Below are 51,572 nucleotides of genomic sequence, written 5' to 3'. Positions count from 1 at the left end.
TTTTAGATGTCTGGCAATCTGCATACTAGAAATACTTTATGGCTCAGATCCATACTGACTTCTATTAAGGAAACAAAAGCTAGAATGAGCTGGAAACTCTCCCAGATTATGATCTTGAATATCCATTGAGAAAAAGCAGCTTGCCCCATTCCTAAGAAACTCTTGTTAAAGAAAATAAGTTTGGCTCCCTGAGGAGGCACAATAGCGGTGTTACCATTGTAATGGGATATCAGACTGGGACCTGCACCAAATATCACAGACACAGAATGGTTAAGGCTGGAAGGCACCACTATCTAGTCCAACCTGCCTGGTCAAGCAGGACTCTATAGCAAATTACTCAGGATTCTGCCCAGATGGCTTTTAAGTGTCTGCAGAGAAAGAGACTCCTCAGCTTCTCTGGGCAATCTGTTCTAGTGCCCAAGTCACTCAAAAAGTAAAGAAGTTGTTACTCATGTTCAGGTGAAACTTCCTATGCATCAGTTTCTGCCCACTGACTCTGTCCTACTGCTTGGCACGACTGAGAGAAGATGCTTTTCTTACTGTTTTTTTCTCAGTAGGAACCAGGAGTAATGCACAGATTACAGCTGTCTGCTTCTGGACTTCTTAATCTTCTTGTACAGCTACAGAAGGATCCCTGACACAGAGCAGTGAGTTGCAGCCACATCCCAAAATGGCTCCTGTCATTCTCTCTAGAAACATTACTGAAGTGGCAATGGTCCATCACACATATAATCCCATATCTATAATTGCTGCCTTGTTGGCAAATTCCCGTCACAGATTGCACTCAGTTCTATCCCACCCTCACATCAGATGCAATCCACAGCAGCCTGTGCCTGCTGGAGCGCCTGGCTGAGGTAGCAGCATGGAGAATAGCTCGCTGCACTGGCACTCTTGGGAGACAGAGAACTCAGACTTCAGCAAGTCTGAACCCTGCACCTCAGCTGAAGCCACCCCTGTATCACCTCTGTCTTGAGGTCCAAAGGGATGGATGGATGGATGTAGCATGTCCTTCTCCTCCACTCTCTCCCACTCCCCCACTCCTTTCTGTCTGCCTTAGATGCAGTTGCAGCAGCCAAGCTCTCTGTGCTCAATTACAAAAATGCTCATCGTGAGGGAGTGATGTCTTCCATTGAAGCAGCATTTGAAACAGCAGAAGTCACTGAGAAAGCAACCTCCCTGTTGTCATTGTGCTGATGGGTAGGGGACATTCAGAAAACCTGTTTCTACAGTCAGAGAACAGCAGGATAAACTCAGGAATAGCTTTGCTGAAAGCAACTGCAAACTCCCTTAGCATACTTCTGGAGGAATGTAGCTGGGAGAGTGTCAGCAGAGCTATGAAATTCATTTGCATCAGACTCACAACTTTCTGGCAGTAGGCTGACCAGTCTGAAATTCACTCCTTAAATCCATGAGAATCCATTTTCAACTTAGTCTTTCTTCAGCTGTAGTTCCTCTGCCTCCTTTTTAGCATTGCATCCAATCAAATCCAACATCCCCACTCATCAGTCAGAAAGGAGAGGAGAAACATAGGTTATGGAACACTCAGGTACCAAAAGGGAGCAAATGGCATAGTAGGTCAATGAAATCACAAATTATTGCCTAATTTAAGCCCTGCTTTCTTGCCTGGAAGGCCCAAGCTGCTTGTTCACAATATCTGGTAAGAGAATTCCACTTTCAGTTGCTCTCATTTTACAGTTTTCTCTCTCTGAACCGACGTTTCTTTACATAATTCCCAGCACACGATTATGAGACCATTTTTAAAGATTTCACATCAGGCCTCTGCAGAAATCAATTGCATCATTTTAGGGAAGGAAGACTATCAATGCCAGGTGATCCACAAACACAAGGGCAGCTATTTAGGACACTTATCCCTGCTTGCAGATGGCTGTTCAAACCAAAACTCTGCTGAGTTGCCAAGTTCCCCAACACAGTACTTGTACAACTACAAAATTCCATACCACTGCACTGTGTGCATTGGCTGTAAATACTTGATACCCATAGATACCCACTTCCTGCTCTGTTGAGTCACCTGCAAACAGACTTTGTCTGTAGAGCCAGGAACTCTGCTCCTTGGATCAAACATTAACTAGTCCTTGGCTGAGTCTGCTCTATCACAAGGTCCCAGGGCATATTATGAAAGGAATGTTTGGACACTGCTGAGCATTTCCTAGTCAGGAAATGGAGCTTATTCTACAGTCACTTCCCCATGAACACAGAGGAAACTGCATTAGCCAAGATGGAGAAACATTTACACCAGAAATGGAGAAACATTTCCACCAGAGTTGCAAAAATGGACAGATACCACATGACTCAAAGCAACTGTTCTGGTGTGCTGTTCCTTACTACCTAATGTGCATTGATCTGCACTGATCCAAAATTATACTCCAGCACCTCAGTGTTGGCAAACAAATTCAGTCTGTCCAGGAGGGCCACTGGGTTTTGACAGAGGCCATTGATCCACTGTGATCATGATTCAACACCAATTTAAACATATTGCCTGGCTGAAGACCTGCTCACAAGCACTGTAATGAAGTAACACATGAGAGACTGACTTCTGACATAACAACACCTGCCAAGTTCATGCTAAACCAAAGGCTGTTTCCATACCTAATTGAAGGTGCCTCACCAAAGCCATGCCCTGAGAGACAGTTCACAGAGAAGGGAGAATACAGCAGTGTGAAACACCTTTTCTCACTCCTTTGAAGTTCATGTTTCAAAGCTTCTTCCATTCTGAGCTTCATCTGTACAAGATGCCACCTCCAAAGCAGGTCAGAGCTCTTAGCCCAGGAGAAGTCCTCATGTTTTGAGCTCCATCTCTCAAGAAGTAAAAATGTCCCTTAACTTATACAGGCTATTCTGTAAGTGAAGATTTTTTCTAATTGCAGCGCTTGCTCCTGGTGCTCAGAAAATTCCTCTTCTGGTAAGGCACATTTCCACAATTTTGTACCAGCACTTTCATAAGAAGCTTTGAATTCAGTGAAGTGGTATTTTCTATGGAGAACAGTATCCACTAGAAAATTCCCACCCACTTCAAAACCTAACTGCCGCAGCAATAATTCTGCACAGCTACTGAGACTGGTTGGTAGAACTGAGGAGAGGCAGAAGTAAATGGATACTTTTTTTCTTTGCACCAAAGCTGTTTTTGCCACTTTTATCCTAACTATGATTTTGGAGTCCACATGACACCAAGGCCAGAATTCCTTTTCAGCCTTAGACCACATGCATTTTCATCACGATCATGTGATGTAAACCCCAAATAAATGTATGCACGTGCCACTGTCTCTGCTCTGTGTTACTAAGTCTTCCTTCCTCCTTCCCATTTCCTTACACAAAGGTACACACTGAGGACAAGTTAACAAACATGACAACACTAGAATAACAAGAATAACATCCCAAACCCTCAGTCAGTCTCACTTTTCATGGATATGTATCACCTTAAGTGAATCACAAGCATGGCTGTCCTCTCCAGACAGCACCAGAACAAAGTTATCTTACATTTTCTCCTTGCAATGCAAACAAATGGCAGAGGGATCATATATAAGACTCACCTCCCTGCTCTAGGATCACAGAATGGTTCAGGGAAAATTAAAAGTCATCCAGTCTAACCCCCTGCAATAAGCAGGTACATCTTCTACAGGTTCAGGTTGCTTAAAGCCAGATCTAACCCAGCCTTGAATGTTTCCAGGCTCCAGTGTTTCACCAACATCACCAGAAAAAAAAAATTTTCCTGGTACTTAATCCAGATTTACTTTTATAGTTTCAAAGCAGTAATTCTCATTCCTACAGACATAATTATAAGCCCTGCCCCAATATTTCTCATAAGCCCTCTTTAACTATTGAAAGGCTGCAATAAGATGTACCTGGAACTTTGTTTTCTCCAGGCTGAACAATCCCAGCTCTGTCAGCCTTTCCTCACAGGAGAGGTGTTCTAACCCCCTGATCATTTCTGTGGAACACAAGGAACATAGCTGTTTCATGACAGCAGCCTAATTTCACCATTTTTCCATGACTGCCCACCAGTTTACTCCAGGAAAGACTAGTTTTTAATGAGAGGGAAAGTCTTTACACTGCACACATCTATTACAGCTGCACAGCCTAAGGTGTGTTATGTTGGTGCAAGCACACACCCTCTCCATTTGGCAGCAGATGAACCAGGAAACTTTAGTCTGTCACACAGGCTGTAGACTCCAGATGGAGTCCTGAAAAGTTGTAACAACACGCAAACTTAGTTTTCTGAACATTTAATATAAATGATAAATAGAAGAAAGTTATTTTCCTTTTCTCCATACTTCCGACTACTCTATTTTCCTTAAAGCTTTAATTTTAAAATGAGCTGTTAAAATTAAAAAGGTAGCAAACAGAGTAGTCTCCTACTATATAAGGTGTCAAAGTGAAATTAAAACCTGTCCTGTATTAAATCATGTAGTCTTATTCTATATGTTCCAAACAGCACTAGTGTTCCATGAAGAGCAGACAGTTCTAAAAAAGCAGTTCAGCCCCAGGCAGCCATTAAGAACTCGTGTTGAGAGCATGACAGGACTCAGCAAAGCTCATCTTTACAAAATCACATGCTGACAAAAATCATAGAGCAACAGCCCTATCTGCAAATCCTGCTTGCATCAAATTTTGTCGCTTTGCAACTCTCTCAGACCCTTGGTTTGGTCTTGGAGCAATTGAAAAGAAAGAGGTGATTGGAGGAACTGAGTTCCTACCCCAGGTGCTGGTTGGCAGCTAAGGCTGGTGGATCCCAGAAACTTCCTACAGAAGGAAGGAAGCCTTTAGGGCCTCAGGCTCTCTGCTGCTGGCAGGGCTCACAAGGTGCATGAGCCCCCATCAGGCATGCTGCTGAGGGCACAGCACCCCTAACATCCCCAGCACTGGAAATCTCGGAAAACACAACTCACCTTCTCTCAGGTACAGCTGGAAAGGAGGTGAGGGGGTGGCACATTAGCCTGTATTGCCTTTCTGGGTCCTGTTCTTTTTGAACTAAAATATTGAATACACTATTACAGGCACAGTGGGACAATTTTATTTCTATGGAGAGAAAAGGTATCACCTTTAGAAAGTCTTGTCTGTTTGCTGAGAAATTTTCACTCAATATGTTTGACTAGAAGGAGTTCCATGCTGAGAAATATGAGGCAGAGAGCTTTTGTTCAGAGCAAATTGCAAGAGAAAGGAAGATAAATCACCAAAACTTTCAATATGAAGTTTTCCCTCTGGCAACATTTCATTGTATGATACAGGCATGCAAAGATGTAAAAGGCAAGAAGAAAAGATTTTAGCTTGAAAGAAAGAACTTAAACTTTGGTTAGGACTCACCTGATACTGGACTTGCTCAATTTTAAAAAAATCCTTAAATAAACACACTCTTTAGAGGAAATGCCATTCCTGAGGTGTGAAGCACTATCCAGTTCAACATTTGGAAAAGTTTTTCAAACACAAGTATTTGGCTGTGAGGATAAGGAAAACAACTTGCTTGCAACTATCTTGGCAAAAGTCACAGTGTAGTTGCAGCTGTATGAGTGCAAGCAAGAGGCTCTTCTAGACCACCAAGCCCCATGACTAGCTAAGCCTCTGCAGGGAACCCAGAGAGTAATTAAACAATTTGAGGGCAAAGATGCTGTGTGAGCACAAACCATCCTTTTGGAGCTGGTGGTGTGTGTATGTGGGGGTGATATATCAGCAATCTTGTTTCAGACAATCCAGGAATTCAGATCATCCAACCCAATTACAGACATTTATGTAACATTATCTGTTTACCAGCATGTCTTGTACCTCTTTACTCTTCCCAATTACATTACAGATGAAATAATCTTCTTGATAGGGAACAAGAGATTTTTTCATTCTTCAATATGCCGAAAACATTTGATCAAGGTCAAGAGTCCTCTAGATATATGAAACCACTGCCCCTCTAGGTAAATAACTTTCTCTGCAGACATTTTTGAGCTGTTTATCATCATGGTCAAACCTTCAGTCACGCAGATAAAGAAACATGTTTGTTGACCAGATAAGCAATGTGCCAAAACAGAATTCCCTCTGCCAGAACTGATTCCACTTCATTTAGATGTAGTTTCTCATCCCACAGGCTTTGGCTGTTTGAAGGGAAAGTAGTTCTCAGAACATATGGAGTTGGTAATAAAGCTCTTTCTAGGAGATACAAGGATTACACGGGGAATGAAATGGTGAAACAGTGTCTGCAGTACTCGCTGTAAAACTTGAACCACTCCAAGCAAAATTCCCTTCCCACTGAGAAAGAACAACATGATGGGACAAAGTGGAAGTGACAGCATGGCTTTCCAAAACATTAGCTGTATCATGGCTGTTTCCCCTCAGAACATCGGCTACCCAAAACCTGCTTGAGACACACATTCCAACCTCGCACTCACAAAAAAAAATCTTGTGACTTGTCATTTTGAGTCAGTGTCAGGACCACTGCCAAGAAAAAAAAAATAAAAAAATAGAAAGGAATGAAAAAGCTGTCTTAAAAGAGCAAGAGAGAATCTATGCACCAGACGGGGAAACAGTGCCTGTGTATACCAGAGCTCCCAAGCTCAGCTACAAAGTCATATTTGGTTTCTGCTACATCTACCCCTGGCATCCTACTTCCAGTGAAGCAGGAAGACTTGTATCCCACAAGTCCAGTGTTGTTCCATGTTCCCAGGCTGTCTACTTGTTCTTAGACCAAAATCTTTACAAGGCAAAGCAAAGACACTGAGACATCTGCAGAGAAGCAGACTTCTGCCAAGAGGACTGCTTGGAGTCAGACTTCAAAAGCCATAACCAATGGCAACACTATTCCAATCAAATGGGGTGGGCAGAGGGAAAGCTGGTAAAGAAAAGCCCATTGTCCAGGAAAACCATTCTAGTCCAGGTCAAAGTTCTATTTAACCCTGTAACTTGTTGCCACCAGTATGGACAAGCAGGCATGCAGAGTAAAAAGCAGGCCAAGTAGTTTTGCTTTCTCCCATGTATTTTTGCAACCTCCAATGGTTTTCATTCTCAGGAAAACTTCTGATTCTGATTCAGTTTATTGAATGATCCCCAGTAGGTCTATCTTTGAAGCATATATCCTATCTTTTCATTTGCTTTGTTCATTTCTATTGAGCATTAGCCTAACATTTTAAGTGAAAGACCATGATGATGTCTTTCCTAAAAAAAAAATCTGGAAGTTATGGTCTCAAGGTCCTGATCTGAAGTACTTTGTGTTTTGTAATATATTGCTATATACAATTTTCACTACCTTTGTAGAGCTTTGTGGGAAGAGACTTCTATTTTATGTGATTTTAGTTTAAATGTATTACAGTAATCCTAGACATTATCTCTCCCTACTGTTCCCTTTTCAATTGCTCTTGCTTTTGTCAACTATCTGCAGGGTACAACCCAAGCCCAGTCAAACCAGATCTGTAATTCAGATCTCATTATGTGACTCATATATGTTCCATGCCTAAGGACAGTTGCCTGGATTCTCACTCTGGCCTTGGACATAAAATTTACCATTATGATAGTATCCAAAAATATGAAGTAAGCCTGAGCCTCATTATTTCAAGCAAGGTCACTTGAATTGCACTGAATTGGCTTTTAAATTTAATACATCGTGGTTGAAATCTTGGCTGCCTCTTTAATCTGTGGGATTACTTTTAGTACCTTTATTGAGGCCAGGATTTTGCCTGAAGAATAGCTCTACCATTTAGCATTATTTCATAATTATCTTGTTAGGTGTTTCCCTGTTTACTAAACAACATAAGTTTTCTCCTGTTCAGCTCTATTCAGTGGCCCAGCAAATGATACTTTCAGCCTTCAGAGCAAGAAAAACTGAGATGGCCAAAGTGATCTTTTACACAACTCTGTTATGCTACAGAGCCAATTTCTCCTGGTCTTGAGCTCAGAGAAGACTATTGCAGACATTTGCTTCAGGGTTGAATTCAGCTTGTTGCATTTTTCCAATTGGTGCTCTGTCCAGAAAAAGACCTTTCTGGCAACTACAGTTTGAAATTCTATTCCAGCCCTGGATCTTAAACTGAATCAGAAAATTTTACTGGAGATGAAGGAACTCTCCCTCCTTCTCTTACTGATCAATCTGTGCCATCTGCACCGGCCACTAATTTCTGCATAAAGCACAGCTTTAAAAGAGCTAGTGCAAATAACAAATGTACCTTTTCACTAGAGGGCCATTAAGTAACCAGGAAGACAGGAGGAAAAAAATTAAGTCTAGGTTTACCCGACTGGGTATTCTGGTAAATTGTATATTCCCAAAAACCACTGAACAAAATCAATGTAAATGAAGGATTTAGCATAGTCAAACAGAAAGAATTAGTTCCCAAAAATTTCAAGACTTGCTTATGTGGTGTCAGCTTTATCAGACAAACCTCCTTTCTCTCCAGACGACAGATTTGTTACTAGGAAAAACAGAGACCAAACTGTTCATCTTCCAAAATTTGGGCTGACTTCGTGTGATTAAGATGGGGCAATTTGGATTGCAACTTTTTTCAGCCAGAAGGCTGCAAAATAAGCCTGTCTGAAGTCTTGCCCCAAATGCTTTGACTTCAAGAGAAGAAACTGGCAGCAAGAGGAGAAATAAACACATTGCTGCATTGTTCCAGCAGGCACCAAGGCAGGATTCTGCTGGGTAGTGAGTAGGTGTGATTAGCTCATTTGTCATTAGTTTAACATCAAGCAGAAAGCAGAAGTCTAAGTACACGGAAATAACACCCTCCAATTCTGATTAGCCTCTTGTTTATACCACATTGTGGGAAGCTGAGGCTGCACTGGCTCCCTTAACCCTTCTGAAGGCACGAATGTTGTAAGTCCTGTGTCTCTTGGAGAAAGGAAGGAACACCTCCCTCCAGAGTGTTAGCAAGAGACAGAAGTGATCCTGCAAACTACCACCACCACCATGAAGACATCAAATTCTCTTCTTTTCATCTTAGTCCTGCTCTACATCAATGCCAGCACAGAATGGCCTACACACACAGTCTGCAAAGAGGACAACTTGGAAATATATTACAAAAGCTGTGGTGAGACTTCTTTACATTTCCATTTATCTTTTAGCTGCTGAATGGAGTTGTTCTTATACAGTGAGTGATGCTTATAAGCCAGGCAGTGAATGGAAGGGTTACACTCCCAAACCTGCACTGGGTTTCACATATAAAATATTTTTAGTGTTTCAAGTACAGCTGGTTTTGGTTCACACACTCACAAATCTAATATTATCTAAGAAGATAATAAAGAGGAAATAATGTAACTTAATTCAGAATAATAAACTGCTGTGAAAAACCCAGTTTAGCATGAAAGAGATTACAAAGATTTTTATCTTGAAGTTAGGTTAATAAAAATAGGAAGACCTTTGGTCTTTATCTCTTTTACCCCTGGCATGAAACAGGCTCTTCAATGCACTGATCTGTGCTTTCCTAATGTGCGATGAGGCTGTGGTGATGTGTTTTTTTTGTCGTCCCATTTGGAACAAGGCACCCAGTGTGACAGTGGGAAGGATTCATGTTCTCTGCCATTGCCACTGTGCTTAGCGAGACTTCAGCAGCAGCCCTTACCAGAGGCATTTCCCAGGGATCACAGGGTTTTGTTTGTTCTTGAAATCTGTAGAGAAGAAAAGGAGCAAGCGACACTGGAATTGACTGAAAATGAATTCACTGAATGGTGCCTGCTTTCCACCTCTTGCTTTGCTGGCCGTGTGCCTCGCCTATTGTGCTGATCTGCTTTACAACCGGGACAAAGGGAATTAGATTCACAGACGCCTCATTCATTTTCCGCACGTGATTTGAAAAGGGATTCATGGCAAATGAGCACCCTAGAGTTTGTTTTTCCAATTCATCCAGTTACAAAGAGTTTTCCTGGGGGCTTTTCCTCGCCTGTAGCTTTCATGCGTTTTTGCACACCCATTAAAATAAAGCCGGTGAAGGACAAGAGAAGTAAATAAATATTTGTAATGCTATTCTTTACTGGCCTGCTCCCAGGAGACTAAAGTCAGGCCTCACACTCTTTAAACGGGTATAACGCATTAAGAAAATATTTAATTAGATATTGAATACAATCTTTGGTACTGCCTTCGTTTTAGTAAGAATTTATTGCATAAGTGAATTCTGTTCCCTCAACAGGTCTCAGTCAGCATAGGATGCCTTGACACAGAGGCACAGGCTGCAGTCTGAGTGAATTCAAAGTATGATAAATTTGTCTGCTGGCATGTGCCAGTTAAATGTTGCTTCTTACTGTGCACATCACTGGCCTCGATAACAATATTAATTTGTTTAGAGTCATTTGTTTCTGTCACTTCCTTTGGTTTGCCATGAACAGAAAGATCAGAGGTATATTCATTCAGGAGGAATTCACAGCTTGAGAAGCACGAGCCACAGATCATAAAGGTCAGGCCCCACCACTTGGAGTGTTCTTCTGTTCTCCTGGGCACAGCCATGGAAGATGAAAAGATTACACAAATGTGGAAACAATGCAAGAATTAAATAAGATTCCTTGTTTGAAGCCAGGTTCCTTTCTCCCTTACTGCTCTATCAGATTAAAGTTGAGGCAACTCACAACTGCCATCACAATGCCCTGCCTTGCCTTTTTCCAGAGGCTACCACAGGTGTGGCATCAGCCCAGGATACACCATCTGCATTGCTGCTGATGCACTTCATAATCCAGCAGTTTGCAAAAAGGAGAATTTAAGGTGTTTGGGGGTCAAGCCCCAAAATCTATAGATCAGGAGAATCAATCCAAGTACACTAGTCCACATCTGCTTCAGAGAAGACACTGTCCTTACTGAGCTCACTGGCATGCTCTGAGTGGTGCCCAAGGTACTGATCACCTTTTCAGGAGAAGGGGAGTTTTGCACCTAATTCATTTCACTGTAAACCAAACTAGATGGGCAGAACATAACTCCATTTTTCATCTGTGTCCTGCCAACTATTCTCACCCAGGAGGATACAGACTTATTAGTATTTGACAAGATCCATTCCCACCAAACCTTCTCATTACAAATTTATAATGGCATCAAACACAGAGTCGATATTAGGCAACTGCCCATACTCTTCAGCTATTTCAGAAGAATACTGCCCAGATGCCCCTCCAGTCTGAAAAACCCCTTTGGTATTTCCTGCTCCACTGAAGATATCAGAGGATGTTCCATTTGGGAGATAACAGGAGCCACAGTGAGGTAAAAAGTACAAAATCTTGGATAAAGGATTGCCTGTTGGCTTCAAGAGGGTGAGGATTTCACCTCTAATGTTGTTACTATAGACTCTAGGATGTTATCAGTGAATTAGGATTGAATCAAGTAAAATAAAAGGATGTTAAAAGAATTTTAACCAAGTACTTCACAACTTGTTTCTGGAACTTAATGTCCTCTCTCAACAAATAATTAGAATTCAGTTTGAGTATTTAAAGAGGAGCCAAGTACCCATTTTTGCTTTGCTGTTTATCAGATCCTCTCCTATAATGCAGTAAAAATCTGACTAAAGTAAAAAATATGGGCTAATATAACTGTGATTAATGTAACAAAGAAGTTTAGATGGACAACTGGGAAAGTGTAGCCATCTCCCGTACCCAGGAGTAAGCAGCAGTCACTGGTCACAAGCAATTGTTCTAGCTGCATCCTGGTCCTATAGCACATAAGATAGAGGCTTGCATCAGGCCCCCAGCCTCAGCCCAAGCTCTGGATCCTATAGAAAGCATCCCCATTCCCACCCAGCCACATCAGACTAAATGTTCTGTAGCCAGGACTCTAAGCCATGAAAAAAAAAAAAAATGGCTAGACAAGATCCTAATCATCAGTATAATGCAACTGTAAAAAAGTAACCTAAAAGAAATCAGACAAAAGTTCTCAGCAGCAAATCAGCGGTAAGAAAATCAAGCTGAGAGACAGGTGGTCTAAAAGCAGAGTAAATAGTCAGTGTGCTGCCTCCTTTATGTAACCGCAGGAGACATAGCACTGAGACAGTCTATAAATAGCAAGACATTTCCTATTAGGGCCACTCTTCCTCCCAGAAACAAGTGACAAAAATGAAGGAAGATCTCAAATGACCACAAATCACTTTAGAAACCTGGGCAGAGATCCTGAGATAAAAGCAGCACAGGTTAACATCTCTGACTGAGAAAAGAGAACCGTAATTGGCAAGTCTATGCACAGACATGAAAAGAACCTGCTACATAAATGGTCAATTTCTACCCCTTTTAATTTCACTGTAATAATGCTTTTGATCTTTCCAGCAACATTTTAAAAGGCAATTGTCTGGGAAGGGAAGGGCAGGTAGGCAATGGTAACAAAGTGCCCTGGGCAGATTCCAGTGTTATTTGAGTAATAGGCATCCACTTGAAAGTGCAAAGTGCAATGCAATCAGAGACTACAGAACATAATTCCCAAGCACATCTACCAGCACCTGCTTCTAGATCATTCATGTAAAGCCTAATTGTCTTAATTAGCCATGAAAACATTCTTACCATGTAGTGTTCAAATAAGACCTCTTCATAGGGGAAAGCAGGTGACTGCTCCTGCAGACACATGAAAAATATATTCCAGCTATTTTTACAGCTCTTTCTTGAAATGTTAAGTGGGCCTGTATTAACACTTTAGGCTTCAGAATGCCTGCTTTTGTTTCAACCAGCAAGGTTGCTGATTATTTAATTATATAATTTAGATTAGGACCTGGGAGATTTCAGAGCTCCCCACTGCCTGTGTAGGTTTCTTCACAGTGCAGAAACAAACACTGATAAGGCAGAAGGTTCTAAAAAAGGGTATGGACACCATCAACCATTAAGGACTTTGTTATCTGAGCACTGGAGTAAATAACGGGGAATTTCAGGTAGATCCTCAGAAGAGTCAAAGTAGCAGTATTCAAAGATGACATCTTCAGAAATACTCCCAAGACTATATGAAACACTGCTCAGACATCAGATTTTTAAATAGAGACAAATATATTTTCCCAATTCATATCTGATTTTGTTTTCTTTTTCTTCTGTTTTTCATCTGAAGCAAGGTTAATAGCCATTAAAGTTTCAGGAGAAGGAGCAAACAATCAGTATTCATTTCAACCTTCTGAATTAAATATGAAATTGACTGCACCCTCCATAAGTTTTATATCTGTATATCTAAAAATTTTAAAATAATAAAACATATATAGGGCTAAGGGCAAACATTTGCTATAATTCATGTCTTCTGCTAGACAAAGAACCAGGGCAATCTGGTCATCTTGAAAATTATTTTTGCATGACAATGCCTCTTCCAAAATAGAGGAAAGTCATGCTGAACTTAGGTCCAATGAGCTCCATGTTTGCTTGCATAGTTCTATGTCACACATGGAGCAGTGCCATTTCTATAAACCTTTTTCCTGGCCTCCAGTGGTGCAATTGGAGAGAGTAGCACTGCCCACTTCAGTACACACTTGCACTAGATTGCATTTGTAGATAGAGGAACTCTCCTTTATATGGCTTTTCTTTAAATGTGTGAGCTCAGATTTGGATCTCTGTTAAAATGGCCCCTTGAACTCAACAGGGTGTAGAACCCACTCTGGTCAGATAGTGCACTATAGACATGCTCCTGTTAAACTCTGTATTGAGGGAACTTTTTAGTGCTTAAAATACAACAAGAAGAGACAGAGACCAATTAGCTCACAATTTTCTGACAATTTTTCTGTCCTTTCTGAAGAGTTTCAGGCTTACTAGGGTCCCACACACACACTCATTGTACTATATCCTACACACTGAGAGATCAAAGATACTATTTTTCTTAAATTCCACTTGTTCCTTTATTTAAAATACACCTGCAGCAGGCAGCCCTGCTCAATCAGCAATACCAACTAATAAACAGTGCTGTTAAATTGGCATCACTGCAGCACTAATTTTACAGCATATCACCTTCTGTTCTCCATGCCAAACAATGTCCTTTTCCCTCCCTGACCACACACTTACATTCTTTACTTAAAGGATATAAGAAATCTGATAGCTTCAGCTGGGAAAGAAAGGTCTATGGAAAAGTTCTCACTCATTCCTCTTCAGGGCAAAAATTCTTCTAGGCACTTGGAAAAAAGAGGCTCTTTTTCCATTATTCTTTGGGTTTTTGGCAGACAGATTGAGCCAGATGCTTCTCTTGGACTTATTTATTTATTTCCCTCAAACAGTCTCCAGCAATTGCTTCTGCTTCTAAATTATTTAAAGCCACACAACACCAACTCCCCTCTGATCCTTTGTTGCATAGATTGCTAATGGGCAAACAATGAAAGAACTTAAGAATCCCACTTGAAAACAATTTTTTTTGTTTGCTTACTTTGTCCAAGCCATCTTACTGTCATAGTTTTGCTGTTATAGTCATCTGGTATAACTTACTTATTCCAAGGGGAAAAACAAATGTGTACATGTATATTTCTGGCACTAGATCCTAACAAACTGAAAATATCATCAGAATCAAGGTAGAGTAGTTATGAGTGCACATGCAAATCTTCTTTTAAAATTTTGCTGCCTCTGCGAATTAAAACTATCCCATCTATTTCATTCTCCACATCTCATTAGAGGATTTAAACTTTCTTTTTATTGTGTGAACTCATGAGGTGATTCTAAACATCGTTTTACCCTTCTTTCAGCAGGGGAGAGTACTTAGTAAGTTTTAAAATGTAAATTACTTAGAGGAGCAGGAGATAATTTCATACCTCCAAGGTACTCTGGCAAAAGCATTAGATTTGGTACCTAGACTTTAAATCTTTCAGTAAAATCAATATTAATGCTTTCAGTGAGACTAGTAGTGGAGAAAACTAACCTCAGCTGAACTTCTCCCACCAGGCTTTAAATTTTCCCATCTAATTTAGTTCTCAGTTGTTTCCTCACAGAGCCAAATTCTTCACCAAATCAATTAAGGTCCTGCACCATGGACTGAAAAGAGGGTTGTTTATGTGTGACAGGCTCTCCTGCTTATCTCCAGCTGATAAATCTGAACTGTTTGGCATGTTTTTCACCTGCTCATTTTTGCCACCTCTTTGGTCGCTGCAGCCACTGAGTCACTAAGGTAAAAGTAAGGATGAGTGGTAACAGTTCAGAAGCCAAGCCATAGAAAAATATGTTCTGCCCTTTGGAAATATATAGGAGAGACATGCCTAAAAAATGGTATATTACATTATAGTCAAGAAATACTGTGGGCAAGGCAATACAGTCATTTGCTATTGGATACTGAATCTGAGCCTGTGGAGGGAGCACTCTAATAAACTAAACAGGTGAGTCACAGTCATTTTAACAATTTGATAAAAATGTGAGATTAGCTCCTGTATTACATAAAGCAGAAATTATCAAAAGGCACATTAACTACATGAAGTCAGGAGCAAGAACAAACCACAGTTGATGAAAAGTGCTCCTATGCAAAGCTTTCTCTGTATGCCTCTAAGCAATAAAGCATTGCTACACTTTCTTGACATTGCCACATCAACTCATCTTGAGCTGTCATCAAGGCCATAAAATATCTCTGGACCCTACTATGCTTACAGCTTAGCAAGGAAAATAGAGGCAGGAGATCAGATGCTCCCAGCAATTTAAAATCCATTGGGAAAAAAAACCCAAAAATATTCTAAGAAAAATTAACTCCTCAAAATGAAAAAAAAAAAAAAAACCTACAACATTATTGTGTGTTGGTATCACTGAACCAACTTTAAGGAGGCAACCTAAACCTAGGGAGAAACAGTGGCCACCAGGGACAAGATGTCCAAATGCCCTTTGCAGATTCAGAACATAACAAACCAAAACCCTTTGATTTGCTCTGGATGCAGCTTTTAGACTCAGGAGAGCTTCTAGTTGCCAAAAGCCAGCATTTTGAAAACTACCAGAAATTAATTCAATGTTTCATTTCCTCTTCACTTGAAGATAGATGGCTCCTGTCAACTGATTCAGCAGTGATTAGGCAGGTGGGAACCCAGCTAGTTTCCTCAGCAGAGGGAGCATGCCATTCCAACTGTAGCTTAGTGCCATGCTCCTGTAGTGGATTTAAACCCATCATGGGAAATGGGAACATTTAGCCCATTTATCTGCTGCTGATTACTATTCTGTATAATCAGTGGTATAGCTGCTATCCCAGGGCATGGCATGTGTCTGACAGCAGGGCAGTTTCCAGCAACGTTTGGTTCTATTTCTGACACAAGTCTGAAAGTCTGTTGTGAATCCCCAGTCATTCTGGCAAGCACTGATGTCCTGAGATCTCAGTCGCAAGTAGGGCACTATGAAAAAATTATTAAAAAAAAACAAATTTAAAAAAAAGCAACTAAAAAAAAAAAAACACATTGAAGAGGGAAGAGACTGCTCTGATTAAGAATAGAGGCAGTTACTGTAAGCATCTTATTTATCCAGTGCATGGTGTTTTCTTATCAACAGAAGAACAAAGACTTTCTCTCTCTAATTCAGTCCCTGCTGGGCCCAAATTAATGCAGCATTTTCTTGTTACACTGCTATAGTTGAAGCCTGTCCTGTTTGCCTTTCTCTCTCAAGCTAGCTAGGAAAAATCAGGATTATCAAGTACAAATCTATATGTGCTATCTCTGAAAAAATGCATCTTTCAGTTTTGTCCTATTAATAGGCTTGGCTAAAGCTTTGTCATACCACAAAAAGCACAGAAACCCTCCTTTCCAAATATCACCTCTGGCAAAAGCAAGGAAAGACTCCAAACAGCTCTAACAAGCCTGCTCTCAGGAAAAGTGGTTCAGGCAGGAAAAAGCAGGGAGATTCAAGGCATGTCTTTGACAAGGCTGCTTTATGCTATTGACACCCCCGTCCCCAAATATTGCAGAAAGCCCATCACACCTTCTGTCTTCACAGGGACTTCCCTCCACCTCATCACATCAGCCTGGTGCCAGAAAATATCTTCCCCTCTTCTCCACCTAACATTTGGGGAAGACTTCTGAGTTACTGTTTCTTAGTATTTGCACATTTGGACATACGTTATACTCCGCAACAAGCTTTGTTTGAAATAGCAAGAGACAAAATCTTTGTCTTTTATTTAAATTAATTTTGTATGACAAAGAAATCACTTTGCTCCAAAGATAAGGCCATAAGCACCAGTCAATGGTGCAAGTAGTAATGCAACAAGTAATGTCTGTGGCTTAATCTAACCAAGAAATAAATAATTGCTCTATGCATTACCTCGGCCCTCTTGGGAGAGGACTGGAATTATGCAACTTGCATAAACCTTTTTTTTTTTTTCAAGTCACATTTTAAGTCTCTTTTGCTAGAGTCCTGGGTTTTTTAGTTTATAGATTATACTGAAATCAAATCCTCAAGTTTTTCTCTACAGCCATGTTAAGTTCTACCAGAAAGGAAGCAGAGTTATTCACTACATTGGACATCTCCAAAAGCTTTGGAGGTTTGGGTTTAAGCAGCCTCAGAGACCACAAATTGATATCACTGTTTACAAAAAGGAACTCCCACAGTCTCTAACTCCAGGACATTAAGGATACATAAACTCTAATCTTCCCTATTCCTTCTCTATGTTGCCTAAGCAAGCCAGAAAAGTTCAGGTTATGAAACATACAGTGACTTCTGCAAATGAGGCCAGGGTGGCTGAACTGAACTAAGCCAGAGTTCCAGCCTGAATTAGGCAGATGTCTCAGGATGAAGATTCTCACAATAAAGTAGACACAGCCAGTGGGAGTCCCACAATTTATTCTGCTCTCCTCTGAACAGAGGGTCACTCTGCCCCTCCCAGACACGTATGGATGTGGCAGTGGCACACAGCGAAGGCAGGCCCAAGGGAAAGTTTGTTAAACTGAAGATGCTCAGGGAAATGCAGATTTAAAACTGGAGAGCTGCTAATTCACCTGATGCTTCTTCCTCAGTAGCTTATAAGTAGATTTCAGTGTCAAATATAACCTTGAGCATTCAGGTTAATTTATTTAAATAGACATTAAAGGGAAATTGTTGAATGAACACATAAAGTCTGAAATCCCAAACAGTTCCTCATTCTCTCCCTCTCCTTTCATCACCTTGAATGTTGTAAAGACTAATGATTTAATTGTATTAAGAGCTTTGAAGGTGAAGAGTATTGGGTAATTGCTAAAATGTTTCTTCCTTGTGTTAATTTCCATCTCCTCTAGCACCATCTTGTCCTTATATGACCCTAGCCAAATGCAGTTGTGCTATTTCCTTCCTTTCAGTGGCTTATCTGCTCCTAAAAGTATTATTTTGAAACACCAAAGCTTACCAGTTTGGAGGGTCTTCTTACCACTCCAAGGCTTACAGATGTGCACTTTTACAAGCAAAGCTCATCTGCTTGCTGCTGCTATTCACTCATACCACTGATTTTCATGCTCATATGGAAACAATGTGATTTTAGAGCAGATTCAGAAGAGAGAGAAGCCAGGACAGGATAGTTAAAAAGATTGGAGGGAGAGGAAGGAGAGGGGAGAATAAAAGACAGAGGGTTCTGTACACCAGCACAGCAAAATTCTTAGAACAGGTGCTACCCATCTGGCCATGCAGTATCTGTAATGCTCCCTTAGTCATCTAGCAGCTCAGGCTCTGAGGGACATTGCCACAGTGGGTTAGCACATTATCATTCCCAGCTGTCCACTTCATCCTGGGCTCTGGAGATCCCCTCCCAGCAGGCTGTAAAGTCAGCCCCAGCTCCCAGCCCTGTGCCTTCATGCACACCCATGTTCAGCAGGGGCAGGAGCCACTGGCCCCATAGCTGCAGGAACCAGGGCACAAAAGGGAGTTTCCATCTGTTCTCCTTGTCACTCAGGCTACACTGCTGTAAATATGTCTGAGCTAATTTACCTGTGACCCTTCTGCCAAGAACAAAAGCAGGGGGGAAAAACTCTAGAAAGAAAAGTTCAGGAACTCATCTGAGGTTCTAGGATGTGCTACACACACCTGCTCAGTCTTCTAAGAAAAACCCAGCCAAACCCATCACTGTGAACACCTCAAAAAAGTAAGTCAGGCTGGAATCTTGCACTGTAGTGCCAGTGCACATGGAAAACCACACCCCAAGTCAATATAGGAACAAATCCCCACAAGGGCACTTGGGTAAGGGTGAAATGGGAAGTGGGGATGCATGGGCTCACCTGACACTAAGTCATGTAAGGGGCGATTGGTAGCAAGATGCCAGGTACATCCCAAATTCACCTCTCACAAGGCAGGATTGTACTACAGAAGCCAGTCTTCAGCATAAGCTGGACATGCAGTGCTAGATACAGTTGGGAGCTCAGCATCAGCCACAGCATCAGGTTCAAATAACAAGTCTGAAAGTTCTAGGAGTGCACTGATTATTTACAAAAGCCAAAGACTTTCCCATTTCCCAGAGCAGTTTCCCAAAATTTAGTACTGCCTGGAGAGAAACTTCAGTCAAAATTCTGCTTCCAGACACCTTTCATGATAGCTGTAAATATGTTGCAGCCCAAGTCCTTCTCACTAGATACACAAAAAATGCCCTTTTCCCCCTCAGTAAGCAGATTTTCACTGATAAACTTCAATGTGTTTGCAAAATTTCCAACAACATTATGAGTGTTGGTGATATATCAAAGCTGAACTGGAAAAGCAAAATTCTGCAACCAGTTAAAGAGTTTCTAGCTTTAATTATGGGAGAGGGAGCAGATTGAAGGGAGTAGGTGGAGGGAAGTCTGGGAACATACAGTACTGTGCACTATGAAATGTTGCAGGGAAGTGGAAGGCTGAAGGGCAGCCCCACGTATTTTAGAGATCTAACAGTAAATGTTATTGCTCTGCACATGTGAAAGACATAACATGTATTTTTTTCAGTCTAACCAGCTCACTTCAGATTGAGGCAAACAAGGAAGAATAAGTATTAAACCTCCATAGGAGACACACAGTGACTCACAGTTGTACATCTGAGATGAGAAACAAAAATGGCAATTGCCTTGAGTTGCCTTGGCCACAGGAGGGACTCCTCATGATGTAAGGAAAGAAGGGTATGGCACAATCCCTTAGTGCATAAAGCCCAGATGAATTTACAGACTCCTTCACTTACCATGTGGCTAAACCCCATTAGTTTCATTAATTTTGTTAGAGTACCAATGTGTCTCCCTACATGTTTGGGAATCCAGACTCCTGGGCACCATAGCTTTAGCAACACAGCCATTCTTTCAGTTGATTTCAGCAGGAGGCACCCATTTATTCCACAGTATCTAAGATTGCAGAGTTGGATTGCTAAATCTGAGCAGGAATTTCCACAGGAATGGTCAGATAATTAATAAGGGTGCTTTTGGCAGTGGAAATTTTTACATTTCTCAGCAGCAGAGTAACAACACAAAATCCAAGTGCTCCAATTCACATTTTTTTTCTGGAATTTTTCATGTGAGTGCTTCTACACTCTCTTCTCTGAGGACCAGGCAACACCTCCTGGATATGTCAGGATCCTATGCTGCATCACTAGCAGTGCAGTAAAAGACATCCATGGTTACAATGCATTATGAAATGTGTCATCTCTCAGAGGAGCTCAACCCATAGAAATACACAGACATCCAAACTAAAATAATCATGACATCAGGGTCATTGTGAGAAGCCCAAGCTTTCCAAAAAAGCTTGGTTTCATAAACATACCCTTTCTACTCAGTTACTGATGACAAATTTTAAACTAAAAGTTCAAATTCTAGCCCTAACACCACAATTTAATTTGTTCATTAAAGTACAGCCTAGCCTCTTTTGAAAAAGAAGAGCATCATAAATGTTCTATTGCCATGTTTGACCATAACTCCCTCTTGAAATTACAGAACCAACAATTTTAGTAACTTGACAACCAGCACTATTTGTAGGCATCAATGCCCAAATTGCTCTGAATCTGAGCAGCTGCTTCCTGAAACTGATAATCACACCATACTCAAAACAGAAACAAGAGGGGCTCTAAGAGAAGTCCAGAGGAAAGAGGAAACCAAGCCCTGAGAGATGGTAGAAACCAGAGGGGAAGCAGGAGTAACGGTCCCGGAGAAAAGAGAAGTTTGACACGCTTTCCAGCTGAAGCAGGAAACTGCTCTCCTAACTGATTCCAACAGCTTCTGAAGCTGCAAAAACAAAGCTGGAATTGACAGGAATAAGAAAAAAGAGGAAAGACAACCCTCTGACTGTGGTCACACTTGATAAACAACTCCAGGCACTAACTTTTTGTCCCAAGCAGATTATGCAACTGCAGAGACTTTAGTGGAGTGGAGGACAAAATCCAGCACAGGAACACAGAGCTTGGGAAATACCAACGCTTTTTATTTCCCTCCTTTGAGCAGTCATTTTAATTTACCGGAATTTAGGGCTCGGGTACTCCTGTTAGACCACACTGATAATCTGTAGGCTCACAAAGCCTGGCTTAGTTAAAGCCCTCCAGGTCCTCTCAACACTTTCATTCATTCTGTGATCCCCACTAAGAATCAGGGGTTTGGTCATGCAGGCTTGCTGATTGCCAGCTACAGCTGTGGGGCACTGCTGCAAAACCAGGGTTAGACTATGGGGATGCTGGCTCAGCCTCACAGAGGACACTTGTGACTCAAGTTTCACCACAGCATCAAAGAAAAATTGTCCCAACCTGTTATTTTCAACTCAGTGAGAAAATTAGCTCAAGCAACAATAACTTAGAACTCTGTTCCCAAATCTATATTTGTCATTACCAGATATGTGTAAACCAAGGAGCCTCTGGCTGCTTCTGCACATGCCACAGTTGCTTCTCTTTTTTCCACAGAGAACGATGTTGGATGTACAGGCTGGCTGGAAAGCCATAGTGAGGGACAAAACTATGCCTAAAGCAAGTTTGAGGCTCAAGGTATTTTTCCAAATTGGTCAAATCTTTCCCCCTCCTGCCACAGCTTTGGAAAACAATTGCACATTCTATTGGTTGTGGCAGCTGAGCTGTCAGTGGTTGCTGCTGCCTGTCACCAGAGAGTGACATGTCAGCAAGCCTTCAGGTACAGCATCAAGTCTCATGGAGGCTAGAAAGGAAGAAGGTGGAAGTGGTAGGAAAAACAATTATGTTTTTACAAGAGTTTTAGAACTTTTTGCAGAGAAAGGAGCACTGCAGGAATTGGAAAGAATCACATTCATGACAATTATCAGTCAAAGGGCTCCCTTTGGCCCCCCACAGCTCTGCTAAAGCCTCCCAGAAAAAGAGAAATGTAGAATATTTCCTGGCTTGAAAATATCACAGGATGGTGGAGCCAGAAAAAAGGGCTGCAGTATCTCAGTTGACACAATTTTATTTTCAGTTTTGGACTTTCCATCCTACTCCAGAATTCAGTTTCCTTATCAGCTTCACCAAACCATCTTGTGATACAAATTAATTAATAAACATCTTCATAACCAATTGCTCATCAGTGCTGGGGAAGGAATGGCAATGTGCAGAGCTCTCTGGGAAGAGCAGTTGTGCTGAGACTTCACCATTGAATAAGTATTGGATACACATCATTTTGGGGAACTTGCTTTCTTTGAACTTGATTAATTTTCCTACACAGTAGATTCTAGCCTCACACAGGTGTGCTTCAGACCAAAGGGGTAGGAAGGACAGAAGTCACTATTGAAGGCAAGGTATGGGAGCTTTGAGGGCTTTTTGGAGAAGTTTTAAGGAATATGCAATTTGTTTTTCATAACATGTCTATATTTTATTTTCTTCTATACAGTCAGTGTCTCATTAAATATACAACTTGTAACCCACTGCTTTGTGTCTTCAAACAGATCCCCAGCAAGATTTTGCTCTCAGTATTGACCATTGTGCTGATATTGCAACCCACACCTTTGACATCAGAGCTGCAATGGTCCTAAGTAAGTGAATTGCTATTTTCATATGCCATACACAAGTAATTTGTGTGTGAGTTCTGATATTAAAAAATAAGCAAGGGCAACAATCTCCTATAAAATATGAATGGGCTTCATTTCTTAGAAATTTCAAAACTTGTGCAGGGTTACAAAAATGTCAGTTCTGTTAGCAGCTCAGCCTCAGACTACATATGTCACCCTAAACAGGGAATATTAGCTTTCAGTCCCTATTCTGCTCCTACTCTGAATTTATACATATGGAGAGTTGGGGGGGGTGTTGCTCTAGAGTTCAGCTCCCACACTCTTGTGCCAGTACCTGACCAAATTTCCAAGGCTGCGACCCTTGCAGGTGGGGGACTGAATGGACTCCCACAGAGCAATGTGGGGACATCCCTCTGTCCCTCCTGGGCATACGGGGAAGTGTGCTGGGAAATGCTGGCCTGAGGCAACAGCCACACCACCAGTTTGCCACCTGCACTAGCTGAAATTATACCCTTCAGCACCTGACTGATCAGCAATAAAAGATAAAAACTGGGTACAAAATTTCACATCAGCCATAGCTTGCTTTGTGATTCTTTCACAGGAAAGCCACCTCTTGCAAACCTGAGCCTCAAGCTCATCTAGGTCCTGTACTACCAGAGCATAAATATGAAAGTGCTGCTGTGTGCTCTTGGTGCTGAAAATAAATTTGTGTGCCAAGTGTCTTTTAGCACCTGGGAATTCTTCCTTTCTTTCAAGAGGCCTCCCTTCCTGTAAGACATGTGGCTTATTTGTCCAGGGAGCATCAGTTTTCAGGTGGCTGCAAAGGTAAACAAGCCTAAAAAAATCACACTACAGACATTTGCAAATATTTTTCCCAAAAGTAAAAGTACAGGACTTCTGTCTAAATCCAGTAGCCTCACTGGCTTTGCCTGTGTCAGCAAGCCAGGCATAAGCAGGCAACCTCCTAGCACTGCCAAGCTGCTGTGCTGGTCCCTGGCACATGTTTGGCTCAGGCCAGTTGCTGTTTTCCCAGGCAGCAGTTACAGGTCACAGGTGGCTCCCAGGGGCCTATTGGATACGATCACTCTGCTAAGAACACAAGAAAAGTTTAGATGTAAGGACATAAGATTTGCTGCACCATTTGACCTCACAGTCAGAAAACAGTCAAGGGCACAGTTTATTTAACAATCAAGATAACTGCTATTATGTCCCCTGTCATACACCCTGAAGGGCCTAAAGACCTGTTCCTGAAGCACAGATTTTCAAGTATCAGGAGTCCTCCGAGAAGTGAAAGCATCTAACGGCTCAAACAGCAGGGAGGAAAAGTAGAATCCTTTTTAAAATAAAGTAATAAACCTGATTATCCTTGCACTTTCTCTGAGCTCTCTTTCTGCTTTATGTGTAGGGCACAGCATCAAGGAACTCCATATCAAGCTGGACATGATCATAAATGGAAAGACTGTCTTAACCTACTCAGAGATGCTTTGCGGGCCAGGCACTTCCAAGCTTATTTTCTGTGGAAAGAAGAAAGGAGGTAATTTAGGTAGCACAGTGTTTGATGGCTACTGAATACTCCAAGCAGGATGCACCTGCTGTGCTGTTGACTGCACCAATACATTGTAATGTTCTGTTTACTTCACCAGCATGTTAATGGGTGACAGGAACACAGTAGGACAGAGACATTTTAATTTAAGGGCCTGCTTTTCCACCCAACCTGTTTGCTTGCTTCACTTTTAATCACAGAATACTGCAAGCACATGGAATTTCAAGTCCATTAAAAATAACTGTGGTTATGTGACCCCCATCCACCAGCAGAGAGGTTCGTTCATAAGCCCTATTTAGAGGCACATGCTTGTCATGTGAGCAAGAAGTATGCTAAAAGTAAAGGCTAGTTCTGTAAAAGAAATGGTTGAGCAAACAAACAACCATTCTGAAAATGTTCTTCACTATTAAGCAAGTCACACCTCTTGTCCTTAAAGGCAATTCTTTAATCACTTTATGAGGAAATATGCTTGAATAAGGTTGTTAGGAACAAGATACTATTTGTTACCATCTGTGGTTCACATCTTGTTTCTGTTCAACGTGTGCCTATGCAGCAATCAGATGAACTCAGCTCATGGCAGTCACACTGCTAACTGGTGAACATTTGCTCTAGTTTAGAGTGCTATTACTTGCCCCCAGAAAACAGGCATCTTGGGCCCAGGTGAGTCTGGGCACCTCAAGGCCCCTTCTGCCACAACCCAGGCCAGGTAGTGCCAAGTTAGCTGTGCCATGTCTGGAAGAGCTATGGTCCTGTTTCTGGGCTGCAGTAGCCACGCATTCAGTAATTTCTAAATTCCTCTTACATCATGATCATCTATTTAGGCTGATTTTACAAAAAAACAAGTAGAGTCACAGAGAAGTTTGAGTTGTCAGAGCACCAGTTAGTTACAGGAGCTCTGCTTTCCTTCTATTCACTTGCATCTTCAAGCTGATAACGCTGCAATAACTCATGTGCAAAGGCCATGAGTTCAAAGACCATGCACAGCACTACTGCTAAGACAGACCCTGGAAAATTACTAAGACATTTCACATTGCGCAAAACTATCACAAAGAATAATAGAGAAATGCTGCATGAGCAACCAATTATGTAAATCCTGTAAGCCAGGCAGAAAAAAAATTAAATTCAGAAGTTTCTTCAATTGTGTATTGAACTACAAGAGAAAACCCACCCACAGACCTACTGAAAAACTATCTTATTCTGATGAAGTACTCAATAACATCCTTTAGTGAATACATTAAAGAGAGGTAGAGTTAGTCCTGAGCTGAGCACAAACTGCTATTCACATATTAAGCTACAAAGCCAAAACCTCCTGGGGTCTTAATCTTAAACTGACAGGCAATTGTTTCCTCTAATTGAAGTACATTATGACTTAAACACATATTTGGTTGTTTAAATAATACTAGATATCTTCATTTAGAAGTATCCCTACTTTAGTGTGAAGACATCTGCCATGCACTTTTTAATTCACACCCTCTCATTCAGTAGCTGTTTTTACTTAGTGATTAAGTCACAGTGGGAAAGAAGTGAACTTTCTCAGACAGGTTCAAACTGAAAATGGGGTATTTCTTAATTAGTTGACAGTTGAATCTACCCCGTGTTTTAGGACACAGGATTAAGCTGAAGATCAATTTAAGGCAGTTCAGGCATAATTTACCATATTAGCATAGCTGTACATCTGTCCTAATGCCTGGGCAGGAAGGACAACTTGTGAATGGCCAAGTATGAAGACTACTATGACACAGGAGAGCAGAGTGCCTTTCAACTAAAGCTCATGGAGATCCACTTTTTCCCTGTTGCATGGGCAACATTTTCAACATCTGGCCAGATCTGACCTGAGTTTAAATATAGTTTCACACAGAATTCGCTTGCCTTTCACCAGGAGGCCAAAAATTGCCTGCTCCTCCCTCTCCCAAAATTAGACAGAACCTATACAGGTTTTGTTGATCCACTTGCTTGTGGGAAAAAGCAGAGCCAAAGTTACAAGAAAAAGAGACTTTTAAGAGCCAGACATGGCAAAGTCTCAGTCATTTGAGGGAAGTTTCCTTTTTTTCTTTATTTATATTTGCTCTCCTATAATGCTACACTTTTTTCATGACTGGAAATACTCTCTGTGCTGGAAAGACTTAATATAGCTGGAGATTTCATGTTCATCATAATCACATAGTATTTACTATTTTTGTTAACCAAAGGTCATGTCTGGCACTGCTCACTCAGACTCATAAATAGGATTCCAAGATCTTTTTCTTTGAGCTATATGAATGTTGTGAAGTTGTTAGCTCAAAGTTTGCAAGGAAATTTGCCATTGTCTACTTAGGAACAATAGCAACAAAATTGCTAAATTCTTTGTGGCATAACATGAACTCAGCCCTTCCTCTTTTTTAGTAGAAAGTGCTGGTTATTCTCCATTTCCTCCAAAGAAAACAATTGCATAAGAGGTAACAGATTTCCCAACGTAATCACTAAAATCAGAGTGGAAGACCTACGAGGGTAATATTAAGCAATGTGCCAACCACAGCTTGCAGGCTTAAGCAAAGCTACCTGACAAAAAGAGAGCTGCACTCTCTGCAAGTTTTCTTTCAGGCTCAACTGACAGAGGCACCATCAGAGCACTTGCACAATTCCTTGTGCATGCTCCCCAAACCACAGAGAAATCCCCACCTTGCTTCACACCTCCATTCTTTTATATTATTTTCCCTTCCAGTAGGTGTTACAGTGAGCAAGTTTCTAAAATAATATTTATGAATAAAAGAACATAACATGGATTTAAAGACTGGCTATCACATTGAGAATGTAGGTAGCTGTTTCTGAGAAAGCAGCTGTACAACAAAGCTAGGCCTTTGGGCTCACACACCATCACATCTTGTTTAGCCCCTTCATCTCACCTTGTAGGAAAAGGTAACAAGCATGAATCTTTCTCATCTGGCCATGTATTTACATGTGTTTTTTTCCACTCAACTCTACATCTACAGCTGACAGCTATTCACATCATTCCTACATCCACAGCACCCACAGAAGCTGTGTGTCAGTTGCACGGGTGCAAGATTGTGTCCTAGAAGAACTCCAACATGGAGCATTGAAGTTCTAAAAATATTTAAAACACAGAAAAAGGAAGAGGTGGGTGCAGATGTACAGGGCCTTTATATAGTTACAAGAGTGTGATAACACATAAAGATTTTCAGTGAAAGGAAGATTTGAATAAGAGGAATGAGAACTTCATTATAGGTGTTTAGTCAGAAAGGAGAGGCATCTTCATGATAAATGATAACTAGTAATTTGAAGTAATGCTCAGGAAATTCTTACACATCTGAAAGCTCTGCCTCAGACTGGAAGCTACTAAAGGCACGCTCACTAGCAATGAAAAGGACTAAATCACTTTTGGTAGAAAAAACAGTGAAAAGCTGGTACAAAAATACAGTAGTATCACCTTGATGAAGTGGTGCATTAGAAATATTTTCTAAGCAGCTCTACAGAAATCACACTCAGATAAATCTGTAAGGGTTAAAAGCACATCACTGATGACAGCATGCTTGACAGGTACCATAAATTACCAGCAGACCAAAAAAGAAAAAAGGGAATATATAATTGGAAAAATGCACTCATACTTCATGGTCTTCCAAATGTGTGAGCATTTTGTGCAAGCACAATTGGGCTTTTCTCTAGGAAAAGCACAGAATTCTTTAAATGAGATGAGGCTCAGTGTTTATGACAGTTACACTTACTGCAGCAGATGTGTTCATGCTCTTTCAATGGAGTAATGTAAAAACATATGAATATATGGAGAAAAAATGCATATTAAGAATGCTGTGATAAACTGCAGTCCTTCAAGCCTTGAAGGATGTTTACACTTCTGGAATTATAGCACAAATCCCCATGCAACTGGAACATGAATGGTCTTTGAAAAGCCTGATCCACTGAGGAGGTTTCAATGGTCCAAAGCAAAAATGAATGATAAAATTCAGGAGATTTATGAATCCATAGTATTTTGACAGGTCTCAACTAGCTGAAAATGAAAGCTGCCCTTACTTTCCTATAAGGACATACTTTCAAAGCACCATAGTTTCCCCTTCTCCACTGAAGTAAGGAAGTTCACAGGTTAGAGAACCACAGAATTGATGAGGTTGGAAAGTGCTTTTGAAGGTCATTTAAGCCAGTTCCACCTACTTCAAACAGGGCCATCTGACAGCCAGTTGCCCAGGACCGTGTCCAGGGCAGAGTTTTTAGATATATCAAAAGATGGATGCTCTACAACCTCTCTGGGCAACCTCTGCCAGTGCTCAGTCATCCTCACAGTAAAAAAAGTCTTTCCTGATGTTCCTGTGTTTTAGTTTGTGCTCACTGCCTCTTTGCCCTGCCACTAGGCACCACTAGAGAGATACTGGCTCTATCCTCTTCTACAACCCCAGCTTCAGGTATTTGTACATATTGATGTGCTGTTCCCTAATGTTTTTGTTCTCTGGGCTGAACAGTTCCAGCTCCTTCAGTCTCCTCATTGGAGAGATGTTCTAGTCCCTTGATTATATCAGTGGTCTTTACAACTAGCTCCATATGATTCAGCTGTGAACCACTGCAAGACCCCTGGTTAAAAAGAGCAAAAAAGGGTAAAGTTGAAGTATTAAGCACTAAATGTGGACCTCAAACTGAACAAACAGCACCTGCTGCTCCAAATTTGAAGGCTCCCTAAAAGATAATACAGCCCATGACAGTAATTTCTTTGATAACTGAGCAAAGGCATAGCTACAACATATCAGAGCAATCAAGGAAAACTTCTCAGAGTGGGCTGAGGCACAGCCCTGAGACTGCATTCATCTAGTTACTTTATCACAGTGAAGTGTGTGGGGAAAAATAGCTTCTACCTACACTAGATGAGAGATTAGCATTGCCATCATTTCAGAAGCAAATTTATGGCCTGATGACACCTACTTCATTTTAAAATACAGACTTTGCAGAGCCTGAATGCTGCATCTATGTTTTTACATTCTGGATGGCTTTCTGAGAGGCTAGATGAGATCCTAACATGCCACATGATCCAAGAGAAGCTTCCATGTCCCTGTGCAGAAGGACTTTGCGTGATTGCTTGCAGCCCAGTTTCCTCTCCACTCTCCTCTGCTGTCATCCAAGATTTGCTAGGCTGTGAGCTGAAGAAAGGTAGTCCTACAAGGCTCTCTACTGAACAAAGGACATGCAAAGCATGAGCTCCACCACTGCAAGGCCCACACCACCCCGAGGGGGCAGCTCCCAATATGCCTTAGGATCACACCAACACACACAGCTCCAGTCTCGGGAGACACTCATCACCTAAGTTATGCAGACTTCAGTGCCTGTAATTCCCATTTAGAGCCTATTAAAGCTGTGAACCAAGAGGTGGGCTGTACTGTATTTTTAAAATTTTTGAGTCACTGCTCTCTGCAGTGGAGATGTGTCAGACTCTGGGCTCTTGCTTCGTGCAGAAGCGAGTGGCAATGGTGACTGTTGTCTGAAAACAACAAGACTTCTTGCTGTCCACATGAATTAGCCAGGGATGCAGAGGGGAATGAGTACAGTACAATTGGTGTAGCATAGCTGATGAGTTTGAGATTGGCAAGCCAAGACATACTTATTCTGTTCTCTATTTTGGGATTAGGTTTTTCAGGGCAACGCTGAGTTGTTTTGCATCTTCTCCACCTCCAAGGATCCTCAGAGCATTACATTATACAAACTTCTCATAAATGCAAAGGTGTAGAACATTGGTGATATCTCAGGTTTCTCCTTTTCCAAGTTTATCTTATTGTCATGATTCTTTCATAAAATTTTGATATAAGACTAACATTTCATATCATGCGTGGGAAAAGCTTTTGTGGACTGTTTTCAAAGTCCATGCATGGTGAGATAGAGCATAAAATCTAAAGATGTTACAAAGCTTTTACCCAACCTTTCACAAGAAACAGTTTAAACCAGCAGTGAGACTAGACTAAAACAAGTCTCTAAAAGTGACAAGCATCAAAATGCCAGCACATACTCATATAAACATGATGAAACACTTACTCCTCTGTCACTGTCAAAGTAAGGACTATTTCATGGCACCTACAAAAAAGAATCCTTAAACAGTTCTTAGACTTTTCCATTACTTTTTGTGGGACAAGTTGTGCAAGAAATTCTGAAATATTGAAACATCTACAAGTTTTATTTTCAGTCAAGTCTGCAGAGTTTGGCCCAGCAAGCTATGAAAAAGTAGGAGGAACTGCAGAACAGCTTGCTAATTCTCTCCATTAATGCCAAAGTTGCCCTTTCTTCTATAGCCAAGAGCAGGCATGCCTCGTACGGTTAGGGAGATGAGGATTGGAAGGTGGAACTCCCAGTCTCTATTCCAGTCACCAACACAGTTGTGATGACTTTAATACCTCATGTAACTTCTTGATGAATGCTCCCTCAGCAGAGAGACAGACATGTTCTTATTACTTTAAAGTCATATTCAGCAAGTAGTCAGGAGTCCACACCTACACAAACACTCAGCTCAGACTGGTTTTTCTATAAGTTACCAAAACAGTACAGTTTGAATACTGCAGCTGCAGGTGTTTAATAGTTCATGCTAAAGGACTTGTATCTGGCAGTCCCCCCCTCCCCTTTCATTTTCAGGATGTGTGATGGCATAGGAACTCCCACCTGGTTGTGCAAAGACATGCCCCCCTTTTCTATTCACAAGGGCTGCAGATGCTCCTTGAGCCCAAGCTCTGCCTTGCTTCCCCCATAAGGCAGTATACATCCTGATATTTCCCTCAAGAGGGCTGCTGCAGGACTGTGTATGGAGCATTTTGCAGTTCTATTATACTTGCCACTGGAGGCTTTGAAATGCCATTACAAAAAAAGCATCTATGATCAGCTGACTTTTTCCTTCACGTGCTACATGCCTAACCATCCATCACTATTGTTGCTTTCCAGAACATCTCTATTATGAAGGACCAGTCACACTGGGAATCAAAGAAATCCCTCTGGTAAGTTGGTCACAGCTGTGTTCCCAAGCAGAAGGGCTTCCTGGATGAGGTATGGTCAGAGGACTACCAGCAATCACATCAGCACATCCCAGGCTTCCCCAGCTGGCACACTGGATCTGACAGTGTTTTATATGAATAATCCCTTTCAATCTGAAATTAAGAGTTAGAGGCACTACTACCCAGAGATGAGGTTATTTTTCAGGACAGCAGATCTCTGTACCAGTAGCATTAAGTCAGAGAGTTGTGGAGTCCTTTAGTAGGCTCCTCCATGCTTACTCTTAAAATAGCAAGAAAAGAAGCAGTTCCAGGGGACTCCCAAGAGACCAGGGCTGCAATTTTGCTCAGTCCTTAGTGAACTGAACAATTTGGAGAAGCTCATTGCTATAAAGGCAATTTATATAGCTATTGCAATTGAACTGTTCCATTGTATGTACATGGTGTCACGTAGAGACCAAGGTCTTCTAGGTGGCAACAGAAGGTACAAGTTATTAGGCCAAGAACACTTTCTCTGGATTTATGGAGCCTTAAAATAAGAAAATAATTTCTTAGGAAGGTGAGAAAACAGGCAGTACTCTAGGCACTGCTCTGAATTTCCTGGTCATCCATTACAGACACTTTTTACTGGCAGCCTTCTCCACACACAGCTAAGTCTCCTCCTAGAAGTTCAACTGAGTCACACTGCAAGAAAAGATAGATCTCAATTGCTGAATGCAACAGTCTCTTTACTGGGCACAGCATGAAGATACATTTGATCAGTACATCATAAAGGACTTTCTAGAGACATACAACTAAGAGATTGGATTGAAGGGAAGAAGACAAAGTCTTTGATTATCATTTGTTGAGAATGTGGCAAAGAAAGGATCACAGTCACTACAGTAAAAGCATAGAGTTCAGGTGGTCAGTCAAATACTCCTTAGATTTACTCGGAGAGGCACAGCATGAGCTCTCATTTCTTCAGCAGCAGATATAAAACATATGTCAAGGGCTCAAAGATGAGGTCTGGGATCTGCTCAGCACTGGATTGCTCCAGGCAGGAAAAGAAAACAGGATCAGAACAGGGATACAGAACAAAGACATGAGTCCCAAAGAACCAGGCTTGCCAAGACCTGCAGAGGTGATAACAAGGACAGCTGCCTTCTGGAGGACCGAGACACTGTAAGAGCTACCATCTTATGTCTGTCTTCCTTTGGTCACAGCAGCAACCAGGACCTTCATTTTCCCAAGGTTTTCATGTAGGGAGCTAGACCTAAAACCAAGAAGAAGCCATAGAAACACGCACACTGAATTTTCAGCTAGTTTCTGGAGCCAGAAACTCCAAGACTGATCACAAGACTCTTTTAATAACATTTTTCACCACAAACAAAAAATTATTCTGAAGGAGAAAAAAGAAATCTAATCGCTAATAAGCATGAAAATTAGTTATTAAGAAGTCTCTTCCATGAATTAAATTATAAGCTTTTAGAGAGTTAATGTGCTTGTGAGAAAAGAATTTTGTTAATTAATCAATCAGGCAAATAACAGCATCCTCCCATGCTGACAAAAAGGAATGATTCCATACAGCAATCATCTTCTGCTCACTGCAATGAACAGCGTCATCTGAGAAGCCTGAGGGATGTTTGCATGCTCCACACAGGAATTACAACCGGGCTCTATTCTCAAGAGCATGCTGCCATTGGGCCTCTCTCTAAATTTAGATTTTACTCTTAACTTGAACCTCTCTGTGAGGACACAAGACAGATATTGCCTTAAAAATCCTATTGTAAAAGCCTGACTCATTCTAGTCATGCCTCCTTCTACTCCACAATCAGAAGGACTCTAAACAGAGCAAGAGCATTCTGTAGTTCAAAGCAAGGAGGTCACTGCTGCCAACCTCTTCTACCCCATATTTTGCACCCCTATGTGCTCCAGGGAAAAAAAAAAAAAAAAAAAAAAAAAAAAAAAAAAAAAAAAAAAAAAAAAAAAGCCCTGAAACAATTACTGCAGTGCTAGCAATACACAGTGAATAAAATCAAGTTCACCTCTTCTTTCAAATCCCTTAAAGCTGCTTTGGTCACCTCTCTGTACAGTGCTTATCCAAGTGTCTAGAGAGAGCAATTTTCACCAATACAAGATAGCCATGGCTTCTTTAAGGTTCAGATATTTTTTGTGCTATAATGATATAAGTTCTCCCCTAAGCCAGAATTCCTAACTTCAACTACACAATTGGAAATTAGACTGGTTTTATTACATAGGAATTCATTATAGATTGAGTCATCTGTACACACACACTTCCTCCAGCATGCTCTGTTATAAAAATTCATATCAATAACACCGAACAACAAGTTCCATGTACGAGAAGTGCCAGAGAACTAAGCGCCTCTTTTTCCAGATATTAAAGAGCACAGGCCATATTGTGCTTGCTTATAAGAATCACAGATATTAAATGATTTTTTTATGCAGCAAAACATTTCATTCCCCTTGCACTGTTTAATTTTCAGTTTGTGCTGTCAGCATAGATATCCCTGAGGAGCGTATTTTAGCAGAGAATATGGGCACGTCCATTACCACCTCTGAAACATTTGGACCAGAAAGGTTTCGGAGGAACTTGGTGGGAAAAGAATTGTTCTGTTTCTAGAAAGTTATGTAGTACTGATGAGCTAATCTCTTGCTTTGCATTTGTTTCATACAGGGAGATTACACTATTTCAGCAAAGCTGACTAATCAAGATCACGTCATTGTCGCTTGTGCCGATTTTACTGTGAAAAATAATTTAGACTATTATTAGCAACAAACCGATTTCATGAAAGCTACAGACTACCAAAACTATTCAAGTCAAGTAGGTTGCTTGCATGCTACAGTGATTCTGAAGAAAATAGTCCTCACATGGTGATTCTGATGCTGTTCCTCTTCATGATTTGCTATTTTCAAGAAGTTACTAGATCCTCTGGCAGTAATTTTATCTCTAAATGCACACTGTAGCCTACTTTTTTTTTTCCTAATATATACAGCTGTAAGAAGAAAGTATCCAATACCAACACTCTCATCTTAGGATGAAAATAGCATGAGGCAGAACAGGCGAGAGCCTAAACACTTTTTTTGCAGTAAGTTATGGAGGTATACATTTCTAACACAGGCTGGAAGATGACTTTCACATATATCACATATTATGCAGTTACAGAACTCAACATCTTAAATCTTCTCTGGAGCCTGTCTGGAGATTCCACTAGCACAGCTTTTGTTATAACCACAGAACAAAAGCAAACAGGATGAACATGCCTTTATTCCAGTGATCGATGTCCAGTCACTGGACTCATTCTAGACTTCTAGAGTCTACCTGGAATTTTTTGTTCTGTAATGTCTTTTAAGTGATGTGTGAATCATTCTGTACCTAGGCTATATGCTCTTCTTGCTTCTCAATAAATTCATAATGAAAAAGCCTTTTTTCTCTTTTTTTGCCATGATTCTATGATCTCTCCAAAGTTTAAGTGGGAAAGGGGAAGGAGTTGATGAGGGAAACAAGTTCAAAGAGCACATTTTAAATATGAAGTATCAGTCATGTTTACACCTTTTATATTCAGAGGACAAATTGTTCCTTGCTTTGAAGCCCCAGGATAAGTCACACAAATTATATTCCAATTGCAGCACATCCCCAAACCATCTCGTTCCAGGAGTCTTTGTAGCTGGCATAGCTGATGGGTAGATAGATAACTGAGCATAGGGCAGCACATGGGATTAGGATCTTGGGTTGGAGAATGTAGAGACCTGTTTGAGATTCTGCCCTAGGGTAGGGTTGAGTTATGATTTGAAAAGATGGGCAGGAATCAGAGACACAGGAGGCTCCTGGAGCTGAGCACGAGTTTACAAAGGCTGGTCACAAGCATTGGGCTGTATGCCTCATGTTGGAGAGGTTCAGCATATACAGCTAGGGCAGCTGTGGATCACATCTGGCCACCCAGGAGCTCTGACATATGGCCTCCATCCTACACACCCACATTCTTCAGCTCAAACAAATTCCTGAGCAGCCAAAGAATCCCTGGTGCACAGATGACCAGCACTCAGAGCGGCCAAGAGCTAGCAGCAAGGGAGAGTCTCTTGTTTTCTTCTTGTGCAGCAAAACTCTCACCTGCTATCCCAGTAACAGAGAGCAAGTCTGAGACCCGCTTACATAGGGAGGCTTACCACAGCTGAATGTGAACCAGCAAGCACACAAGATGGGATAGAATACATTAAATACACTGCACTTTCAGCCCATTTCTATTGCACCCTGGTTTGGAGAGGAGAAAAAAGAAAAAAAGAGAAAAGAGAGAAGGCCGAAGTGTCCATCACAGCTTTGGCCACCGCTCCCCAAATCAGGTTTCAAATTATGGTGTTTTGGAAACAATTAATCCAATATGCCATCATTGCTGCCTTTTAGGTCCACACACATACTAAATTAGTATCACTATACAGACACAGGTACCTTTTTTTTCCTCATGCCAGCAGCTCTTCAAATTCATCTGACCCCCATGATTGCCATGAGATATCAGAAGAGCCATTCTTAGAGGAGAAGCTAACAAAACTCCATTCAGCAGCAGCATTCACAAAAAAAGTCCACTCGATCAGCTCTGTTTCACTGCAATCACACAACAAAAGCATGACTAAACCCCAAATTCCTGCTACCAAGCTTCTTGGCCTGTTATCTGATGAAAGACTCAGCAGATTAAAAGCAGACACAGTGCTAGTTCAAGCACTTGTATTTGAAACTGATCCCATAATACCCAAGATCTTAACCAAATTCACCAGGCTCCTTAGAGCCTTGGGCACATCTGAAGCTCCCCCGCCAGGCCCACCATAAAAAACAAACCTGCTTTTGCCTCCACATAGTACAGAGGCTCCCCCAGAGCATCTGCAGCAGAACATGCTGTAAGAGGTCTCAGCTGACCAAAAAAATAGAAATTCAATCTCTAAAGCATCACACTTCTGGCCCTTGAGATCTTCTGACCCTTCACTGTCCACTTCACACACGAACATTGCTGAGCCTCACACCCAGCACCAGCTGAACAAAAACTGCTTCCCCTTCTTCTATGGGAATTAAACTGAAAAACCAAGACTACATCTTAAAATCATTCCACCTCTTAACCTGGAGCTTTCTCCATAGCAGGAGAAAGATATGTTTGTCATACCACAGAGAGAGGGAGATTTGCTATCTAAAGATCACTCAGGGGTTGGTAGCTCAAGATCTCTGCTGCCTAAGAATTGCCTTGGTTTCTTCCCTGAATTCCTGTTTCTAATCAGGCATCATTTTGGCATGGTCAAGCAACAAAACCAGAGTTCATCTTCACTGATCCCAGCACAGCAAATGAATTCCTTGCTGTCCCAGAAGATCAGTGGTATATTCAGGCTATCACACCTGAATTCTAGTGCATCAGGCAGCTACTGCAGTTATCTTTCTGAAGAAGCCTCAAAAAGCTTAGTAAGGGCTCTCTGGCAACAACTAGGCTCTGAACACAGCTCAGCTGTGCACAGGTGAGAGCAGTGTCCTCAAGGGATGTGCAGTCTGAGCAAGAAGGTGGTGGGGCTGTGCTAAAACAAAGATCTGCACATTTCCACACATATCTCCTTGAAGTGAGGGGTATGAGGCACAAGTGAACCCCATGGTCAGATTTTGGGCTAGATTATCAGCACTTGCTGGCAAGATTGCCTGAATTGGAAGTGTCCTTGTGCTGTTACCTCCATTATGTTGAAAGATGCTACTCTTTCCATAAAGACCCATTGCTAAAATTTCTCATATACCATCTCCTATGCTCTCCAGTGCAGCCCAGAAATAATCCCAGTGTGGTTGCATTGATGGTGTTTTGCAGCATGGGAAAAGAGAGTAGGGGGAGCAGGAACATCTAAATGGTGCTATTCCAACTGAAATCAAGTTTTTGTCCCAAAAAGCACAGGGAAGGTAAAGTATGAACTTATCTTTACCTTCGGCTCTCATGTAATGGACCATGAAGAAGAATCCAGCTAGAGCACAAATGCCAATCTCTTTCATGGATCATTCTGAAGTAACCTTCCCAGGACTGACAAATGCTTCCGTGAGACAGATGGGATGGGAATCTGCTCCCCAGGAGCTCCCACAGGGCTCAGGCAAACACCATGATCAGTGTGCTACAAAAACACTCACTGATCAGCTACAGCTGAGAAAAAAAAAAAACTACTACAATGTTTCCACTAAGTCATGCACACCCAGTCACTGGGACTTCTGTGTCCCAGCAGGCAAAGTCCCGGACTGCCAGACATGACCAGATCATTCCTTCATACCAGCACATCCCTGCTTCAGGATGAAGGTACACCCACAAATCCAGCTCTCATCCAGACTCCTTATAGGGCTGTAACTGCTGAGACCCTCATTTCTGTGCAGCAGTAGGGTGGGGCATATGCTACAGGGATCAACCAGCCAAGAACAGGAAAGGCTTCCCAGAACTCACATATGGATGCAGGACCTTCCTCATGCAGTGCAAGAATGCTGACTGTGGCAGATATGAGGGCAGAAGGTCACATATATTACCCTGGAAGAGCAAGGGTGAGATTTAGCTCGAATTGCTCTGTCAGCATTACAGATTGCTTCCCTTTCCCCTCAACACCCACACCTCCAGAAACAAGTATTCTGGCCTAGCACTGGCTGGATAATGTGGAACTATTTAAAAACAAGAACTGTAAAAAAACATATTATGGAGCAATCCTTTGCAGTCTAACACCCAGAAAGTTAACTTCCTGCTGCCTGCTCTCTTCCCTTGCTGCTCAACACAGTCTCCCCTTGGAGGCAGGGGTTCTCCCTGGTGCTTCAGCACTGCCCTGACCCAGGAAGGAGAGCCATTCATATCACAAGAGCTACATTCAAGCCCAGCTTCCCTCTTGCCTCCCTAGTGCAAACACATGATGAGTTTGCCTTAAAATGAATCTCAACTCAAGCACACAAGTATCTACAACAATCTCCCCAACAGAGTACAATATAAATAAAAGAAATATGGAATGCATGAAACAGATAAAGAGAAAAAAAAACCCATGGAAAGTCAGAAATAAAGCTGCCTTTGTTTTGCCCTTAACACATAAAGTGAGATGCAAGATGTTTGCATAGAAAGATCCCATTTCTGAGGACATAAAAGCCTTCTCTACCTCTGGTTCTCACATGAGACTACTCTGTTCCTCACACATGTACTTCATGCATTACTCCAGCCAGCAAGACTGAACAAGAACACCACATTCACCAGGTGAACCCCCCTCCATAGACATCAACCATGGAGCCTGAAAGGATCAGAGAGGAGATACTCATTTCAGCCAAGAGACTCATTGGCAAGAGGGATTCAAGCAACTTTTGTTGGAGAAGAAAGGAGGAACCCTGAACAAAGAGATCAGTCACAGAAGAGGCTCCTGAAGGGAAGAGCCTGGGGCTCAAGGTGATTTCTGCCAGCGGGCTATTTTGTTGATAAGGATTACAAAGCTATTCAGTCTGCCAGACATGAGCCTGCAAATGGTAAAGCATTCCCTGTTGGGCCTGTGATAATACCTATAGCATCTAGTTATACAATAAGCCTAAGGTTGTTTCCCTAAACCAGGCGGTTGCTGGCAAAGGTAAAATAAGCTTCTGTTGTCTCACCCTGCAGTAAAGCAGCCTCACACAATTTCCCTCTCCCTCCTGATACTTTCTCTCTTCCAGGCAGCTGCACAGATGATACTGATGCCATCAATGCAAGATCAGGGCACTCCCAGTCCAAGCAGGGAACAACTTAAAAGAGGTTCAAACTCCAACCTCTTTGATCAGGGGAGTGGCTCCACCAGAGCCAAAATAAATGTTTGCTGATAATCCCATGCCCTCTGTTTGCTTGTATGGCTCCCATTTTATTAGCCTTCCTATGGTAAATTTTACAGCTGGGTTTAGCAGAGTGATAAAATGCACAGATTATATTCTTCACTGTTGCTGGTCTGTTTCTCCCCAATTTAATGCAGCTTTACCTTGAAAAAACAAACACTTTGATCCAGGATGCTATCTTGCCCCTTGCAAACCTTCACCTCCTTCTACTACCTGACAGTCATCAGTTCAGAGAACAGCCTGCTCCAGGGTGGGAGGAGAGCAAGTCACAATCAGATTTCCCTACTGAATGCTTGAGATGCTCTTTACAAGAGCACTCAAATCAGAGATCCTCCTCAATCACTGCACCCGCTGACAGCAACTTACCCCTCCCTCCCTGCAATGTTCTGCCAACAGGACCCCTCAGATGCTGAAATACAAATAAATGCAGGATCCAGACTGCAGAAAATTATTGGTGCCCTATGATTTGATTTCTCACACCATCATCACTGAAGCAGAAACTTCAGTGTCTACACAGTAAGTTTTGATTCAGCCCCAAACAGAATACCATAACTTTCATCACCTCTTCCTTTCCGATTTATTCAAATTATGCCCCAGCTATTTCTCATTCTGAAAGCCAAAAGAGAAGCCAGCAGAACAAAGGGACTTGCTTTCCCTTTATTTTTCCAAGTTCAAACTCCTCAGATTGAAAACTACACTAATCTGCATCACTTAGCTGGAGACATCTTTGTTCTATCTATATAAAAATCAAAGATGAACCAATTCATTAACTGTGGCACAGCAAAAGCTGAAGAAGCTGTCAGTAGCTCTCTGGTCTTGACATGGAGTTGCTATTGCTTTGCAGCAGGCTAAGAAATTATTGTTCAGTCTTTAATGTTGAATTTTATGAATGGAAAACTGTTTTGCCCCAGAGCTTGCATTTATTATTCATAGCTTGATCTGCTCCCTAAAAACAGGAAAGCAAAATCAAATTCAAGGCCTCCCTGGATTCCTAGGGAACTACAGACCCAGATCAGGAACACACAATATTTTTCCACCTAACTCTTTTGTCAGCATCTCCAAGGGTAAACACATAACAATAAGCATAAGAGTTCAGAAAAACATTGGTACCTTGTGGATGATGAGTACAAACAAACAGGCCTAGAGCCACTACTACAATGAGCTTTGGTACTGCAATTGCAGAAGGTGGGAAGTAAATAACACTGCAGGATTCTTTCACCTCCAAATCACAGTTGCTTGCTCACGCACTCCTCTTTTATAGTGTTGTCTACAATAGCAAACTGCTTCCACTGGCCAACAAAAAAAAAGTAATATGAAAAAAACCCCAAGTACAACCAAGCTAAGAAAAAGACTCAAGTAGACTCTTGGGTATCTCACATCAGAGTATTCTGTAGAGGGAAAAGAAATCTTAAAAAGATCAATCTTAGAAAATTTTCTGAATTGTTATCACAGTTGTACTATCGTGGCTTGACTGAAATAAACTCTCTGTGCAGACCATCATATAACTGATACCCACCTCAGTATTGAGATGTAGTTTCTCTGCTAATTTTCTGGGGTTTACCTTTCCTTTAGGATGAAACCCCAAACACAGGTGAGACTGAGCTAACAGACAATTAAATTTTGAAACCTTTCTGCTTGAAATCAGAGGATATAGTCAGATCAAGCAAAACACCTTCGTCTGGAAAGAGCAGTGGCTAAAGAATGGATTAAATGGAGAACAGACACAGACTGGGACCACACAGCAGAGAGGACTGGTATGACAAAGGCTCACCACAAGCTCTTTTAAAGAAAGTCCAAAACTATAAAGTTGTACCTTGACAATATGGGGACTTCAGCAGCAAAACTGGCTGAAAGAATTCCTGGTTATGTCAAGACACTGGACTTGCAGTATAGTTTTATTTACTTATTTTAGGCTCAGAAAATTCTCTGGACTGGCTCATACCACAAAACCTTCATCTGGGCTGAAGGATCAAGATCCCAGGGTGCAGCACTGCTCACATCAAAACCACTGCTAAGGTTTCAGCATTGCCCCTGTGCTGGTTTTGCAGAGCTGCTCAGGAGGCACTACCACACTACCAGGTTTTTCCACCACAGCAATTTCAAGATGTTCCTGCCTCCTCTACTTCTTCAATAGTGACTACACTGACAGGAAACACCACAGAATGAGATGAAAGAGAGGAGGATGGGGAACACTGTGAACTACAGATATAAATCCAAAGAACTTGCCAAAGTGGTACATCAGAGGGAAGATTAGAAACCCAGTCTGCCGTATTGCATAAGTGATTACATTTTGTACCATCTAGAGAAAATAAAACCCAACACCCATGCTGTTACTGGAATGTCTGCACAGATAAATTGTTTCCTTAGAGATGGGAAAGCTGCCTGTACCTATAAGGTCCTGTACATCTCTAAGTGCTCGTGAGACCACATTGAAGCAGCTGATGTGCCTCAGGAAGTGCACCCAGCTGATGAAGGCCTGCCCCAGCTGCACTGGGAGCCATCAGAAACACAGCATGCAGAGCAGAGCAGAGCACCAAGGCCCCTGGAGCAGTGCTCATGCCTGTGCTACCTCAGCTGTGCACTCCCCTTCCCTCCCTTGCACCCACATGAGGTTCATTCTGCTCTGCTGCACACCTGCTCACAAACCACACCAGCAGAAAGCTGCTCACCTCTGCCTTGGGCTTTCTTCTTGGGCTGGCTCTGCAAGGGCCACAGAAGTTCTGTAGCCACGTGTGGGGAAGCAAGGCAGGAGGTTAAGAGACACCTAAACTGCTGTGGGACTGCTGCTCTCATGCAGGGGAGTCCTGAATACTGCTCAGATTTATGGAAACTCAACTGCAACAGCAAAAATAATTTTGTGAATCTAGCCCTCTAGGGAAACCAAGGTGCCCTCCAAAGGTTCTAGTGGCATCTCCAAGGGCTCCTTTTTCCACAGTACCCCAAACTACAGCTCCTCAGTCCCAGGCAAGTCCTAGCTGACCCCCTCTCCATCTCGAGGAGCAGCAGAGCCATGCCATCCTCACATCATCCTGGCTCAGGAGGTATTTGCAGGAGTACCCAGTGCAGTCCCAGCAGGGCTGCCTGCTTTCATCCAGCCCAGGTCCTGTGCCAACAGATCAGACCAAGACAATGGGACAATGTCTACTCCCTTAAGCCAGGAAAATCCGGCCTGTTCAAAGGAGAAATCTTTACAAGAGTGACATAGAAAAGGTGATTTCATTTCTAAGTACATTCTTAATTTTTTTGCCTTTATTTAACATGAAGTTTAAATACCAGCATTTGGACAATTGATCTGACCTTACCAACAGGGACCTCTCATGTGAATCAAAACCCCACTGTGAATCAAAACATTTTATGTTCTGACCCCCCCATCCCTGGGGGAGGAAACAAGATCAGGGCTTCTTTTCATCCAATCCAACAAAAAAACCACAAACCAAACCAAAACAAGAAAACAAATAAAACGGGGGAAAAAAAAAAAAATAAAAAAAAATTGTGCTTGCATTAAGCAGAATAACCCCATTTGGGCCATTCTTTGCACACCAAACACAATTCCTGGCTGCTGCACTGCCCAGGCTCAAAGCTGCAGCTATTTTTCCCCTTTGCAGCCCCGCAGTGCCCATCGCTCGGTGAGAAATCCGTGCGTGGGACTGCACGGCTGCTGCTGTCCCGAGTGGGTGCGGGACGCGCCAGTGGGACCGGGACACCCCTCCCTGCCGGGGCCAGCCAGGAGGTGGCACTGTTAAACTGCCGAGCCTGCATTCTGGTCGGGGTTTTGGTGCCTTTTTGTTTTTTTTTCCTCCGCTCCTACCTCCCCCAGCAATCTGCTTTCCTGCCTTAAGGATGGCGATACACCACAGCAAAAATTCGGCTTAAAAAAAAAAAAAAAAAAAAAAAAAAAAAAAAAAAAAAAAAAAAAAAAAAAAGAAAGAGCTCGTTAAACAGGCGATGGCTTTGTGATTTTGTGATTTCACGACTGTTTCCTTCTTGCATACAGCACTGGCCGGCTCAGAGGAAGAGGTTTACTCGGTGTAAGGTGATGTTATACAACTTTTTCCCTCCAGCAAGTTCCGGAACTGTTCTGGTTTAACCCTCTGACACCTTGACCCAGCCCATTCAAAGTCCCTTTTTAAATTTCTTTTAAGCCTACACCCTTAACGCCCAGCAATGCAGAGCACCTAGCGAGCCCTGACCCAGCAGGCAAACAACAAAAGCGCTTTATCTCGAGGACCGCCTTATCGCCCGGCTCCGCTCCCTGAGCAAACAGCAGCGCTGGCCGGGGACAGCCAGGCTCCTCTGCCCGGGCTGCTGGACACTGCAACAGCCCCGACCTGCCCCAAAGACAGCGGTGTGTACCAGCATGTGCTGAGCTGCGGGGACAGCCTCTCCTCATAGGACTCAACAAGTCCCTAATCCCCAGGGAGGAGGAGGCAGCGAAGGTTTTCCAGCATGCGTGTCGGCACTTTCATGTCCCAGCAAGGCCCCGCGGGAGCACGGCTTGTTCACTGAAGGGAGGTGACTGAACAAGCTGCTGCAGTTCACAGCAGTGCTTTGACTCTCTGTGAATCTGTAATAAAGCTCCAAGTGGGAAAAACATTGTCAAAACATCTTGAAATTATCTCCACTCACACTTTAATAAGGCAGACACCAGCTTTCTTTATAGACACCCCTCCCGATCAGCAACACTCACTACAGAGCAAAGCCCCGTCATCCAGGAATTATTGATATTCCTGCAACTATTTCATCATCTGCTGTTAAGAGAAAGATGAGAATGAGAACACATATGCTGGATTTTTACGTCTCAAACTTGTTTAGCAGCAGTGGAAGCAGCAGGTGGGAAGTAACTAGCCAGCCGTGACCTGCTGGCTCTCCCTAAGCTGCATCTGGCCGTGGTTGGAGGGAAATCAGTGGTCGGAGGCTCAGCATGGGAACGCTCACCTGTACCATTTCTACTTTCAGGGCTTCAGAGAGTTCACAAATGAGTGCTGCTCCCTTGAGTAAGGAGGTCCTCAACTGCTCAGCCTGCCTTTTTCAAGTAACAGCCCAGATGAGTCATAGCAAAGATTGCAGTGTCTCTGTCTTTTTTTAGTGAGTTAAAATTCTCACGGCCACTTTTTTCGTCCCTGAAACTTGGCCCTTCTCTACCACAACTGCAGAAACTGCAGAAGCAAACAGGGCTTTGTGAGCCAGGTATTCCAGGACAGCAGTGCCCCAAATGCTGGCTAGACAGGCCACAGGTTCTCCTCACCACATGAGTGCTACACACCTCACCTTTCCTGAACATCACATGTCACACACATGTGGAAGAGCCAACCTGTGTATGTGCAGACAGCTCAACACTTCTCAGAAACACTGCCTTTGTTGTAGACACCGAGACAAGCCTGTGCCCACCCTGTGCCCACCCTGCTTTCCACTAAGGCCATCAGAAGGATGATGCTGAGCTGGTGGTACCAGAGAAAACAATTTTCCAAGAGCTCCTGGGATTCATTACAGAAACTACCCACAAGCACTGATTTTTCTGGAAGCCAAGCCAATTGCTATCTTTCCTGAGGGCCTGGCAGCCTCTCCCCTCCCACTGAGAGAGCTCACACTTGGCCTCCTGACACAGAAAAGACCCTCCTGAAACACAGAAGGGGCTGCAGTGCCTCAGCTGCAAGAGCACTTCCAGGACCAGCATTTAGGAGTAGCCCACGGCCTGCTTTGAAGGGCTCTCTAAACCAGGTCACAAGGACCAAGCCAGAAGCCTTAGAAATTACTCCACAGGGACTTTACTTGTCAGAGGAAATCTAGTGTCATACATCAACACAGTCCAAGTGCCTTGAAAATAGTCTCCAGTTAGACAATCATCTTAAATATTATCAAAGCCACTTTTCTAAGACTTTTACCACATGAGGAGATATTTATCACTGAAGTGTTAATGGCTTAAGTATCAGTAAGAGATTATTTCAGCCTACAGTGACAAGACTAAGTTTCCTCCTCAGAACCAGAGCAACACTAAACCCAGCACAATACTACTGTTACCCCTTCTGACCTCTGCAGCCAGCCAAAAATGTAGGGAGTGGTAAGTTTCCATTACAAGCAGATTTGGTAGCTGAACGGGGTGTTTCCTCCATTCCTTGCAAAGAATGCACAAATTCCTTCCCCCCCCCAATGATGAACACAGGAGAGATCAAACAAGCAATGTACTTGCTCACATTCTCATGTCACCTTTTGAAATTCATTTAAACTCTGTTTAAAAGCCTCTTCAAACTTTTGACAGTGGCCCTGGCTATTCCTGCTACAGGACTCAAGGACACTGCCAGTTCTGGGCTACTAACCCTTTCTGTGCCAGAAATTACTGCCCTGCAGTGAACAGCTGAGCACAGCCTATATTGCTCCCAAGCCACCTCCAGTAACAGGCTGGTGTGAGAGCAAGCCTGACAATACCAAGCATTAATAGATCTGTTCAGCAGACACACAGCCCCTTCATTAACAGCTTCAGCTGCCAGCACAAGAGTCAGCAGATTTTGTTTTCCTGAGAATCACCCTCAGATCGCTGGCTCTTACATCCTCACAACCAGGGTCTGCAGCTGAGCTTCTCCCTCAGGCCAGCACGACCATCACTGCCATCCCACAGAAAGCTGATGCTACTGGGGAGAAAAAAAAAAAGAAAAGAAGGAAGGGAAAAAGAGGGGGAAAACAGAAATGGGCAAAAGGGAGAAAAGGAGGGGGGGAAAGAAAAGAGGAGGAAAAAGGAGAAAAGGAGGGGAAGGGAAGGAGATGAAGGATACTGGGTTTGTGTCTCCTCAGGCAGCTCACTTCATAGTCAGGAAGGAGGAACAGAGGAAAGGGGAGAGCTGGAAAGTGTTCAGTAGCAGCTAGCCATTAGGACAGACTTCCTCAGTCATTACAAGAAAACCATCACTTTTCCTTCCTCAATCCTTTCACACTTGAAAAAGTCAATAGCCAGCTGAAGTCTGTGCTGCCCATCATTTTTGAGGGAGTGGTTCCAGTATTCCCACCTTCAGGAAGCATTAGGGGTCTTAACTCTTTCCTACTTCTGCCACTAAAGGGGAGCAGTGTGTGCAAATTCTCTCTCCACCACCAGTTTCACTGAGGTTTAGTCTGTTTGCAGTTTAACCTCAGTCCATTCATGTCTCAGCAGCTCTTGCTGAAATAGAATAAAAATAGAAAAGATCGCCAATTAAGGTAGGAATTAAATTCCTTCTCAAGTACCCTTAGAGTATTTCTTTCTGTTCTTTAACACTGCTGCATCCTTCAGGCAAGGAGAGGGCTGAAATGGCCCCTTCTACTCTCTTTCACCAAAGTGAAAATAGAGGAGGATGAGCCTGATATGAAAATTGCACTCCAATCTGTGTTGCCTCCAGTAAGACCAAGAATTAAACTTTTCAAGAAGTTTAATTCTGTCTTCTTTTGTTGGGATTTTAAGGCTGCTCAAAAAAGTATCATTATCAAATCAGATTTCTGGTAGATTCTTGTGGCTTGAGAAATACTTGATCTTTTCCCATGAAGGGGAGAAATTAGGTGTGCTTCCTTCAGGTATGGGATGGGATTTCCCCCCTTGCTGCCCCAGCTCTAGGAATACAAAATAAACATGGCCTTATCTGGTTTTGCAGAGATCAAGATGTTTTCAAGGCTGAGTACCACGTGCTCTCATGACTTTCGTGAAAAAGAAGAGTACTGAATGTTTAGGAAAGCAATGCTCCTAAATACTCCTAAACACTTAGGCACTAAAAGTACTTACTGCATTAGTTTCTTCATTACCATGATGCCTTTTAAGCTGGTCAAAAATCTCAGTGTTAAGATATAATAATAAGGACTTGCTTAGTGCATTCTAACAAATAAGGGAACTCCCTCTTCTTTTTTTTTTTCCTATGTTACAGAACTTTAAAAAAATCTTAATCATGCTTGCTCTCACACTGCACTAACAGCTGACTCAGAAGATCCTGAACTATTTTGCCTGTTGACTAGGCTCAGTAAAGGAAAAAGCAAACAGCTACATAATGAAGAGTCTGTTACATACCCAAATTATTGTCATTTTAAGTGCCAGTGTTGCTAATAAAAACACAAAAGTGATAGGCCCAAGAATACTCCCTTAAGTAACATTCAATATTCCAGAGCCTGAAATCCATGACAGAGTAATTATTATCTCTGTTTTTGTTTCCCAGGGAAGCTGAGGCCAGTAACACAGCTGGGAATCTCCTACACTTCAAGATTGCCAGCCCAGCATCCCCTTTAGAAACTAACTGTCCCTTTCCTGTCTCTGACATGCCTCTGGATCCTCAGGCAAGAGGCTGCCCCAAGAGGAAGCAAGGAGCCAGCCCATGACTCACCTGCTCCCAGACTAGTTTCATCCATCTCTCTCCTCCAGCAGGGAAAGAGAGGGGCTGTGCCAGCTCCCCACCCGCACAGGCTGGGGCAGTTTGAGAGCTCAGTGAGCACACAGGGCTGGTTTGGCTGCAGCAGGGTCAGCCACAGGCACGGTGTCGGGGGCTGTGCCAGCACACAGCAGTGCTTTCCCGAGCCCTGCTGAAGCAGGCAGCACCAGGTGTGCTCTGAACCAGACCGGGCGCGGCTCTCACCATTACAGCCGGTCTCCAAGATCCTTCACCTTGAGTCAGCCGCTGGCAGGGCTCCCAGAGAGGCAGTCTGCTTTCCATCTTCCATCCCAGGGCAGCCCTGGCAGCTGGGAGAGGATGGGCACACAGTGCTGCACCTCTGTTCAGGACAGCCTTACAAATCCTTTTGGCTAACATATGCTTCTACAGGAGGGAATAAACAGTGTCTGGAAACAAAACAGAGTTCAAACTGCTGGGATAAACATGCACCAACCCATATGAATGCACTGCTATGAGCTGACAACTGGTTTTTATCTGGTCAGCACTGCGCTCATCAATTAATTACAGACCAGCATGTACACACCATGGTTTCTCTGTGATTTAGTCAAGCCAATTTTTCAAAACACTTTTAACTAACCCAGTCAGAACTGAATCTGTAGAAACATATTTCATGGCCAGGGACAGCAGAGTACAATCAGGATTCTCAGGCACACATAAACACAGCCCTTCCAAACATGTTACAGAAACTTTCTGGGGCTGCTTACACTACCCCTGCCCACCCCAACCCTCTTACAGGGCCTGCTGCACTCCCCAGTGATGCTGGGGAAAAGGGGTACACACCTGGGTCTCATTTGCCTTAGGTTAGAAAGGGTAACATTAAGTCTAAGCTGCTGAAGAAAGTTTGTGTTCAGCCCCCAGCCTGCAAAAGGAAGGTAACAAACAGCTGAGGAGCAGTAGCATCTTAAACAGCTGCAGCTGTTTCCCCAGTGAACGTGATTCAGAGCCACAGTGTTCAAGAGCTGAAGCTCAGAACATAGCAACAATTCTTGCAAAATATTTTGCTTCTTGTCTTTTTTTTTTTTTTTTTTTTTTTTTTTTTTTAATTTTTTTTTTTTTATTTCTTCCCTACACAGCTTTTTAACCTCTTGGTGCCTATGCTGAGTTCCTCCCAAAAATAGGTTTCAGAGTGGAACATACTTGCCACTTGATCCATGGCTTGCTAAATTTAGCCACAGACTGCCTGTATAAGATGGATCTCTTGAAATGTCAGTAGCCACAAGTAAAATTGCCAGTGTCATCCAGGAAGTGGGAGACCACGGCAGTTGTATTTTTTACTTAAAATAATAATAAAAAGAAACTTTCATACTCTGTGGAGATGCAACCATAAATTTGATTCCAAAAAGCAGAGAGAGTAAAGAAAAGACAGACTTTAACAAAGCAGCACTTGAGCCAGGAGAAACCTTTGTTTCAACATATGTAGAAGAGATTAACTCTTTGTATTTGACTAGAATCACGAAAAGCTGGAAAAGAGAACAACCCATCTCAGCTTGCTTTTGGCATTACAGAGTTAAAGTAGAAAACACACTTATAGTCTAGAGGATGGAAGGACTTGGAAGGAAGAGAATACACCAACATAACACATAATTCCACCTTTTTAAGTTATCAAGTGTTTGTTGTCAATCTCTAACCTTCTAAATACATGACTTCTGAAAAAATATCAAATACCCAACTGGTCCTCCATTCAACAAGGCCCTGTGATCCACGAAAACAGTTTTCCCAGGAGAAACACAGAATACTTTGCAGGAGTGACACCATAGGCTGCTAAAAAGCCTTTTTTTTGCAGTCCCTAGGCAGTTTTTCTCCCTGTACTCCTTGCAGCATCTCAAAGAGCCAAGTTCTGACACTCAGCATCAGCCTAGCTGTATTCCCAAAGTAGCTTTTAAAAAAATTATATATATGGAGAGTTATCTATGAACTTAAGCCTAAGTTTAAAGAATTAAAACTAAACAATATACTTCTTTAAAAATTATCTGGCAACAGTATCTTTAGAGCCAGAGAAGTTCCTGTAGATGGAGCATCAGATCAGTTTATCTCTCTATGAAGGAGAAGGCAGGAACCTGAACTAGGAATAATGCTTCTACCTTCCTTTTCTCCCACTTCCATCCTTCCTAAAGGGCAATTAAGGGCTGCTAGTGAGGTCAAGTCAGTCAGGGGTCAGACCTTAAGACAAGCAAGTGCTGAACAAACTCCCTCAGATCCACTTTGCAAATTCCCCCCTGCATCCACAAACCTGCCAGGCTCTGTTAGGTCTTACAGCTTGGAAATGACCCCAGTTTTAAATAACCCTCTATCAGCAGAGACCAGTCACTTGCTACACGTTCAGGAACATGAACCACTTGCTGAGAGCTCAGCTCAGCTCAGCTAAGGGGAGGAGGAATCTAAACATGGGTGTAATTAAGGACTTGTTAGCGTGCAAAATCATCATGGTTTGCACCCAAAGTATATAGAAAAGCTAAGCAAAAGCAGAGCTCAGCTGACCCAGAGCTGCTGAGGTTCCCATCCCAGATGTACAAACAAATGAGGGCCTAAAACCTGGAGGAGGTTAGGAAGCATGCGTGAATGTGGGGCTCTGAGATGAGGCTTGGGTATGGATACACCCAGGCTCAAAAACTATCTTGTTGTGTTGGCAGAAGTGATGTCTCATATGTCAGCCAGTAAAATGTGATATTGCACTCTCCTGGCAAACAGAGGCCCTAGCCTTTATGAAGCCTTTGGGGAATAACCTGTTGCTTCTCAAATTTAGCCAACTGTCTGAGCAACACAGAGCTATTTTCAAGATGGAGATGCCTGAACTTATCCTCCCAGAGACTGAGGCACAGGAATGAAAGATTAACTGTGGAAAATGTATGCATATGGAGAAACAGAGCTGTTATTCAATATCATGCAACATTTTCCTATTTGAAGACCTGACTCTTCAGATAGATAACCTTCTAGCTGTGATGGGATGGTTGTGGGAAGGGATAATGCCGGGTCCTGGACAGCTGTGGGACAAGAAAGTGTTCACTATGCAACCAGTGGTAGAAATGCTGCAGTGTTTTGTCACCAGTATTTTGCAGAAACTCTCCATAAACTGCTGACCTACTCGCCCAAAGTCACAGGTGATAATCTTCATATCCAATGTAAATTTGTAAGATATCAGTGTCACTGATACTGAGACAGTGTAACTTGGATCCTTTCTGGCATTCAGTGATCAGTAAAATAATCCTAACTTTGTGCAGAGAATGATTATGGCAGGAAAAAGGGGAAGATGCATGGTTAAAACTGGTGGGTGGAGCCAACAGCATCAAAATTGTGCTGATTCATCTTCCCCATATTTTATATTTTTAACTTTTCCTCCCTCTGCTAAATATCTCTAGGGTCAACTGAAGATCCAGCAGGTATATAGTTTTGCAGTCCCCAAGGCAGTGACATAAAAACACTCACCTTTTTTTCAGCTTGCTTAAACTTTTGGAGTCCTGATGACTGCAGCACAAATCAGAAAACTCAGCAGAGTTCCTTGGAGATGTTCACCAGTATAAAAGCGGCAAGCTAAAAGGGAAACGGGGTCTTTATTCTTAAATAATACTTATTTAATTCTAATATCTAGAAATCAGTTGGATGAAAATCTCTCTTTGTTTAACATTCAACAGCTGCTGTTCTATTAATGCCTCCACAAGCTACTAATCCGGGTTCCCCAAGGAACACCTCCAGCAAGAAAACTGAAAGAAATATCAGATCTTAAAAACTCTGGGCCTTTTTTCTGTAAGAGGTGGGAGGGAGGGATGGAGCAGAGGGTTTGGAAGCACTTTCCAAAGTTTTCAGAGGCTTTGCACAGTTGCACATTCTCTTTAGTTTCAGAGTTCCTGGCTGGCAGCTTCCACTTTTCACAGCCAGCTGCAGCTACAAGCTGTGCAAATGCATAAACCCCTCAGCCAGCGTGAGGAGGGCAAGCCCAGCAGGGAAATGCAGGGCAGAGTCTGAGCAGATACTGTCAGATTGGTACACCTGCAAACTTCCAATCATAAGAAATAGACCTGAAGCATCATACTGGGCCAGAGCTCCTCTGGGTGCTAATAGTTTCACAACCTGAGGCAGAGCCTTTGACTGCAGAGGCTCTTCCTGTTTGTGGTGTAAATGTCACTGTCTGTTAAGAAGAGAGAGAACTGCCCAAC

The 51,572-nt window shown here is 42.3% G+C and overlaps 1 protein-coding gene across 1 annotated transcript; it reads left to right on the top strand.

Moving 5' to 3' along the window:
• Window positions 1-8,758: 8,758 nt before the first annotated feature.
• Window positions 8,759-34,624, top strand: LY86 (lymphocyte antigen 86). Its single transcript, XM_079302964.1, has 5 exons — window positions 8,759-9,014; window positions 22,636-22,722; window positions 24,104-24,232; window positions 31,157-31,209; window positions 33,878-34,624. The coding sequence occupies exons 1-5, from the start codon at window positions 8,894-8,896 to the stop codon at window positions 33,971-33,973; spliced, it is 486 nt and encodes a 161-aa protein (XP_079159090.1). The 5' UTR covers window positions 8,759-8,893; the 3' UTR covers window positions 33,974-34,624.
• Window positions 34,625-51,572: the final 16,948 nt, after the last annotated feature.

Source organism: Erithacus rubecula, assembly GCF_903797595.1.
Source record: "Erithacus rubecula genome assembly, chromosome: 3".
NCBI classification, from domain to species: Eukaryota; Metazoa; Chordata; class Aves; order Passeriformes; family Muscicapidae; genus Erithacus; species Erithacus rubecula.
Note: the sequence above shows the minus strand (reverse complement) of the source record. Positions and strands in the feature narration are given on the sequence as shown.

What these genes read in the sequence shown, in the direction of transcription:
- LY86 (XM_079302964.1), top strand. Translation starts at nt 8,894, where the DNA reads ATGAAGACATCAAATTCTCTTCTTTTCATCTTAGTCCTGCTCTACATC. An exon ending in CTGTGGAAAGAAGAAAGGAG is followed by an intron (nt 24,233 to 31,156) that starts GTAATTTAGGTA and finishes GTTGCTTTCCAG; the next exon opens with AACATCTCTATTATGAAGGA. An exon ending in GAATCAAAGAAATCCCTCTG is followed by an intron (nt 31,210 to 33,877) that starts GTAAGTTGGTCA and finishes TGTTTCATACAG; the next exon opens with GGAGATTACACTATTTCAGC.